The sequence below is a fragment of the Perissodus microlepis genome, chromosome 6 (genome assembly GCF_051167445.1).
Source record: "Perissodus microlepis isolate ML-2025 ecotype Zambia chromosome 6, ASM5116744v1, whole genome shotgun sequence".
Classification (NCBI taxonomy): Eukaryota; Metazoa; Chordata; class Actinopteri; order Cichliformes; family Cichlidae; genus Perissodus; species Perissodus microlepis.
The window spans coordinates 31,271,014-31,343,102 of NC_140466.1; the positions used below are offsets into that span (position 1 = coordinate 31,271,014).

The 72,089-nt window shown below is 39.8% G+C and overlaps 3 protein-coding genes and 2 pseudogenes across 3 annotated transcripts; all 5 read left to right on the forward strand.

Annotated features, from left to right (window-relative positions):
* Positions 1-1,785: 1,785 nt before the first annotated feature.
* On the forward strand, positions 1,786-5,747 carry LOC146385972 (uncharacterized). Its single transcript, XM_084931984.1, has 7 exons — positions 1,786-2,054; positions 2,291-2,581; positions 2,665-2,898; positions 2,990-3,094; positions 3,201-3,419; positions 3,967-4,308; positions 4,575-5,747. Exons 1-7 carry the CDS (start codon positions 2,000-2,002, stop codon positions 4,928-4,930), a joined length of 1,602 nt encoding a protein of 533 aa, XP_084788110.1. The 5' UTR covers positions 1,786-1,999; the 3' UTR covers positions 4,931-5,747.
* A 9,180-nt stretch (positions 5,748-14,927) lies between these two features.
* On the forward strand, positions 14,928-20,543 carry LOC146385973 (uncharacterized; annotated as a pseudogene).
* Positions 20,544-30,272: 9,729 nt separating this feature from the next.
* LOC146385974 (uncharacterized) lies at positions 30,273-36,515 on the forward strand (annotated as a pseudogene).
* A 4,807-nt stretch (positions 36,516-41,322) lies between these two features.
* On the forward strand, positions 41,323-48,986 carry LOC146385975 (B-cell receptor CD22-like). Its single transcript, XM_084931985.1, has 9 exons — positions 41,323-41,616; positions 41,779-42,084; positions 42,159-42,392; positions 42,481-42,585; positions 42,755-42,988; positions 43,078-43,422; positions 47,383-47,728; positions 47,814-47,871; positions 47,993-48,986. The coding sequence occupies exons 1-9, from the start codon at positions 41,562-41,564 to the stop codon at positions 48,224-48,226; spliced, it is 1,917 nt and encodes a 638-aa protein (XP_084788111.1). The 5' UTR covers positions 41,323-41,561; the 3' UTR covers positions 48,227-48,986.
* Positions 48,987-52,901: 3,915 nt separating this feature from the next.
* Positions 52,902-57,675, forward strand: LOC146385976 (uncharacterized). Its single transcript, XM_084930086.1, has 7 exons — positions 52,902-53,103; positions 53,381-53,671; positions 53,755-53,879; positions 53,986-54,204; positions 54,509-54,835; positions 56,449-56,794; positions 57,534-57,675. Exons 3-7 carry the CDS (start codon positions 53,822-53,824, stop codon positions 57,673-57,675), a joined length of 1,092 nt encoding a protein of 363 aa, XP_084786212.1. The 5' UTR covers positions 52,902-53,103; positions 53,381-53,671; positions 53,755-53,821.
* Positions 57,676-72,089: the final 14,414 nt, after the last annotated feature.

The window sequence follows — 72,089 nt, forward strand, 5'->3', positions numbered from 1 at the left end:
GCCTCATGGATTCCTTTCTTCTCCACCTTTGGTGAGAGTGGTCATTTATCCCCAAGCTGTATTTATCCCCATCACCAATGTGGGATTAACTGAGGCCATTTTGCCACCCCACAGTCAGCTTGGCACTTTGTGCCAAGTTGAAATTGTAAGCCAATCAGATGGCCTGACCAGTCTGTTGGAGGAGGTAGGAGCAGAAAAATGTTTTACCATGGCAACTGAGGCTTTGTGTGGATTACCGTCTGTTGAATTCAAGGACTAGGCAGGATGCTTTTCACCTGCCTTGAATTGAGGAATCCTTGAATGTGTTGTCCAGTGGATGCTGGTTTTTGGCCTTGGACTAGTGGCTACAATCAGGGCCCTGTTGCTGAGCCGGATAACTGTACTTGTTTTGGGTTATTTGAATTTAATCACATGCCATTTGGTTTCTGTAATGCACCAAGCACTTTCAGAGATTGATGGAGTAAATGTTTTGTTCCCAGAATCACCCAGAATGTTTATTGTTGTATCTGGATGATGTAATTGTCTTTTCTGCCACAGTAGATGAGCATATCCAGTACTCAGGAGCAGTTCTGGAGACGTTGCAGATTCTAAACTTGAAAACTAAGTTGGAAAAATGCTGCTCCTTGAAGACAGAGGTAAAGTGCTTTGGGCATGCGATCTCCAAGGATGGGTTAGCAAATGACCCAGACAAAATATCTGCTGGATATCTAAACCCCTAGCTCTGTTGCTGTGTTAAGGTCATTCTTAGGGTTTGCTAGCTATTATCACCGCTTTGTCCCAAGTTTTGCATCCCTAGCTCATTCAGAGCTTCAGGAATGAGGTTTTGCATGACTTGCATAATGGGCATAGTCACCAGGGGATAGGCAGAATTGAAAACTTGATACGGAAGAGATGTTATAGGCCAGGTGTGTTTAGAGGTTGAGGATCATTGTCAGCAATGTGAACACAGTGTTCAGGCTAAGGCAGTTTATTCCAGACCTAAAACAACCATGGGTCACCTCATGGCTGGAAGGCCTAATCAGATTCTAGCAATTAATTTCTAATACCTTGAACCCTCTGTTGATGATCATAAAAATGTATTGATTCTTACTGATGTGTTCTCCAAGTTTACTCAGTCCATTGCCACTAAGGATAATTCATATTGAAATAGGTACCTCTTTCAGGCCACATTTAGCTTTTGAAAAGCTTAGTTCAAGTTCTCATCATATTATGAGATGCTAAACACTAAGACTTTACTGTACAGACTCTTCAGAAAGCTTCTCTTGTGCTGTTAAAGATGTTGAGCATCCATTGTTAAATAACTGGATAACAAGTAGATATGAAGATTAGTATTAAAGCCAGTGTGATGTGATGATTTCAACAATTTAAACAGAAATTAAGTCACTATAAAATGGCTCCTGTGAGAGTTTAGGATGTTGGACTTTGCTTATACATCATAAAAGTATTGTTATATTTTAAATATGTAACAGCAGTACATGTATTCTGTTACTCCCCAACACTGTATAAAACCTAAATCAAGCTGTCTTAGAAAGATTAAAAGGCCAAATAGCACTGCTTAGACCAGGCATTCAGACAGCCCCAGATTCAAACAGGAGATCAACTAATTAACTGCACCTGTGATTATAAAGAGGAAAAACAGCCCCGCCTACCAAAGGTGGTTCCCAGACTCAGGTCTTACCTGTCACGTTGATGAGAATTACATTAACATGAATCCAATATGATTTTGAATATCTGCTGCAGTATATCAGTTCTACACTAGAGGTCTCTTTGTAGTGAAAGAAATGATTGATAAACAAGGAAGCGACGGTATTAAAACTGAATGCAGCTTGGAGAAACACTTAAATCAGCTCTGCATTCAGTCTATCCTCTTGGATGGCTGTTGATTGATTCCGGTTTCTGAAACTTTTTCAAGTTTAATATGAACAGCGGCAGTAACTAGGCCTTTAAAATATTCATACAGCCAACTTTTTCTGGTTAGAAGTTAAAATTAATAACAGCTATGTTATTGGCAGAAGCTGGATGTTTGTTTCTGGGTTTCATTCTGTGCCTCTCAGGTAAGAATAATTTGTTTCTCTTCATGACAACTGTAAGGAATATGTGTCAGGAATGTAGAAAAAAGTTACAAGTTTATTTGAGAAAAGAGAAAAGTCTATCTGTTCTGAACTGTCAAGCGTATCAAAAGCCCCAGATTGTGATCCTTCACAGTAACATGCTGTCATCACAGATTAGCACAGAAAAGAAAGTTAGCATAAATGTTCACCATGTTTTCTAATCACATGTTGTGTTAAAGGTGTTCAGGGAAAACCAAACAGCATCTGTGCCTTGAAAGGTTCATCAGTGAATCTGCCCTGCTCACATCAACATCCCACTGCAAGAAATAGCTGGTACACTGGATACTTGACTATCTCCAAGATATTGTTCACTACAGATGAAACACATGTAAAGTACAGCATGTCAGCAGAGAGTAATTTCACTCTAACAATCAATAATCTGACAGAGAGTGATGTAAATTTTTACTGCTGCATTAAAACTGCTGACAGATCAAAGTGCCAACAAAGTGGAATTAATTTCCAAGTTACAGGTACAGTTCTTTTTACAAATGCATCACAAATGAATGAGTTTATGAATGATCAGTGTATTCATGTTGGTCATGTGACCTCTCAGAGCTGCAGGTAAAGGTGATTCCTGCCACAGAGGGACAGACAGTAACACTGATGTGCAGCAGCAGCTGTCCTCTGACTGAAAAGCCTGCAGCCTACATCTGGTACAAGAACAGAGAGTTTCTCTATGAGGACTGGTCTCCCTGGTACCAAGAGCTGCTCAGCAGTGAGGAAGCAGTCACATACTCCTGTGCTGTCAAAGGCTACGAGGATCTCAGAGCCCCTGAAGTCTCTGTGGGTGAGTCATGATGGACACCTCCTCATCATGTTATGAAATGTCCGACAGACGTGAATAATTTCACTGTTTAAACATCAGTGGTGTTTTTCAGGTTCTGTAACTCCGACCTGCTTCAGTGTGACCTATGCTAAAGGGAGAATGTGTTCTTCTCAGCAGACATCAGTGGACGAGTCCTGCTCCATCACATATCCCAGAGGTGAAGTTCTGGACAAACTGCACTTTGAAACTTCATTTTTATTTGTTAATTTATTTGACATGACAGAGATGAACTGGTGGAAAATGTGTTTATCATCTCCCAACAGAAATTCATGTCCAGAGGACTCCTGCTGAACACAGAGGTCACATCAGACTGACCTGTAACAGCAGCTGTTTTCTGACTGACCCTCTGATTTCCTTTGTGTGGTATGAGAACAGAAAGCCTACAGTGCAGGAGGGAAAACAGATTCTAGTTTCCAGCTCTAATCATGACAGTTTGTCTTGTGCTGTAAAAGGTCTTGAGGATGTGCGCTCTGCTGACGTCTGTGAGTAAACTTATTACTTATTGTCTGTAAACTTACAAAATAGAACAGTTATGGTACAGTTGATTGTTCCGTGTTGTTGTTAGAATATCTGACCACAATAACAGAAACACTGTAAATTTTAATGCTACAATAATAATGTGTTAAACACCATTTTTAAGATCTGATAATGTTTTATTTTGTTGGAACAGTCACAGATGTTGTTCTTTTGCATTTTTAGGCTATTTTGACTCATTATTGTATGACGTGTGAGTCTCTGTTATAGCTATTGGCAATTGTCAGTGCTTATTTTGCAATAATTTTATATATTTTGTAATGATTTTGTAATAATTCACTGAGTTTTTTTTTCTGAAAACAGTTTTTTTGAATCAATAATTTACTGTATATCTTACAGGTCCTGATAAAATATTTGTATAGCAATTGATTAAAAATTTATGATCAAGGGGAATCATTTACATATGTGATACAAGAGCATACATAAATGGAAATGATTTGTAAATTATTTCTGTTTATGTATGTATGTTATATTTCTGTTTCATTGATATTTCAGGTGTAAATGATGATTCCTGCTGGAGTTTGAATTATGTCCACAGCAGAATCTGTGCTCTGGAAGGATCTTCAGTCAACATCTCCTGTAAATACTCACATCCTGACTACGAGCAGATACAGTCTAAATGTTGGTATAAATTTAAGGGAAATGCTGAGGAGGAAGCTGAACAGCTGACTGAGGATGCAGATCATGTGGAGTATGATAACAGCATGAAGAACCAAAACATCCTCAGATTAAAGAAGTTGAAGAAAGATGACTCAGGGGAACACAGGTTTACAATCACAACAGAAAATGAAGAAGTGATAGAGTCTGATTTTCCTGGAGTTACTCTGATTGTCACAGGTAATTATGGTTTGTCATTATATATGTAAAAACAACTGTCAACACAATATCCTCTGCAATGCTTTCAACTGAATTGACAAGAAAAAGATGCAGGAATTTTCCTCAGGTGATGATTATGTTTTATTAAGTCAAAAGGCTACAAAGAGTTTTTTAATGCTTCTTGCGCTCTTCAGAAGTTAGTGAAAATCCAAAGCACCAAATCCTGTTTTCTCTTTAATGAGAACTAGTTTGTGTTACATTTACTGACCAGTCTGAGTGTTTTTCAGAGCTGAGAGTGAAGATGAGTCCTTCTGCAGTGGTGACAGAGGGTCAGAGAGTCACACTGACCTGCAGTACCAGCTGTCCTCTGACTGACAACACAAACTACATTTGGTACTTGAACAGTCGACCTCTGACCCCGAGAGAGAACCAGAACAAACATCTGATCCTAGACCCAGTCAGCAGGGAGGATGCAGGAAGCTACTCGTGTGCTGTGAAAACCAACAAAGATATCAGCTCTGCTCCAAAGACTCTCACTGTCCAAAGTATCACAGGAACACGGATACGAGCAGCTGCAGGAGTTTCTGCAGCTCTGCTGGGTTTAATACTTCTCCCTATCACTGTCTTCTTGTGTATTAGGTGAACATTATTGTGTTATCTCTAAGACCAGTCATGTTTAAACTGTGAAATGAAATGTTTTATCCTTTCACCAATTTATTTGTTTTTGTGCAACAGTAAAAAGAGGACTTCCAATCCATAAACTTTACAGAATTTCAGAGACATTGCAGCAATAGGAATGTATGTGTGTGTGTCAGGTTGTGTCTTAGACTCCACCTTTCTCAGAACATCTCATGCTGCCCCAGGTGTGGGGGCCTATTTCCCCCTACCATGCTCCCTGCGGTGGCTGGTGCCCCACCCGCCAGCTGCTGCTTGGTGGGGCCTGGTCCCCCTGGCTTTGTCCAGGGCCTGCTGAGAGGTGGGGGCCCAAGGGTCTCTGGCAGGCTAGCAGGCTGCAGGCAGAGCTTGCGGGCTCATCGCCAAGGCTTCAGCACCATGGATCCTGGGTGACTCCTGTCCGAGGCACTCCTCATCTCTTTTCTTAGTGGGTACCCCGACTTTCCCTCCAATGGTACTCCTGGGGCTCTTATCCTCTGGATGTCTGGGTCCCGGGTGTCTTTAATGCCTGCTTCATGTCCTGGGGGGCAGGGCTACGGCTCCCTATACGTGTTTTTTTCTCCTTTCTCTTATCCATTCCCCGGTCATGTCTGTTGTGACTGTAATAACTCAATATAAAAATAAAAAAATCGTAACAAACACCTAAAGTATGATTATCAAGTGGACCGTTATAGCAAAAGCTGCACTTCAGCAAAAGCTGTCCACTTTGGAAAAAAAAATAATCTGTTGGCTCTCATCATGGTTCATTGGAGCCCCAAAGCCTTATAAATGCTTTTGCAACCCTTTTAAGATGTCAATGACTTTGTTTCTCATTTCTTCTTTCAATCATTTTTTGGGGGTTTAGGTTCAGTTTGTCAGAGAGGTTCTGTTTTAGAATCTGTGACAATAATGACAACTAACAACAAACAACCAGCTATTAGTTATTGATGCAGTTTAACATGAAAACATGATCACTGTCTCGTCTCCTCAGATGAACCTTTATCTCATGTATGAAAACATCTCAGCTCAGTCAGCAGGGCAGGATGATCATCACTACAGCAGACTGCCCTTCAGTGAAAACCACACAGCTGATCTCTACTCCACTATCGAGCCACTGTGTGCTCAATAAAGAAACGTTTGTTAATATGGTGATTTTTTTCTCCAATGATAAACGTTTACCATCACAGCAAAGACACTGCAGCTTCTTGATCCATCAGTGGATTACGCTCACTTTATTGGAATATAAATTACAGTAGAAATAAGTTGAAATTGAAATCCAATTGAGATTGAAGAGCTCTAATCTTAAGCACTTTACTTTGTGTGCTTCTGATGCCATTAATGAAAACATCAAAGCCATTGTGTCTGCAGGTTTCTCTTCTGTTAGGTTTTTGTCTGTACCACAAAATAACCACTAACAGTGTCACATGTCTCTGCTCTCACTGTCAGCACTGTCAGGTTTTAGATGAACATATAATAATATGTAGCCATGTCACATGTTTAACTGAGCTGCTTTGAATGTAGTTTGTCTGGAGAAAGACTCAGAAAAATCAAATCTCTTTTCAGCCTTTCAGGTAGGAGTAATGAAAATGATGTTTCTGGAATATAGAAATTATGCATAATTTTACTCATTAATTTATTTAAGTTTATAATGTGATTTCATCTGTATGACCTCTGAATTGTATTAAAGTACCAGATTTGTATCCTTTACACTAACGTGTTTTCTTCACACGTGAAGTCCATCATTCTACAGTGAGAAAGATTATCGACAAGTGAAAAACATTCAAAACAGTTGTCAATCTTCCTAGGGGTAGACGTCCCAGCAACTTCACCCCAAACTCAGACCATGCAATCCTCAAAGAAACTGCATCTCAGACTCTACAGGCCTCTGTTAGCATGTTAAATGTTAAAATTCAGGGCAGTACAATTAGAAAAAGACTTAAAAAATTAGACTAATGCACAGCACCACATTTGGACAACACCTCATACCAGTTGTCAAGCACACTGGTCAAGGCCTGATGATATGGGCTTATTTAAACGATGTGGGCTTCATAGATAATTGGCAAACCTTCTGGAGGAAACCTGGTCTTGTTAGGAGAGACGGCATCCATCCCACTTTGGATGGAGCAGCTCTCATTTCTAGAAATATGGACAAATTTATTAAACCCCCCAAAATATGACTATCCAGAGTTGGGACCAGGAAGCAGAGTTGCAGTCTTACACGCCTCTCTGCAGCTTCTCTCCTCCTGCTACCCCCCCAAAAACCCATCACCATAGAGACTGTGTCAGCTTCCAAAAAGACAAAAAACAAACTAAAAACCAGCAACAAACAACTTAAACATAAACAATCAAAAAGAAAGAACAGTACAGTATCCACATCTGAACCAAAGAGTAAAACAGTGAAATGTGGATTATTAAATATTAGGTCTCTCTCCTCCAAGTCTCTGTTAGTACATGACTTAATAATTGATCAACAAATTGATTTACTCTGCCTTACAGAAACCTGGTTGCAGCAGGATGATTATGTTAGTTTAAATGAATCAACACCCCCGAGTCATTCTAACTACCAGAAATCTCGAAGCACAGGCCGAGGGGGCGGTGTGGCAGCAATTTTTCACACCAGCCTATTAATTAATGAAAGACCAAGACAGACTTTTAATTCATTTGAAAGCCTGATGCTTAACATTGTCCACCCCAGCTGTGAAACTCAGAAACCAGTCTTACTTGTTATCATCTATCGTCCACCTGGGCCTTACACAGAGTTTCTGTCTGATTTCTCAGACTTTTTATCTGATTTAGTTCTGAGCTCAGATAAAATAATTATTGTGGGTGATTTTAACATCCATGTAGATGCTAAAAATGACAGCCTCAACATGGCATTTAGTCTGTTATTAGACTCAATTGGCTTCTCTCAAAATGTAAAAGAACCCACCCACCACTTTAATCACACTCTAGATCTTGTTTTAACATATGGCATAGAAACTGAACATTTAACAGTGTTTCCTGAAAACCCTCTCCTGTCTGATCATTTCCTGATAACATTTACATTTACAATAATTGATTACACAGCAGTGGAGAGTAGATTTTATCAAAGTAGATGTCTTTCTGAAAGCGCTGTAACTAAGTTTAAGAATATAATCCACCCACTGTTATCATCTTCAATGCCCTGCACCAACACAGAGCAGAGCGGCTATCTGAACGCTACCCCAACAGAGGTCGATTATCTTGTTAATAATTTCACCTCCTCACTACGTACGACTCTGGATACTGTAGCTCCAGTGAAAACTAAGGTCTCTAATCAGAAGTACCTGACTCCGTGGTATAATTCTCAAACACGTACCCTAAAGCAGATGACTCGTAATCTGGAGAGGAAATGGCGTGTCACAAATTTAGAGGATCATCATTTAGCCTGGAGAAATAGTTTGCTGCTTTATAAGAAAGCCCTCTGCAAAGCCACAACATCTTACTATTCATCACTGATTGAAGAAAATAAGAACAACCCCAGGTTTCTCTTCAGCACTGTAGCCAGGCTGACAAACAGTCAGAGCTCTGTTGAGCCAACCATCCCTTTAACGTTAACTAGTAATGACTTCATGAACTTCTTCACAAATAAAATTTTTATCATTAGAGAAAAAATTACCAGTAATCATCCCACAGATGTAATATTATCTACAGCTACTCTTAGTACCATTGATGTTAAGTTAGACTCTTTTTCTCCAATTGATCTTTCTGAGTTAACTTCAATAATTACTTCCTCCAAACCATCAACGTGTCTTTTAGACCCCATTCCTACAAAACTGCTCAAAGAAGTCCTGCCATTGATTAATTCTTCGATCTTAAATATGATCAACCTATCTCTAATAATCGGCTATGTACCACAGGCCTTCAAGCTGGCTGTGGTTAAACCTTTACTCAAAAAGCCATCTCTAGACCCAGCAGTCTTAGCTAATTATAGGCCAATCTCCAACCTTCCTTTCATATCAAAAATCCTTGAAAGAGTAGTTGTCAAACAGCTAACAGATCATCTGCAGAGGAATGGTTTATTTGAAGAGTTTCAGTCAGGTTTCAGAGCTCATCACAGCACAGAAAGCTTTAGTGAAGGTTACAAATGATCTTCTTATGGCCTCTGACAGTGGACTCATCTCTGTGCTTGTCCTGCTAGACCTCAGTGCAGCGTTCGATACTGTCGACCATAATATCCTATTAGAGCGATTAGAACATGCTGTAGGTATTACAGGTACTGCACTGCAGTGGTTTGTATCATATCTATCTAATAGACTCCAATTTGTGCATGTAAATGGAGAGTCCTCTTCACACACTGAGGTCAATTATGGAGTTCCACAGGGTTCAGTGCTAGGACCAATTCTGTTTACATTATACATGCTTCCCTTAGGCAGCATCATTAGAAGACATAGCATACATTTTCACTGCTATGCAGATGACACCCAGCTCTATCTGTCCATGAAGCCAGATAACACACACCAATTAGTTAAACCTCAGGAATGTCTTAAAGACATAAAGACCTGGATGGCCGCTAACTTTCTGCTTCTTAATTCAGATAAAACTGAGGTTATTGTACTCGGCCCTGAAAATCTTAGAAATATGGTATCTAACCAGATTCATACTCTGGATGGCATTACCTTGGCCTCCAGTAACGCTGTGAGGAACCTTGGAGTCATTTTTGACCAGGACATGTCCTTCAACGCACATATTAAACAAATATGTAAGACTGCTTTCTTCCATTTGCGCAACATCTCTAAAATTAGAAATATCCTGTCTCAGAGTGACGCTGAAAAACTAGTTCATGCATTTATTACTTCCAGGCTGGACTACTGTAATTCATTATTATTAGGATGTCCAAAAAACTCACTGAAAAGCCTTCAGCTAATCCAAAATGCTGCAGCAAGAGTACTGACAGGGACTAGAAGGAGAGAGCATATTTCTCCTGTTTTGGCTTCCCTTCATTGGCTTCCTGTTAAATCCAGAATTGAATTCAAAATCCTGCTCCTCACATACAAGGTCTTAAATAATCAGGCCCCATCTTATCTTAATGACCTTGTAGTACCATATCACCCTATTAGAGCACTTCGCTCTCGCTCTGCAGGCCTACTTGTTGTTCCTAGAGTATTTAAAAGTAGAATGGGAGGCAGAGCCTTCAGTTTTCAGGCCCCTCTTCTGTGGAACCAGCTTCCAGTTTGGATTCGGGAGACAGAAACTATCTCTACTTTTAAGATTAGGCTTAAAACTTTCCTTTTTGCTAAAGCATATAGTTAGGGCTGGACCAGGTGACCCTGAATCCTCCCTTAGTTATGCTGCAATAGACGTAGGCTGCCGGGGGATTCCCAAGATGCATTGAGTTTTTCCTTTCCAGTCACCTTTCTCACTCACTATGTATTAATAGACCTCTCTGCATTGAATCATATCTGTTATTAACCTCTGTCTCTCTTCCACAGCATGTCTTTTATCCTGTCTTCCTTCTCTCACCCCAACCGGTCGCAGCAGATGGCCGCCCCTCCCTGAGCCTGGTTCTGCCGGAGGTTTCTTCCTGTTAAAAGGGAGTTTTTCCTTCCCACTGTCGCCAAAGTGCTTGCTCATAGGGGGTCATATGATTGTTGGGTTTTTCTCTGTATCTATGAAGCGCCTTGAGGCGACTTTTGTTGTGATTTGGCGCTATATAAATAAAATTGAATTGAATTGAATTGAATTGAATTGCCTCCAAAGGATTTGGGCACCAGGGGTGGAGTGGTGGGCTGATGAACTTGTAGGCTGCTGCACATTGGCTATAAAGTAATTTGTTAATTTTCATTACCAACACTTTTGTTTTTTATCAAATCAAATCTCTTAATGCAAATAAATACAATAATAAGTGTCAAATCAATATACAGTTGCTGCAACGTCAGCAGTACTACCAGCAACAACTACTAACAAGCCCTCACAGTCTCAGGAGGCTGCTGTTGTAGGGACAACAGTTCCAACAACAGAGTGAGGAAGAGACACAGGAAGGTGAAATTACTGTGGTACAAAAATAGATGGAGGTACATAATTAGGATGGGAGATGTTCAAGGATTCAGGTAAAATGAATGGGAACACTGACAATGAGCCACTCCTAATAGCTAAAGTGTGGCTTCTGACTGTCACATGCTGCTGTGCAGTGCAACTAAGATGTCCTAACCTACCAACAACTGTACCAACCTGATTCAAGCTTATTTAAATACAATGATCAAACAAAATGAAGTATATACATAATATGTGTATCGGGGTTCAGTGACCTTCCAGTCACTGAGGTGGCCATGGCCCTCACAAATTACTGTAAGTTATTACTGTAAGTTATTATTAATTATTAAGTTAAGGCCATCTGTTTGACAGCTAAAGCCTTGTACTGAGTCATACAAAGGACAGTAAACCCAAGCTCAGCAGCAAATCTTCAACAGAATGGCTTAAAAAGAAAAGAAAGTGTTGCAATGGTCCAGTCCAGTCTTTCCAGACCTTAGCCTGATAGAAATACTGTGTTGAGTCATTAAGAGGGATGTGCAAACCTCCATGAAATGAAGCAATGCTGTAAAGAAGGGTTGGCCAAAATTCTTCTGAAATGATGCAGTTTCTTATAGGAACTGAAACTAAGATATTTAAAGACTTAGCAGCTCTTGAACTTGAGACACTCTGTCTCTGTCAGGCTCTCTCACACCAAATAAGAGGAAGCCCCAAAACCTAATCAGATTTTGCTTCATATAAAGGCAAGCAAACGAGTAAATTGTCTGAAATCAGGCGTACTAAAATCCAGGAACTTTTCATTGAACACAAACCATATTTGAACTGGTTCTAATAAATGTGCTATTTTAGGTATTATGACTTTGTACATTATTGTGGATGGAAGAAAAAGTACAAATGTTGGTCCCAGACTCAGAGGACTCAGAACTGGTTCATCATCACCATCATCTCAGCTGCACCTAATATATTCTTGATGGTCTGGTTGTATTAAAGGTTCTTTTTATTGCGCAGCTTAAGGGAAAATTTCAATGACTTGGATGCCTTTTGAAACTGCTGGAGTGAGAATGAGGAACGAGACAAAAAGAAAAGAGAAGGAATGCAACAGCCAAATGACGCTGTCACAGTCAGTATACATTTCCTCTGTACTCACAAATCACAGAAGAATAAACTGTATAATATCTTTATTAGTTTATTTTTTAAACGTTGACTTTGAGGTGAAACTCACACCTTGACCAGTCACCAGTAAATGATTTTAACTCATCTTTTTGGTAGATGCACCTACGACATGAATGTCAAAATCCTATGTTGCTTCATTCTTGAGTTATCACATTCACAAACTTTGTGTCCATGCTGCCCATTTGGGGCTAAAAGCTTCTGTTAAATTTATGCATGAATATCTCAACTGGCAACTAGCAACAGTCATTTAAGCCACACTGCCATCTACTGACAAAACTGAATATTACTGCCATATCACTTTAGAGCAGGGGTGGGGAACTCCAGGCCTCAAGGGCCTGTGTCCTGCAGGTTTTAGATATCATCCTGGGTCAATACACCTGAACCAAATGATTAATTCATTACTGGGCCTCTGGAGAACTTCAAGACATGTTGAAGAGATAATTTAACCATTTAAATCAGCTGTGTTGAAAACCTGCGGGACACTGGCCCTTGAGGCCTGGAATTCCCCCACCACTGCTTTAGAGGAAGAAGTCTTAAAGATATGACAGGAAAAAACACAGTGGGTCATATAGTGAATTGCTTCAATCAATATCATTTTGTAGAAAGGACCCAACACGACTCAGATATGGCTGCTTGTGCACTTTTTTCTTTATCTTATGTCACACTTTGCAGTGTTTCCTTCTCTGGCCCCGGCTGCTACTAAAACAGGAAAGTCATGATTAGATAATGCTGTGACAACTGGCCTCCCCAGACACAACACCCTGAAAACACTGCCCCACCCATTCCCTGCAGCCGAGCCAAAAACCACACACTGCCACTCATTTGTTTTCAGCTTGCACCACAGTGGCCTGCTTCAGTGTGACCTATGCTAAAGGGAGAATTTGTTCTTACAAATAGACAACAATTGTGATATTCATGAGGGTGGCTTGATGACATCTTCTAGTACCCTGCCCCATGCTCACTGCCTGGTACCTGTCAGGGTCCATCGTGGAGAACTCACACTCTGGACACCCCCACAAACCATCAATGGTGCTGGCAACACCAAGTTCCTGGGTGTGCACATCCCAGAAGATCTCTCCTGATTAAAAAACACAGCATCACTGGTCAGCAAGCCCAACAGCAACTCTACTTCCTCCGCAAACTGAGGAGAGCAAGAACTTTAACCTCCATCATGAGCACCTTCTACACAGGCACTATTGAGAGCATCATCACCACCTGGATCACTGTGTGGTATGACTGCTGCACCGGGTCCTCCCGGAAAAAGTTACAACGAGTAGTGAGAGCAGCAGAGAGATCGTGGGTACTTCCCTTCCCTCTCTCCAGAACATCTACTATCTCACCCGAAAAGCCCTCTGCTTTACAGGTAACTCCACTCATCCGTCCAACAGTTTCTTCAGTTTGCTGCCATCCAGAAGGAGACTGAAGAGCCTCCAGGCCAGAACCAGCAGACTGAGAGATAGCTTCATCCATCAGGCTGTGCTGAATTCTCTCCCTGCTCTGTCCCTCTCGACTCTCTCACACACCAACTCCAGACCTGCATTCCTGCCGCTTCCCGCTGAACCCCCCCCACCCCCAAGACATACAAAACTCTTAACCTCCAACATCGCCTTTTCACTGACTGCCCCAATCCCACTTGCACATGAACTCTTGCCCACAAGCACTCTGATTGTGTTGGACACTGTTATTTATGTAAGATTGTATTGTATTGTATTGTGTTGTACTTAAGACTTTTATGTTATTTTTTAGTCTTTATACTGTTTTAGTGTACACCGAGGGTCATGGGAGCATTGCAATTTCAAATTCCTGTGTATGACCTGTAGATTGGGTTTTTGTCATAAAAGCTGACTTTGACTTTGACATGTGACAGATGTGAAAGAATCTGGAGAAGCTGTGGAGGATGTTATGCTGTCTGTAACATCGTTCAACACAACCAGTTTGGTGTTGGGTCAGTGATGGTATGGGGTGTTATATCCATGGAGTAATGCACAGACCTTACAGGCTAGGCAACAGCACCCTGACTGACATGGTACCAGGATGGAATCTTTGGACCCACTGTCAGACATCGTGCAGTGTAGGGTCCTGGTTTCCTCTTGGTGCACGACGATGCCTAACTTCATGTGGTGAGAGTATGCAGGCAGTTATTAGAGGATGAAAGAATTAATAGCATTGACTGGCCCGAACACTCGCCTGACCCCCAGGATAGCATTTGTTGTGACTTCAGGAGGATGTGCTGATGTTGTCAGGCATGCATAAAAGCATGTGGGGGCAGTACAAACTACTAAGAATCATTTTGAGTTACAAAAACAAAATTTTGGCAAAAAAGCCTGCTGTATCATATTTCCACTTTGATTTTTAGGGTGTGTTTGAATTCTGCCCTCTGTTGGTTGGTCATTCTCATTTCCATCACACATGGCCCAGAGTAGTGGCGTCCTTTAATTCCTTAAACAGTACCCAGTCCATATCAGTGTAGAAATGACATTTTCTTTTCCACACTAAAAATTTGGGGGTTTGGGGGGTTTTTTTGCTAAAAAAAAATAAAGTCAGGCACTTGTTTAAAAGAAAATAAAAACTATAATATTACTAAGTAAGGTGAAGAAAAACATACAGAGAAAAACTGCTGCATTATGCAATTCTTTTTAAAACCCATGGTGATGAAGGAAGTGATTAACTGGTGTTAAACCTTCATACAGTTTATTTTTAGATGTAGTGATGTTCATAACTGTCAGTTCTGTTTTCAGCCTTTCCTGTGAGAACGTTCAGCTGTAAAGATCTTTTAAAGATTCATACAATCAATTTTCTGACTAAAGCTGAAATCTACAGCAGCCATGATCGTGGCAGAAGCTGGATTTTTGTTTTTGGGTTTCATTCTGTGTCTCTCAGGTAGGAATGACTCTTTCTCCTCCTTCCTCCTTACAGGTCTTAGTGTTTTAGCTTTGATGAGCTCTTGAAGAGTCTGGAAGTGCAAGATTATTTTCTTTTATGGTATAATAATCGCATCATTGTGGGCGATCGTGGCTCAAGAGTTGGGAGTTCGTCTTGTAATCGGAAGGTTGCCGGTTCGAGCCCCGGCTTGGACCGTCTCGGTCGTTGTGTCCTTGGGCAAGACACTTCACCCATTGCCTACTGGTGGTGGTCAGAGGGCCTGGTGGCGCCAGTGTCTGGCAGCCTCGCTTCTGTCAGTCTGCCCCACGGTTTGAATGTGTGTGTGACTGATTGTGTAAAGTGCTTTGGGGTCCTTAGGGACCAGTAAAGCGCTATACAAATACAGGCCATTTACCATCATTAAATGGCTGGCACAGAGTAGAAAGATGTGTAAGCATAAATCTGCACACATTTGCTAATGAATCTTCCGTTGCGTTTCAATATATAAAAACATCAGAAATGGCCTCCTTTTAGCTCACAGTATGAATATGTTGATCGTTTAACAAGTATAACATCATTACTGGAACAACAATCCCCAGACTGACATAATTATTATAAGGTGTGTTAAGATTAAAGTGCAGTCACTGTCACAGAGTTGGCTGTCATTGTAACCTTTGTTGAACACATAACCTGATCTTGAGCAGGTATGCATGCGTGTCTTTGTGTGTACCTGTGTGTAGGGCTTGCTGAGCCTTGGTCTCTGGGGACATGGTCATGAAGAGAGGGGTTTGGGGGCTTGAGGCTGAATGTTGTGGCGTGGTCATTGACCAACTGCCTTGATCAGGGATTGCTTGATCAGGGTGGTCTCTGCCAAGTACTGGGCAGAGACCACCCTGATCTGGGTACTTGGGCGCCTGGAGCCTAAAGGCGGCCTATGATGGGGACAGTTGCCTGTTGGCTATGGTCCTCCGAACTCGCACCGTCTTTCTTTTCTTTTTTTTGGCCCAATTAGGGCCTCCCTTCTTCTCCTGCTGGGATGTGTGTGCAGATATTGCCAAGATGTGTGGCCTCAACATACCAGTACCAGGCCGCGAGAGTTGAGGCTGGGGTGTGAAATTTATGGTTTTCAGGGTTTTTATTGTTAACTTGGCTTAGCTTGGTCTTTTCCCGTGTTGTAGTTGTGTGTCTTATTTTGAAAGAAATATTTCCAAGTTACCATAGCGACCAGAGAGCATTAAGGGGCAGAGAGGAGGATATAAAATATTGGCTGACATTAAACCGGTTCGTGGCGCAAAAAAGGGGTGGAAACGCTGCTCTACAGGGCTGCAGATGGCCCGGTTCTCCCGGTTCCATCTCTGTTTGCCTCTGCCTTATGAGGGCGTAATTGTGGCATCCCACCCTCATTTTCAAGTACATTTCGCGGCAAAGACACACACACTCACACCCTGTAAGAATATTGTTAATTTATGTACCTGTACATTTTTGATTATTTTGTGTTGAATGTGTTCTCTGTTTCTTTTTTACACGTGCATTTCTATTTGTACTCTATCCTTTTATTACATCTTCCTGTGTAATAAAAAATAAACAATATAAAATAATACAAATAAAATGTGACAGAACAGCTGCTTAAAGATTGCTGATACAAAGGATTGCAGAGACATGCTCATAAGAAGATGAGTATTTGTTGATGTTGTGATAGACAAAAAGATGCAGCTAACCACATTGTTGTTTCCCCAGCAACACTTCCATTGTGTTTTGCATGTTTTTGCAGTTTTTTGTTTCTTTTTTTCTAAGCCATTTTTTGTGGGGTTTTTAGAACACACATGCTGTGTGAATGTGAAAGCTGTTTGTGATACCAATTATTTCTGATTGTAGGGTTGTAGGGTTAACAGCAGAGTAAGCAGAGTTCATCATCACAGCTGTTCATGTTGATCACTGATCTTCAGCCTGGAGATTCTGTTTCACCGCAGAGGTGTTACCATTATAAACCAGACACAGACAACAGTTTTAACCACTGCAGCTTCCTGCTCTTGCAAAAAAAAAACTCAAAGAACACGTCATTTGTAATATGATGAACAGAACAGACTAAAATGAGAGAAAGAAGTTCTGTTTTGGTGTTCGATGTGTTAGACGAAATATGAAACTGTTCAGTTAGCTGATGCACTTAGATCAACAATAACGCTGTGAACAAATGACGAGTGTCTTAAACTGTGTTCATTTTGTACTTTGCCTATAGGATATGAGTAATTATTGAGTATTGAATTATGATGAGTAAGCGCGATCGTGGCTCAAGAGTTGGCAGTTCGTCTTGTCCTAGCCGGTTCGAGCCCCGGCTAGGACAGTCTCGGTCATTGTGTCCTTGGGCAAGACACTTCACCTACCGCTTACTGGTAATGGCCAGAGAAGGCTGATGGTGTGATATGGCAGCCTCGCTTCTGTCAGTCTGCCCCAGGACAGCTGTGGCTATAATTGTAGCTTGCCTCCACCAGTGAGTGAATGAATAGTGGAACTATAAAGTGCTTTGAGGGTCTCAAAAGTGCTATATAAATGCAATCCATTATTATTTAGGAGTCATTAAACATGAATAAAAAGAATTTAGAAAGTAGATACTGCATGGCTGTCTATAACTTAAAATACTTTCTCAAGTTATTTCTTACAGTACAGTTATAACATTATTTAACAATTAATGATAGAAAAACAGACAGTAACAAAAATAATGTATCTGTTCACTAATGAAAGTTTCTATTAAAGGTGTTAATGGAGGAGAAACCAGGATCTGTGCTCTCAAAGGTTCATCAGTGGATCTGCACTGCTCACATCAACATATGACTTCAAGCAGCAAATGGTTCACTGCACACTTAAATGGATCAGTGAGTGAGCTCTCTGTGGATGGACAACGTGTAACGTACAACATGTCTGAAGAGAAAAAAACAACTTTAAAAATCAATGATCTAAGAGAGAGTGATGCAAATACGTACTGCTGTACGAAGAACTGTTCACTCAGTAATATTACTCTTCAAGTTGTTGCAGGTACACTGACTTTTACTCATTTATGACATCATTGTATAAGTTGTTCTCCATTATCCTCTCAGAGCTGCAGGTAAAGGTGATTCCTGCCACAGAGGGACAGACAGTAACACTGATGTGCAGCAGCAGCTGTCCTCTGACTGAAAAGCCTGCAGCCTACATCTGGTACAAGAACAGAGAGTTTCTCTATGAGGACTGGTCTCCCTGGTACCAAGAGCTGCTCAGCAGTGAGGAAGCAGTCACATACTCCTGTGCTGTCAAAGGCTACGAGGATCTCAGATCCCCTGAAGTCTCTGTGGGTGAGTCATGATGTTTATTGTGCTACAAAACAAACAGAATGAGTCACACAGTGAATCATTTTAATCAGTATTATGTCTTTGTTTCAGATTCCATCACAGAGACCTGCTTCAGTGTGACCTATGCTAACGGGAGAATCACATATCCCAGAGGTAAAGTTTAAACAAATTATCAAATATCTTCCATCAAACCTCTAATATATATTTGTTCAATGTCATTTTCCTTATAAAAAATTAAGCTCAATATGACCTTTGTTAATTTTTTAACAAAGGTCATATTTAGCTTAATTGACCTAATAATTTTTTTTGTTAGCATCCTAAAAACAAAATTAGAATTATAAACATTATGTCACAGTTACTGATGAAAACTGTATTTAATATCTTTCAGAGGTTCATGTTCAAAGAACGAATTACACATCAGATAGTGTCACACTGACCTGTAACACCACCTGTAAGCTGTTTGACCCTCAAACTGCCTACATGAGCTGCAAAAACACAAGCAGAAACTACAAGAATCAACAATGTTTAGCTCACAGCAATTCAACATACAGGTTCTCTTGTGCTGTAACAGACCACAAGTACCTTCACTCTGCAGAAGTCTGTGAGTAATAAAGAAGTCAATTTTTTCTTCTTCTAGTTAACTATAAATACAAATGTCAGCATACAGGCCATTTAAATAACTTTAAATCGTCCATCTATATTTCAGGTGTTCAGGGTAAAAACTGCCGAATTAGGAATTATGTCAGCAGGAGAATCTGTGCTCTGGAAGGATCTTCAGTGAACATCACATGTGAATACTCACATCCTGACGATAAGAAGAAGGCAGAAAATAAATGTTGGAGTAAAAAATGGAGAAAAGATAAAGTGGAAGTTGAAGAGCTGGTTGAGGCTGCAGGTTGTGTGGAGTATCAGGACAACATGAAGAACCAACACATCCTGACCATCAACAACCTGAAGAAGAATGACTCAGGAGGATACACATTCAGATTCAAGAGAGATCATGAAGGATGGACACAGTCTGATCTGCCTGGAGTCTTTTTGATTGTTACAGGTAAATCTTAGGTAAATTCATTTTATCTGTCAGTGCCATTTACAGGTTGTTAATCTGTAGGCCCACAAAACCCCTATACAAGAAATTGATTTCGGCTTGCTGATGAAAAAAGAAAAGTGTATCGATACATTCATGTGTTTGATTTGCAGCTGTGGCTGTTTAAGGATCAGTTCATTTTAACTACCTTACATGTATACTGTTGATTAGATTAATCTACGGTAATAAAACTCTATCTGTAAGATCACCATTTCAAATGTTGACATTCTGTCAGATCAATGTATCTCTGAATAGTCGACTTTAAAAGGCCTCAGACAAACTGCCTGTTTCTGACTGTAAAAATAACTGTTACATGTAATGCAGAAGGGTTTTAGACTTCACATCCTTCAAGTTTTTTTTCCTTCTGTAAAAAATGCATGAAGGTATATGTAGTATTTTTATAGTTGTGCTTGTGTAAGATTTACACAGTTCTTAACAACTCTACATGTACACTGTTGGCTAGATCAGCCTTCAGTGCCTTCAGTGCAATAAATCATAGGTATGAATCATATGAAAATGTAGGTATTTTATTTTATTAGGACAATGATTCCAAATCATAGAGAAATGGAGAAAACACTAATTTACAAAATGGAAAAAATGTTGTGGAATAATAATTACAATACTTTTGTGTAAGAGGATTTAGATTGAAGTTACACAAATCTGAAGTTACAAATACCTTGAATTTGCACACTTCTTTGGTAAATACCTTTCACCGCTGAACAGGACTAAAGGATCATTTTTTAGTAAAGTCATGAAACCATCTTTCATGTCTAAGCCACACAGGAGATTTTTTGTTTTTGACCAATGTTCCTCTTTCAGAGCTGAGAGTGAAGATGAGTCCTTCTGCAGTGGTGACAGAGGGTCAGAGAGTCACACTGACCTGCAGTACCAGCTGTCCTCTGACTGACAACACAAACTACATTTGGTACTTGAACAGTCGACCTCTGACCCCGAGAGAGAACCAGAACAAACATCTGATCCTAGACCCAGTCAGCAGGGAGGATGCAGGAAGCTACTCCTGTGCTGTGAAAACCAACAAAGATATCAGCTCTGCTCCAAAGACTCTCACTGTCCAAAGTATCACAGGAACGTGGACACCAGCAGCTGCAGGAGTTTCTGCAACTCTGCTGGTTTTAATACTTCTCACTGTCTGCTGGTGTGTTAGGTAAGTGTTGGTTCACAGCAGTACATTCAATCTCTGCTCTGAAGTCACTTATTTTCAGTTTAGTCACTTCAACCAGGAAAAAGAGAACTTCTGCTCAGTCTCCAACAACAACAAGTTCTGACCAAATTGAACAGGTAAAGATTAGGGTTGTAGATTGTCTAATCTTTCCAGTGGCCATTTCATTTTTGCCATCATATAGTAGAAGGAGTCAAGTTTAAAGTGCAATATAATGTAATGCTGTTTTTCTCCATCAGGTCAGCCCTGGTCCTGTGTATGAAAACATCTCAACACAACTGAAGCAGGAGGATGAAGTCCACTACAGCAGAGTCTACTTCACAAACAAACACGTGGTACCTCTTTATTCCACCTTACAGTCGGTTCAGCCCTGAAAACAGGAGCATTTCCATGATGCTGTTGTCAGTGCCTGTAACCCAGTGTTTTCTAGTTTTTGGACATTGTACTTTTTATTTTTGGAATATTCTGTGCTTCTTAGGTTCATGGTTATTTTTACATCTTCTATTAAGTTTGTTTCAGTCAGTCTTCAGTTCTTTGTGATTTAATGAGTTGTATTTTTTGTACTTCCTGTTTTATTTTATTAGTCTTTCATCTTGTGTTCATTGTGTTCAGTTTTGCTGCCCCTGTATAGTTATGTCGGATTTGTTCCCCCTGTGTTGCCACCTGCTGTCCATCCTCTCGTTATTGTGTGTGTGTGTGTATTTAAGTCCTGAATCTCGTTCGTGTGTGGTCCACGTTCCATTGTTTATGCCAAGTTGTAAGTTCCTAGTTGAAAGAGTCTTAGTTTCTAGTTTAGCTTTTGTTTGTTTCTTTTAGTGTTTTTTATACTTCATTTTAAGTTCTGCATCTCAGCAAATAAAGCTTCCTCCACAACTTAAATCCCTTGTCTTGGATTGTGTTTGGGACAGTTGCTGTACTTAAGTCCAATTTTCAGGTATCTCTGCATTTCTTGAGTATTTTTCTGACAACTTTTTACTTTTACTCCCTTCTGTTAGGTCTGCACTCGCAGGCCTCGCTAACTCAGAGACTTATCACCATGAACAAAGCAAGATAATCAGAGCTCAATTGGTTTTACTTGTGCAAGGGAAGCCCAGTCAGATTCTCAGAGTTGCAAGTTCTGCACCCGACCTCAGTCAACTCCAAAACCCCAGCTTCCCTTCGCAGCTTTTATTGAATGAAAACAGTTACACAACCCCCCACTGTAAACCCCATATGGTGTGTCGTAGAAGCTAAGGCTATGTGTGTATATGCACGTGCGAGTATGTGAGTGAATGTGTGTGAATGTGTGTGTGTGTCTATGTGTGTCTGTATACGTGACTTCCTGGTTACAACCGTTTTAACAACATCTCTGTTCATAGAAGGGTCATCTCCCCTCACACCCCGTATATGGCTTAACCCCTTTAATGGTCCACCATATACAAGTACAGGTAGGGATGGGTATCGTTTAGGTTTTATCCGATACCAGTACCAAACCGGTACTTTTGAAATGGTGCCGGTGCTTAAACAGTGCTCGAACCGGTGCTTAAAGAATGGAGAACACAAAATTGGTCCAAAAACCTCTCATGTTCAGCTGTTTTTATGTAAAAAGATAACAATGTTAGCCTATAGCCTGCAGCTATAGGCTAATAAATTTATGGTATCACTCTTCGCTGGAAGCAGTGCTTAAACAATGGAAAAAAACACAAACTTTGTCCAAAAACCTCTCATGTTTAGCTGTTTTCCACTTTTTCTTTGGTCATTTTAACCTTTTTGGCCAGGGTGAAGGGAGTACCTGCCATCAAACAAGAAGACAGCCGCATGCAACTACGACGGTGTTTGCTAGTTCACCTTACATGCATTAATTTAATAACATGGTTAGCGTACTCAACGTAAATTACACACAAACAACATTAAGCTACTCACGCAGAGAAGAACGGCTGCTTCTGCCATCATCATCCGTCATCATTTCTGCTACACTGGCAGGGCTAGGGGCCAGGACTCTCCTCTTCGGGTTTTTGGGGGATGTTGCTAACTCCGGGTCGATAACAGGAAACCCACCCGCAGTAGATGTGCACGGTGTGAGGTCTTGCAGCAAGCTATCAAATACGGCACATTTCTCTGCTTTTAACAAAATGCTATACGTCGCCAGGTGTTTCATCAGATTCGAGGAGTTACCTCCTTTGCACAGTATCACCTTAAAGCACTTGTTGCAGGCTGCTGAGTTTACATCTTTTGCTGTGAAGTACAGCATGACTTTTGACCGCTTCACCTTGGGCATTTTTAATCTGTAGCTCTGCTCTAAAAGAACGTACATACCTGGGCCCGCCTACTATCCTCGGAAAGGTAAAATGATTGGCTAGAATCCAAAGTGTATGACATCTCAGGAAAAAAAAGCACCGAAATAAAGCACCGAAATGTGCGCTGCTTTTCGGTCTGGTTACTACCGTTTATGTCAGAACCGGTGCCATAATGGCACCGGAAACCGGTACCCATCCCTAAGTACAGGTGAGCCCATAAAGGGCAGGAAGGGAACATTCCTAACTAAATAAGGAAACCAGAATCTTTACATGGAATGTGCCTACAGTTAAACACTATAGCTATAGCCTCCCCCACCATCCTACATGTAGGGAAGGAGAATAAACACAGAAGAACATCTTTCATTTATATCATTTATACTGGTTACTCAGTTACTTAGTTCTGGTGTCTGTAAGTTGTAGCCAGCATCTAGCTAGCACTACAGAACAGGAATTAGCTTAAAGGGAGTAGCATAACATAACGATTCTACATTTCTATCAACTTAACAAACATTAGCAAACACAAACTGTTTACTGTTAAGTAAAGCAGTTTCACCCCTGTTCTTTTTTATTCCTCGGGCATCCAGAGACGGCACCGGACTCAGTAGTCATTTTACAAAACCTTTATTCATCCAGTTACGCATGCATCTTCTAGAAGGGGAGATGTGCAAGGTCGGTGTCCCTCTGCAGATCTTCACTTCTTTGTTTGTTACAACCATTTTTATAGAAGCAACCCCATTGTAAAACCCCCATGGTGTGTTGCAAACTCTGTGTTTGTGTATGTATGTGCGAGCACGTGAGTGCCTGTGTGTGCACGAACCCGTGTGTTTATGTGAGTGCACGTTAGTGACTGTGCATGTGGGTGTGTGAGTGTAACCATCAAAGCACTGTGTGTGTGTGTCTCTGTGTCTGTGACTTCCTGCCGGTCAAAAAAGTAATCTCCCCTCTCCCCAGCTACACCAAATTCCTCTACACAACATACAAAACAGAGTTAACAGATTACAAGCACTGAGACCCCCACTCTGCATCCACTGGGCCATTGGCCTCTTGCATTTACAGATAAGCAAGTGGAGAGTCTCCTGCAAACCTACTTCTAACTTATGACAATTATGAGCTTTTATTAAATTCAGGTAAAAACATCAGCATCCCCTCAACTGTAGCTTCCTGTCTCCTTTTATGACAGGAAGATCCCCAGTGTCAATAAATTCCTTTCCCTCTAAACAATTACACACACTCTCAGGCCTACAGCTAAGCCAAACTAAAACACACAGACCTATTCCTCTGATCTACTGCTGGACCCTCTCATCTAAGCAAATTTAACACATCATATTGTAATAATTGTTTTCTTGTACTCACACTGTTCTATGCAGATTGTCGCACATTGTGTTGCTAGCTAAAGCTCCAGTTGCTAGATGTCCCAGGGAGCAAAAAAAAGAGTATGAGATAACTTTACTCAGAGATGGAAAAAGGTCAAACAAAGACACGACAGAAGACGAAGAACACAGGTTGGATTTAAAGTGAAACTTGATAACCTGCATATTTAAAGCTCACATGTAACAATTTAAAATCACATATTGGATCGCTACATGTGTTTTGCTAAACTATGTATGAAACCAAAATGAGCATAGTAATTTTATGTTTTATTTTTTTACAGTTCGTCAAAGTACAAGATTATGATTATTAACACTTTAACACCCTTTCAATACTATTACCACTTATTTAGAAGAAGAATACTGAAGTAGTGTAGTTCTGTTTAGATGCTTGATAATGAAATGTTCTTGATTATAAACCCCAATAAACATTAAGAAAATATTTCAATGTACATTTAAAACCAACAAGACAAGTTTAACTGTAACAATCAGTAACGGTAATGAACTTTTACACTGCCACAAAGCAGAAATTAGCTCAGTGTTGCATGTTCACCAATTTTCGCAAATGCATGATGATATTTATAATGACTACCATCTCAGGGGTAATTTATGGCCAGTGTTAATTAGTTGACAGATAACTTTCTTCATAGTTTTCATTAACAACTTATTTTTCTTGATTAAAACAAAGGATAAAATAAAAACTAATGCACAGCAGTGCACTGTTGTCAGTATCTGGCATAAACCATATACAGACAACAGTTTTAACACCTTTGTAGGTTTCTGCTCACACAAAAGAAGAGAGACAACACAAAGTACTAAAATACACTTTATGTGTTGTAAATAGTATGGGAAATAATTGCATGTAATTTATTGTGCCACATTCACAGCATGCACATACATGAAGAAGAAGAGACATGTATAGGAAGTTATGCTTTACTGTGTAATGTTAAACAGCTGAATATGAAAGTGTCACTCTGTTGTTATTTTAATCCTCGACTTTGATAAAGAGAAGTTAACCCAGCTATGTGACTCAGGTAGTTTGTCTTTCTAATATTTGAGCTGTTTCAGAGTTACTGTTAACTTTAAATGTAAAACCTGGACAACAGTAACGTTAGCAGATACTAGACTTGTTTCAGTTTTTACCTTTTACATCTAAGTTGATTTATTATTTATGAGTCAAAAATATACAGTGAAACAATTACTTATTATTGGTTTTGACTGTATTGAATTACTGTATGCAATTTATGAAAGAACAACTTTGATTTTGTATGATTAATTTCTGACTTTAAGATTAGTTCTACAGTACAGTATATATTTACTCAGTGATTAATGATAGATAAGCTAACAGCAACAATCACAATCAATCAATAATGAAAGTTTGTTTTAAGGTGTTAATGGAGGAGAAACCAGGATCTGTGCTCTCAAAGGTTCATCAGTGGATCTCCACTGCTCACGTACATCAACATCTGACTTCAAGCAGCAAATGGTTCACTGTACACTTAAATGGACCAAAGAGTGAGCTTTCATGTCTGAAGCGAAAAACCCAACTTTAACCATCAATGAGTGAACGATGTCCTGGACCGTCTGTAGTCTTCATACAGCAGAAAGTGTTTGCATCATCATGGGTTTTGGGGCATTATCATCCTCTCAGAGCTGCAGGTAAAGGTGATTCCTGCCACAGAGGGACAGACAGTAACACTGATGTGCAGCAGCAGCTGTCCTCTGACTGAAAAGCCTGCAGCCTACATCTGGTACAAGAACTTCCAGTGGTGCTATTGGTAGGAGACATGGTTGCTAACTTTTCATGACACTAACATGTTTTCTTCATACTTGAAGTCTATCCCAATTTGAAGACCATCATTCTACAGTGAGAAAGATATTCAACAAGTAAAAAAGATTCAAACAGTTGCCAGTCTTCCTAGGCTGAGACCTCCCAGTAACTTCACCTCTTCATTTCTGAACCCCCCACCCTGCAGATGAGGAGAGCAAGAGCCTCAACCCCCATCATGAGCACCTTCTACAAAGGCACCATTGAGTATCCTCACCAGCTCCATCACTGGGTAGTATGGCTCCTGCACTGGGTCCTTCCGGAAAAAGTTACAACGAGTAGTGAGAGCAGCAGAGAGATCATGGGTACTTCCCTTCCCTCTCTCCAGGACATCTACTATGTCACGGGAAAAGCCCTTTGCATTACATTACCTCTCGACTCTCTCACACATGAACTCCAGACCTACATTCTCCTCCTCCCTCCTCCTCCCTCCACCCCCAAGACATGCAAAACTCTGAACCTCCACCATTGCTTTTTCACTGACTGCCCCAACCCCACTTGCACACAAACTCTTGCCCACAAGCACTCTGATTGTGTTGGACACTGTTATTTATGTGAGATTGTATTGCATTGTGTTGTACTTAAGACTTTTATCTTATTTTTTAACATTTATACTGTTTTAGTGTACACCGAGGGTTGTGGGAGTATTGCAATTTCAAATTCCTGTGTATGACCTGAGGATAGGGTTTTTGACATAAAAGCTGACTTTAACTTTGACATGTGACAGATGTGAAAGAATCTGGAGGATGTTATGATGTCTGTAACATCGTTCAACACAACCAGTTTGGTGTTGGGTCAGTGATGGTATGGAGTGTTATATCCATGGAGTAATGCACAGACCTTACAGGCTAGGCAACAGCACCCTGACTGACATGGTACCAGGATGGAATCTTTGGACCCACTGTCAGACATCGTGCAGTGTAGGGTCCTGGTTTCCTCTTGGTGCACGACGATGCCTAACTTCATGTGGTGAGAGTATGCAGGCAGTTATTGGAGGATGAAAGAATTAATAGCATTGACTGGCCCGAACACTCGCCTGACCCCCAGGATAGCATTTGTCGTGACTTCAGGAGGATGTTCTGATGTTGTCAGGCATGCATAAAAGCATGTGGGGGCAGTACAAACTACTAAGTATCATTTTTATTTACAAAAACAAAATTTTGGCAAAGTAGCCTGCTGTATCTTATTTCCACTTTGATTTTCAGGGTGTGTTTGAATTCTGCCCTCTGTTGGTTGCTCATTGGTTGATCAGAGTAGTGGCGTCCTTTCATTCCTAACACATTACCCAGTCCATATCAATGTAGAAATGTAGAATGACATTTTTTTCCACACTAAAAACATTAAAAATGTTTGGGGGTTTTTTTTTTTTTTTTTTTTAAGTAAGGTGATGAAAAACATACAGAGAAAAAAATACTGCACTACGCAATTCCTTTTAAAACTCACGGTGATGGAGGAAGTGATTAAAAGGTGTTAAACCTTCATACAGTTTATTTTTAGATGTAGTGATGTTCATAGCTGTCAGTTCTGTTTTCAGCCTTTCCCGGGAGCACGTTCAGCTCTAAAGATCTTTTAAAGATTCATACAATCAATTTTCTGACTAAAGCTGAAATCTACAGCAGCCATGATTTTGGCAGAAGCTGGATTTTTGTTTTTGGGTTTCATTCTGTGTCTCTCAGGTAGGAATGACTCTTTCTCCTCCTTCCTCCTTACAGGTCTTAGTGTTTTAGCTTTGATGAGCTCTTGAAGAGTCTGGAAGTGCAAGATTATAATCTTTTATGGTACAATAATATCATCATTAAATGACTGGCACAGAGTAGAAAGACGTGTAAACTTAAATCTGCACACATTTGATAATGAATCTTCTGTTGTGTTTCAACATATAAAAAGATCAAAAATGGTCTCCTGTCAGCTCACAGTATGAATATGTTGATAGTATAAGAAGTATTACATCATTACTGCAACAACAATCCCCAGACTGAGATAATTATTATGAGGTGTGTTAAGATTAAAGTGCAGTCAGTATCACAGAGGTGGCTGTCTTAGTACAATGTCAGATCCCCACCGTAACCTTTGTTGAACACATAACCTGATCTTGAGCAGGTATGCGTGTGCAGGCAAACTGGGCAGTTCTTGGCGCCTGGAGCCCAGGGGCGGCCTATGACAGAGACAGTTTCCTGTTGTTCATCTGGTCCGCTGGAACTCAAACCCTTTTGGCCATGAACCTTTCCCCAATTAAGGCCTCCCTTCCTCTCCTGCTGGGATGTACGTGCAGATATTGCCAAGATGTGTGGCCTTAGGTCTTCAGTACTTTACGGCAGTGGTCCCCAACCCCCGGGCAAAAGACCAGTACCAGTCTGTGAGTCGTTTGGTCCCAGGCCACGAGAGTTGAGGCTCAGGTGTGAAATGTATGGTTTTCAGGATTTTATTGTTAAATTGGCTTACCTGGGTCTTTTCCCGTGTTGTAGTTGTGTGTCTTATTTTGAGAGAAATATTTCCAAGTTACCATAGCAACCAGAGAGCATTAAGGGGCAGAGAGGGGGATGTTACTCTCAATGTTTTTGGTGCATTTCAGGAGGATGCTGCTGATAAAGTTACCCAATTACACAGTGAATTCACATTTATTATTATATTTACAAAATAACACAGTTTTTGTCTTGGTTGTATCATTTTATTTTGTTGTATTTATCCGCAACACCTTAAAGGCCGGTCCGTGAAAATATTGTCTGACATTAAACAGGTAGCGCAAAAAACTTTTGGGACCGCTGCTCTACAGGGCTGCAGATGACCCGGTTCTCCCGGATCCATCTCCGTTTGCTTCTGTCTCATGGGAGCGTTATTGTGGCATCCCACGTCATTTTCAAGTACATTTTGTGACAAAGATACACACATTCACACCCCATAAGAATATTGTTGATTTATGTACCTGTGCATTTTTTATTATTTTGTGTTGAAGCTGTTCTGTTTCTTTTTTACACGTGCATTTCTATTTGTAGGCGATCTTTTTTTATTACATCTTCCTGTGTAATAAAAAAATAATAATATAAAAATTGTGAGACACAAAAAGATGCAGGAAATCATATTGTTGCCTCACCAACAACACTTCCATTGTTTTTTGCATGTTTTTGCAGCTTTTTGTTTCTTTCTTTTCCAAGTTGCAGTGCATCGGACCTCTCAGGGCCAACTTATAAAATTCCTATCCCATGTCATTGTTTGTGGGGTTTTGTAGAACACACATGCTGTGTGAATGTGAAAGCTGTTTGTGATTCCAATTACTTCTGATTGGGGTTGTAGGGTTCACAGCAGAGTAAGGTCTTCATCATCACAGCTGTTCATGTTGATCACTGATCTTCAGCCAGGAGATTCTGTTTCACCACAGAGGTGTTACCATTATAAACCAGACACAGACAACAGTTTTAACCACTGCAGCTTCCTGCTCTTGCAAAACCAACTCAAAGAACACGTCATTTATAATATGATGAACAAAACAGACTCAAATGAAAGAAAGAAGTCGTGTTTTGGTGTTCGATGTGTTAGACAACGAAATACGAAACTGTCCTGTTAGCTGATGCACTTAGATTGTCTTTTTAATATTCGAGCTGTTGTATTTATTCTCTCAACTTTACATGTAAAAGTTACAACAATAACAAATGATGGGTGTCTGATACCGTGTTCATTTTGTGCTTTGCCTCTAAGATATGAGTAATTATTTAGGAGTCATTAAACATGAATAAAAAGAATTATATTATTATAAATATATTATAAATTATATAAGTAGAGACTTCATGGCTGTATATAACTTAAAATACTCAAGTTATTTCTTACAGTGCAGTTATAACATTATTTAAAAATTCATGATATAAAAACAGACAGTAACAGAAATAATGTATCTGTTCACTAATGAAAGTTTCTATTAAAGGTGTTAATGGAGGAGAAACCAGGATCTGTGCTCTCAAAGGTTCATCGGTGGATCTGCACTGCTCACATCAACATATGACTTCAAGCAGCAAATGGTTCACTGTACACTTAAATGGATCAAAGAGTGAGCTCTCTGTGGATGGACAACGTGTAACGTACAACATGTCTGAAGAGAAAAAAACAACTTTAAAAATCAATGATCTAAGAGAGAGTGATGCAAATACGTACTGCTGTACGAAGAACTGTTCACTCAGTAATATTACTCTTCAAGTTGTTGCAGGTACAGTGACTTTTACTCATTTATGACTTTCCAAATGACATCATTGTATAAGTTGTTCTCCATCATCCTCTCAGAGCTGCAGGTAAAGGTGATTCCTGCCACAGAGGGACAGACAGTAACACTGATGTGCAGCAGCAGCTGTCCTCTGACTGAAAAGCCTGCAGCCTACATCTGGTACAAGAACAGAGAGTTTCTCTATGAGGACTGGTCTCCCTGGTACCAAGAGCTGCTCAGCAGTGAGGAAGCAGTCACATACTCCTGTGCTGTCAAAGGCTACGAGGATCTCAGAGCCCCTGAAGTCTCTGTGGGTGAGTCATGATGTTTATTGTTCTACAAAACAAACACAATGGGTGTCATACAGTCAAAAATTTTAATTAACATTATTTCTTTGTTGTACAGATTCCCTCACAGAGACCTGCTTCAGTGTGACCTATGCTAAAGGGAGAATGTGTTCTTACAGGAAGACATCAGTAGATGAGCCGTGCTCCATCACATATCCCAGAGGTGAAGTTTCAACAAATAAGCAAATATCTTCCATCAAACCTCTATATTAGTTTAATGTCATTTTCCTTATATAAGATGAGGCTAAATATTACCTTTGTTAATAAATCTATTAGCAGGCATTCTAAAAACAGAAATAAAATTTTATACATCATTGTGTCTTATGAAAACTTTTTAATCATCTTTCAGAGGTTCGTGTTCAAAAAACCTCCTACACATCAGATAGTGTCACACTGACCTGTAACACCACCTGTAAGCTGTTTGACCCTCAAACTGCCTACATGAGCTGCAGAAACACACGCAAAAACTACAAGAATCAACAATGTTTAACTCACAACAATTCAACATACAAGTTCTCTTGTGCTGTAACAGACCACAAGTACCTTGAGTCTGCAGAAGTCTGTGAGTAATACACAACTCATTTTTTTCTGTCAGTTAACTATAGACAAAAGTTTCAGCATACAGACCATTCAAACAACTCTAAATCTTCCATTTATATTTCAGGTGTTCAGGATAAAAATTGCCGGATTAGGAATTATGTCAGCAGGAGAATCTCTTTGCTCTGGAAGGATCTTCAGTCAACATCACAAGTGAATACTCACATCCTGATAACATGAAGCCAGAGTTTAAATGTTGGAGTAAAAAATGGAGAAAAGATAAAGTGGAAGTTGAAGAGCTGATTGAGGCTGCAGGTCGTGTGGAGTATCAGGACAACATGAAGAACCAACACATCCTGACCATCAACAACCTGAAGAAGAATGACTCAGGAGGATACACATTCAGATTCAAGAGAGATCATAAAGGATGGACACAGTCTGATCTGCCTGGAGTCTTTTTGATTGTCACAGGTAAATCTAAACTTCTTACTCAGCAGACTTTACTTAGAGGTTTAAGAACTGTTCAGATCATTTAATAGCGAGAAAATATCAGCCATGGCGCCATGACAACAAGCAAGAGTCCTGCATTTAAAAATGTCAAAATATTCAGACTTTTTAAGAAATTTATTTATCAGAATCTGAAGTACTCATTGTGTCTGTCAGTGTTTTACATTTACAGGTGATACAGTCATGTGTTTGATTCTCAGCTGTCAGTGTTTCAGGTTCAGTTTATTTTAAATAATCTACTTGTGGACTGTTTTAGTTTAATCTACATAAATCACATTCTGTAAGATCATCACTTCAAATGCTGACATCCTCTCACAACCATGTATCTCTGAATATTAGACTTTAAATGAACTCAGAAAAACTGTTTCAGATTGTAGCAATTTTCCACATAATCCAGAGGGTTTTTTTTATGCCTCATACATGTCATAGATCTACATACTTCAACTATCAAAATTTAAAGTGCTTATATACAAAAAGACAAAGGGATTATCTTCCAAGTTGTTTCTGCACATGAAAATGTATATGTAAACTTAACATACAAAGTAAAGAAATTTGTGTTTGGTTGACTGTTTCTTTGCTGTAACAATGCTTCTTGGCAATACATTTTATACTGTTGGAAAGCTTGTTCATATCTCCTGAAATCTAGCCACACTGGTAATGAAAATGGATTTGTTGGTTGAGCAGAACAGTTGCGTATGTGGGCTACACCCATGAACAGCAGTTGTCAAACAGTTTATTCTCCTGTTGACTCTCCTTTAATGTTTTTTGTTGGATTGGATGAAGTAAGAACAAACAAGAGAAGCATATGGAAGAACCATACACAATCAAACCAGCCTTTCATTTCCTCCTCATACTGATCACACACTGCTGTGGGATGACATCCACAGCCAGTCAGTCAGCTTCGCCACACTTTAAACCTATGATTCAACTATCATTGGCAGAATCTAGACTCATATTGTGCAAACCTTAATTGCAAATCTGTAAAAGGCAGCATAGCGGTCTTATGTACTGAGGAGGTGAGGAAACTGTGTTCTTGCGTTGTTGTATTCTTGGGCTGGGTTAGCCCTAACACCAGCTTGAAGTTGCCCTATGGCACTGGCCCTTTCCGAATCAGTCAAACATGCCATGCTTAGAGCAGACACTGACTGTTAGCTGTAGCAGCGTCCATGCTAGCAGGTGCAACTAATCAGGCCCCAATCAGGCACATGATTGTCAGCTGCTGGGATACCAGGAGCCCAAAACAAGAGACAACATCAGAAAAAGCTGCAGGGCGTGGGTGTCCAACTCCAGTCCTGGAGAGCTACTGTCCTGCAGCTTTTAGATGGATCCTTGTTCCGACACACCTGAATCAAACTTGATGGCATGCCGAAGAGGTAATCCAACCATTTGACTCAGCTGTGTTGGAGTAGGGATGCATCTAAAAGCTACAGGACAGTAGCTCTCGGGGACTGGAGTTGGACACACATGCTGTAGGGCATTCCAGAGTGGGCAAGTTTTTTATGCGTTTAACCCACATACTCAACTCTGCTGTTTAATCAATAAAACATTTTACTTATTTGATGGTAAAAAGAAAAACAAAATACAGGCTTTTTTATAAGATTTATTGCCACAAAGCATTGTTACAACAAAGAAATTATAAATCAAAAACTAATTTCCTACTTTTTTACATAACACTGTGCTCTTCAGGACTTTCAGATATAAAAAGTATATTTATGTGGATTCACCTCTGTTTGCACCATTTTGTTATGAGCTGTTGCGTCTGTGGATGCCAAAGAGAAAACTTTCATAATAACAGCTGGATACTGAGCTGACTCTACCTGCCTCCCACATGTAGCACAAGCGTTTACTAGTATAAGGCTGTAGAATTTCAATTTATAAAGTCCATTACAAAAACTGTTAATACTTCCATGAACCATTGAGCAAGGCATATTACTTGATAGATGCTATTAGGAATGCTTTCAAAAGGCATCAGCTGCATAGACACAGTGGATATCATTCACAGAACAATGTTTTCAACCAGGCCGTAAACATTTTTATTTCTGCTGTTAGATTGTTGTAATTTGACATTTTCATATGTTTTAAATGAGACAAAATTAAATGTTCACACTTCAGATGTTTTGTTAAATCCAATAGTTTATTTAATGGGTTGATCGTAATTATTTATGGGTAAGATGTTTGCGTGGATTCTTCCGGGTACTCCGTCTTCCTCCCACCGTCCAAAGACATGCAGTTTGTGGGGATAGGTTAATTGAGTAATCCAACTGCCCATAGGTGTGAGCGCGAATGGTTGTCTGTTTCTGTGTGTTAGCCCTGCGACCGACTGGTGACTTGTCCAGGGTGTACCCCGCCTCTTGCCCTATGACAGCTGGGATAGGCTCCAGCGCTCCCCGCAACCCTGAAAAAGAGAAGCGGATGGATAAATATTAAAGTAAATATGCCTTAAAATGGATGTTTAGGCACTGGAAGTAACTGTTACTATTCATTTGTAAATTGCTGTAATTTTATAGGAGACGGAGTGAATAGTCTCCAAAACCAGTTGCGCTTTTTTTTTTCTTTTTTGGTTTTTCTTTTGGCATTTTGTCATCTTGGGCCTCTGGATTTTCTGGTTTGGTAGCGCTGGCCTCCTCTTTTTCTGGCTGATTCTCCTGGAGTGTTGCGTCTTTTTATGATTTGATAACACTGGCCTCTTTTCCTGATCTTGACTGATGTAGTGTTTTGTCTTGGGCTGGAGAATTTTCAGGATTGGCAACGTTGGACTGGTCTTCTTGCTTTTTTCTTGTCTCTTGCAGAGACAGCAAAGACTCCTGAAGTGAGATCTTTTCTTCCTCTGTTTGCCTGAGTTGGTTTCGGATTGTTGTGTTCTCCTGGTTTTGCTTCTCCATGATTTCCAGGTGGGAAGCTTTGGTTTCAGCTCTTCTTTTAAGTTTTGCGCCTTCAAATCATTTTTGTTACAAAGAGCCTCACTGGTGCTGAGTTTGTCTTTCAGCTCAGTGAGCTCACAGTTGGCTCTTTGTTCCTGATCTTTGTGCTTTGCAACTTCCTCTTCAAGATTCTTTTGAGTTTTGAGGAGCTGCTCACGGAGTTGTTCGATCTCTTCTTGCTGTTTTTTGCACTGGACCTCCAACTCAGCTTCTCGAACAGTTTTCACGTCTGTAGAGTCTGTGTGTGGAGCTTCTGCAGTTTGTGTTGACGCGTCCACACTCAGCTCTGCAGCTGTGACAGCTGTGTTGCTGTCTTCAACAGGAGCCTCACTCACCTCAGGTGTTGTTGTGTCCTCGGGTCTGTTTTTCTGCAAGCCTGTTCCGGTTCTTCTTGAAGCTCAAGGAAGGTTTTTTGAGCATTTTCTCTGCAGCACTGTAGCTGCAGGCGAAGCCAGTTGTGGTGGGGCATGGTCTGCGGTGCCGTGCATGGAGGGCGGACGCACCTGCATCCTTAATCATGCCCGCCGAGTTAAAACCACGGGGACTCATGAGTTGGGGTGTGTTGTGGTGTGATGCAAGTCAATAAAGATGGCTTAATACTGTGACCCGTGGACTCGCCGTGCCTTATTCACACACCACCAATTATTCTGTGTTTTAGCTGCAGCAGCTTTGTGGTTTGCAGCTGTCATTTTGTAAAGATTGGTTTTCCACATGTGCTGAGCCTCCTGCAGGTGGCATCTCAGCGTACCCAGTTCATCAGTGTCATTATATGGACGACTGCCATCGTTTGGTATTAAGTGAGGTTTAGGCTGTGGTTGAGACGGCCCATCATTGGTTCTAAGGTCAGGATTGGGCTGATGTTGCACAGGCCCTTGATTTGGTAAAAACTGTGGATTTTACCAATGTTGCCCAACAATACTTTACAACACTGCCATGTTCTTCTTCCAGAGCTGAGAGTGAAGATGAGTCCTTCTGCAGTGGTGACAGAGGGTCAGAGAGTCACACTGACCTGCAGTACCAGCTGTCCTCTGACTGACAACACAAACTACATTTGGTACTTGAACAGTCGACCTCTGACCCCGAGAGAGAACCAGAACAAACATCTGATCCTAGACCCAGTCAGCAGGGAGGATGCAGGAAGCTACTCCTGTGTTGTGAAAACCAACAAAGATATCAGCTCTGCTCCAAAGACTCTCACTGTCCAAAGTATCACAGGAACATGGACACCAGCAGCTGCAGGAGTTTCTGCAGCTCTGCTGGTTTCAATACTTCTCACTGTCTGCTGGTGTGTTAGGTAAGTGTTGGTTCACAGCAGTAGATTCAATCTCTGCTCTGAAGTCACTAATTTTTCTGTTTATTCACTTCAACCAGGAAAAAGAGAACTTCTGGTCAGTCTCAAACAACTAAAAGGTCTGACCAAATTGAACAGGTAAAGATTAGAGTTTAAAAAAACTCTGTTATCTTTCCAGTGTTCATTTTTAATTTTTGCCAACATACAATAAAATGAGTCAAGTTTAAAATGCATTATAATGTAATGATGTTTGTCTTTATCAGCTCAGTCCTGGTCCTGTGTATGAAAACATCTCAACACAACCAAAACAGGAGGATGAAGTCCACTACAGCAGAGTCTACTTCAGAAACAAACATGTGGTTCCTCTTTGTTCCACCGTACAGTCAGATCAGCCCAGACAACAGGAGTGTTCTCATTATGCTGCTGTCAGCTTCAGCTCTGATGGAGCATCTGGTGTCACTCCAGCAGACACAGACTTACAGACTTACTCTACTGTGAAAGTTTGAGAGAGATGTCATGGTCAATAACTGCTTATGTCATGGCAGAGTACAACCTGAAGAGGTCACCAGAAACTCAGCCAACCTAATCAGAGGAAAAATCTTTACTTGTTGAAAGCTGTTACTATGAATGATGTGTGCATCGTGCTATTACTCTGGTCTACATTTATTAGGAGACTAGAAGTACATTTATTACACTCACTGCCAGAAGAGAGATAAAAGTAACTACAAAAACACATTTAAAGGTTCTTGATAAGTGTGAATCCAACAAGTAGAACTACACAAATTCGATCCTTCCTCTGAAGTCTGAGTTTAAGGAAAATAGAAATGAGGAAGTGCTGGTGTTAAAGCTGGATGCAGTTTGTCTGCAGACACACTCACACAAGTCAGTTTTCAGCCTTTCCTGTTGATTTTTTAACGTTTATTAATATTTTTGGTATTTTCTAATCTCTGATGAGAGCAGCAGCAGTAATCAGGTCTTTAAAATCATCATACAGTCTTCTTTCTGAGGAGGTTGAGGGTTCTCTGCAATATCTTCTATTGCCGTTCCTATGACTGTGCTCTTCTGTACAGAGATCTATGATGCTGTACCTGAAATCTGATGGAGACAATCTGTTTAGCCTGCTGTACACCCACTCTATTCTGCCCTTCACACACACAGTGACAGGCATGAAGTGAAGTCTGTTACACACATACAATGTCACATACAGAGTACAACATGCCTTTAAATATATCATGTCCGAGCAGCAGACGTGGTGTCATGGTATGGGGCACCTAGCCAGGTCCCTTGCTGGATACCAGGAGGGAATCAAACTTGAGATCTCCACTCCAAAGGTGTGTGGTCTCACCACTATACTATCCAGCTGCCCTGAAGTACGTTTTGTGAAAGGAGGTGGTCGGACATATTAATTGACATTGGTCTCTATTTTCTGTTTGTATTGCTGATTTTTACTTTGAGTGACCGCAAAGGAATGAAATTTGTTCACTGACAGTGTTTTTTGGAATTATTCCCAAACCCATGCAGTGATTTCCATGACAGAATCTTGCATATTTTCATTGCAGCCCTGCCTGAAAGCCCAAAGATCACAGGCCTTTAAGTGTTGCTTTTGTCTTGTCCCTAGCCCAGAGAGTTTTCTCCAGATTCCCAGAATTGTTCAACGATGTGCTGTAGATTAGGCCTCGGTCACACTACAGGAAAAAAAGGCCAACCACCAGGAAACCACGAAAAATTGGTGGTAAGCAATTAAATTTCCACTGAAATTTTTTTTTTGTGGGCACATTTGTGGGCCACCATGTGGGAGAGAAGTAGGAAAGCAAGCACTGCCAGAGCCCTACAAAATGACCTCCAGTAGGCCTCTGATGTTAATGTTATTAACCAAACAATTAGAAACAGACTTCCATCAAATTCAGCCCTCTGAAGGTTGATGGTTTTCATTTCCATCAAACAATGTGGCATCAGTCTGTATCAGTATAGATATCCACTGTGACACTTTCCCCATTGAGATCAGATGAGGTGTTTTTTAAGCTTTACTTTTATTGTTTTTTTTAATTGTGTATGTATGAAAATAATACTACTGATTACTGCTGTTCTCAAAACAAATAAAGCATGTTTGTTCCCTGGCAGGAAGTGTTTACTTAAAAGAAAGAAAAACACTAAGCTTCACACTTCTCCAGCCTGAAAATGTAGAGAAATTTATGCTGTTTAAAAAAACTCCACAAGTTAAATTTAAGCTTAAGAAGTCTGCCCTTTCTAAAAAACACCATGCAGGAGGAAGTTTGATGGTGTTAAAGCTGCAGTTTATATTTGGCTGAACTAACTTTAGTACGTGTCAGTTCAGGTTTTTAAGCTTTTCCTGTGTGACGAACAATGCACTTAACTTTCTGACTAGGAGCTGAAATCTGACAGTCATGATCTCGGCAGAAGCTGGATTTTTGGTTTGGGGATTCATTCAGTTTGTCTCAGGTAGGAATACATGTTTCTCCTCCTAAAGCATTCATGACTGAATGTTTTAAACGTAGGAAAACTCTGGAAAGTTATTAAAGGATATTAGAAAACATGAGATTCACTGTTAATCAGCAGGACCTAAAGTTTCCGCTTTGATGAGCTCTTGAAGTGAGCTAATGAATGTTAAAGCAGTTCAGGGGAAACTGAACAACAACCGAGCAGAAAGCTGGAGTCTAAGATGATGTCAATATACAAAGACATCAGAAATGGCCTCCTTTCAGCTCACTGTATAAATATTTTGTTGGTACGACATCATTACTGGAATAGTCCACTCCGAGCCCTGACAGTTATTCTAGTAAAACAACCAGAAAACAGTGATGTAAACAAAAACTTTTCAAACTCTATGACAGAGGTTTGATTGCTGAAACATGTCAGAGTTTTTTAGGCTAGATTAGTTTTTAGGTTGCTCGATAATAAATATGATCCTTTACATTGATACAAAGAGCAGCTGCAGCTTGACAGCAGAGTAAGGTCTACATCATCACAGCTGTTCATGCAGATCACTGAGCGTCAGCCTGGAGATTCTTTGTCACCACAGACGTGTTTCCATCATAAACCAGATACAGACAACAGTTTTAACACCTCTGCAGCTTTCTGCTCTTTGAACAATAACTTGTGATTAAAGACAACCTATAATAAGTAAAATACAGACAAAACATCATTATAGGAGGAATAATTGCACAAAATATTTCAGGTAAAAAGACACAACATGCACATACAAAGAAAAGACAAAAGGAAAGAAGGAAGTTAAACTTTGCTACGATGTGTTAGACAGCTGAATGTGTCATTTTTGGCATCATTCACACTGAAAGAGAGAAGTTGACCCAGCAAGATGGAGCTGGAGCTGTTTGTATTGTTTTAATTATTTTAGATTGATGCTGCATCATTTAAGCAACACTTCGTAAATTCATCTAAGATTTTACAGTACAAATATATAACATTATTATTTAATGATCAATGATAAAAAGAAAAAAACAGGTAATAACAGCAATCTAATAAGAAAATCTCTGTTACTAATAAACTTCCTGTTAAAGGTGTTAATGGAGGATGATCATCACTACTTCTATCTTCAGTAAGAACAACACAGCTGATCTCTGCTCCATCATTGAGCCTCTGTCCGATCACTAAAGAATAGTTTGTTACCATAGTGGTTAAAAGGGACCTTTTTCCGATCGGTTTGGTGGTTGGAAAATCGTCACTTTTATAGCAGAGACACCTGAGCTGGAGTGTCTGTCAGTGGTTTTCGCACTCTGTTGTAAATGTGTGTGGTTTTCACACTCTTTAAAACCTCAAACGGCATCTTAGCTGGTTTCTTTTTTCATGTTTGACAGAATACCCATAAACCACCTCACGTCTCTGCTCTCACTCTTCAAACGCTTTTAAATTTCAAATGAACATGGATCAACAGCCTTCTGCTTTTATTTGTATTCTTGTTAAGATACAAAAATTGATAACAAACCTTTAATGTTGTGAAATATGGGTTTATGGAATTATCAAATGACTGCATTTTGTTTTTATTTACATTACAGAGTTCAGGGATTGTTTAATCTTGAAGCTTACATGTTATATTCTAGCTTTAGAGTTTCTAATCATATTAGATGTTCACAGGATTTGTTGCTGAAGTTATCTGGATGTTTCATGCTGTGAAACGTTTTGACACTAAATTATCAGTGTATTAAAGACTATTAATGATTGTAATTATCTATTACAGAAAACAAGTTCCAGCAAAACTGAGTCTTTACATTTTGAATCCTGAAACCAGTGAATAGTTACGTAATTCACATTAATGAGTGATCCCTCATTGTTTATTTGATCATCACTGGTGTGTGAAATGTAGACAACTTGCATTACGTTCCAGTAAAAACCTGCAAGATAACTACACAGAATACAGGGTGACATATGGATCCTTCCACTTCTACTGTACAAGCCACACACACACACACACACACACACACACACACACACACACACACACACCCCCACCCACACACCCCCCTGTGGTTATTTGTTGAATTTTCACCATTTAATTGTTCCAACTTTCAAACTTTGGTCTTCACACATGAAAGACAGGTAGCCAGGAAACCAGGTGACCAGATGCATCCAAAACAAACCAAAAAACACGAAACATAGAAACAGTTATAAGTTATATATACTTTTTTTTAATCAAATTACTTTGGAGTTTTCTGCAGTACACTTAATGATCACCGAGGCAGAGCCTGGAGATTCTTCATGACTGAAGTGTTTCCATCATAAACTAAATACAGACAACAGTTTTATCAACTCTCCACAGCTTAACACAACTGCAAAACTCACTGAATGTCACGGTCTGTGTGGCAGACCGTGGGGATGAGGAAAGTAGGACCCAAAACGCAGGACTCTGAGATGCCACAGTGCACTTTATTTACAGTGAGTCCAACAATTAACTCAGAGATGCAATTTGCCAATGGTGCTCGTCCCTTGCTCCCAGTGCGTCCCGTGCTGTAGCTCCCTTAGTGTGTGTGCTCCCAAACTCGCTTCTTCGCTCGACTTTCCTGGAGGAAGAAGGACAATCCACAATTAGCCACACACGCCTAGCACAGACTATACCGGTCAGAAGTAATAATCCCACGTCGACTGTCGCCGCGAGTCCAGGTTAAATACCTCTTCCTAGCCGGGAGGGATGATTACCACCAGCTGGTCAGGTAATCAGCTGCAGGTGGGCAGGCAACAGCGAAGAGGGACTCCCGATGACGACAATCGCCCGGACACGCCTCTCCCACGACGCGCGCTTCAGTCAACAGCCCCGAGGACCGGGGAGAGAGAGAGAAGCAGACACACGCACACACACTCTACATACAAACGTGGACAGAACAGTAGACGACACAGACCCCAAATAGTAATAATAATAATAATAATAATAATAATAATCACTGCTCACGGACCCCTGAGTCCTCCAGAGCCGGGTCCGTGACACTGAAGGCTCAAAACATAACGCCAGTAAAATAAATTACTGTTGGTCAAATCAGAGTGACAACAGTAAAATAATCAACTTTACGTGTTGACTCCTCCAAACAGAAAAAAAGCCCTAGCTCTCAGAGAAAAAAAGAGGAAGGAAGTTTGGTTGCCACCTTAATGTAACAGCAGTCCGATTTCAGTCCACACTATCCTTCACTCTGTGCTGCATTGTAATTGAACATAGCAGGGTTTTTTTTATTTGTTATTAATATTTATTATTTTTGCTTGAAAGTTGGACGACAGCCATCATGTTGTTGACAGACTTTCAACTGATGTTTCTGGGACTTATTTTGTGCATCACAGGTATGAGTGATAAATTACGTACCCCTATATACTGATAGAGAAAAGTTTAAAATTAATAAAATTAAATTAATTTCAGTTAATTTCTTACAGTACAGAATAAAACAAATGCTCTTGTTAGTAAAATAAAAAATATCTGTTCGCTAATGAAAGTTTGTGTTAAAGGTGTTACTGGAGGAGAAACCAGGATCTGTGCTCTCAAAGGTTCATCAGTGGATCTGCACTGCTCACATCAACATCTGACTTCAAGCAGAAAATGGTTCACTATAGACTGGGATGGTTACAAGTATGTTCAGAGTGAGCTCTCTGTGGATGGACAACGTGTAACGTACAACATGTCTGAAGAGAAAAACCCAACTTTAACCATCAACGATCTAAGAGAGAGTGATGCAAACGCTTACTGCTGTATGAAGACTACAGACAGACCAGGACGCTGTTGGTTCAACAGAATTACTCTTCAAGTTGTTGCAGGTACAGTGAGTTTTACTCATTTATAACTTTCCAAATGACATCATTGTATAAGTTGTTCTCCATCATCCTCTCAGAGCTGCAGGTGAAGGTGATTCCTGCCACAGAGGGACAGACAGTAACACTGATGTGCAGCAGCAGCTGTCCTCTGACTGAAAAGCCTGCAGCCTACATCTGGTACAAGAACAGAGAGTTTCTCTATGAGGACTGGTCTCCCTGGTACCAAGAGCTGCTCAGCAGTGAGGAAGCAGTCACATACTCCTGTGCTGTCAAAGGCTACGAGGATCTCAGAGCCCCTGAAGTCTCTGTGGGTGAGTCATGATGTTTATTGTCCCTACAAAACAAACACAATGGGTCATACAGTGAATCATTTCAATCAATATCATTTCTTTGTTTCAGGTTCAATCACAGAGACTTGCTTCAGTGTGACCTATGCTAAAGGGAGAATGTGTTCTTACAGGAAGACATCAGTAGATGAGCTGTGCTCCATCACATATCCTAGAGGTGACATTTCCAGAAAAACTGTCTGTTGTGAAAAAAAAACCTCTTAAATTTTTTAAGTGCTATCTTCATTGATTTCTAAAAAAAAAATTACAAATAAATAAAAACATAATAAGGAGATTGTTATATCTCATCACGACTTATAGAAAATATATTTATTATCTCTTTAAAGAGGTTCAAATACTGAGGACTCCAGGGGAAAAAAGGGGCTCTGTCACACTGACCTGTGACACCAGCTGTACACTGACTGATCCTCAAACTGCCTACATGTGGTACAGAAGTAGACAAAGTTATAGAGAGAATCAACATTTTATTGCTGAATATCAGCTTAATTTTTGGAACTCTTGGGAAGCAAATGTCTTTTGTGCAGTTAAAAGCAACACCTATCTTCAATCTGCAGAAGTCTGTGAGTAATACTGAACTATGTTTATTTTGTCAGTTATTATAATCATAAAGGTCTTTCAAACAACTCTAAATCTTCCATCTATATTTCAGGTGTTCATTATGAACTAAACTGCTCAGCTGTCAATTATGTCAGCAGGACAATCTGTGCTCTGGAAGGATCTTCAGTGAACATCACAAGTGAATACTCACATCCTGATAACATGAAGCCAGAGTTTAAATGTTGGAGTAAAAAATGGAGAAAAGATAAAGTGGAAGTTGAAGAACTGATTGAGGCTGCAGGTCGTGTGGAGTATCAGGACAACATGAAGAACCAACACATCCTGACCATCAACAACCTGAAGAAGAATGACTCAGGAGGATACACATTCAGATTCAAGAGAGATCATGAAGGATGGAGACAGTCTGATCTGCCTGGAGTCTTTTTGATTGTCACAGGTAAATCTAAACTCCTCACTCAGCAGACTTTACTCATTAATGTCTGAACAGGAGCAGAGGTGGAAGAAATATTCAGATCCTTCATCTAAAACAGCATTACCACTATGTGAAAATACTCCACACAAATTCCTGCATTTCAGGCTTTGAAGGTTTTGGGGGGAGTCCTTAGAAATTGTTTAAATTTAAATGTAAATTAATTCTAATTAATTAATTAGTCAATTCTAACTCAAAGATACACAAAAAGAAACAAAAATGATGCTCTTCACAGTGTTTTATTCACATAAAATGCATAAATATTTAGTAAATTAGCATTTTATATCTGTGAGTTTTTTGGGTTTTTTTATTTAGGTCATTCTAACTATTGTATACTGTTGGGTATTTTGGCCTGCACTGCAATGTGCTAACTTGAATATTTCAAATTATCAAAAAGAAACGATTCAAAATGACAAAAACTTATCTGTAAAAGTCCTTATAGTGTCAGACATAAGTTGTGGACTAAAAAGTTTTCTTTTTTTAAGATAATTTAGATTGAAGTTGCACAAAACTGAAAGTACAAATATGTTGAACTTGTAGTGGAAAACACTTCTTTAATAAATACATTTCTTCACTGAACAGGAGGACTAAAGCACCAGTTTGTAGTAAAGCTTTAGTCAAAGTCCATGTTTAGTCTGTGAGTCACAGAGGAGATTTACTCTGAGATTAGGGGAGACCGGGGATAGTTGTAACATTTTTGACATTTCTGTCTGTAAATCGGAGCTCTTTTAAGGTAGTGGATTCAAAATGTAATGCAAAGTATTTACATGTCTCGGCTATTAAATAGTGCAGCTATTTTCTCTGCAGCACAATTACCCATTGCATGGTGTGGCCTCAAACACAAAGAGTGAAATGTTACAATTAACCCCATAGTCTGGGTTAGTTGTAACATATCCTGGGGTGAAATGTAACACAATGAAATAAGGGTACTAACAAAACATTAACATGTAATCTTTGTTTATTCAACACATGAATGCACTTAGAGCCGTTTATGTAACTATGTGTTTGTGTGACAGAATGCAGAAATCTAGCTTTTGAACATATGCCAACCCCCCAAAAAAGACAAATTATGGAACTTTCTGCAACTGAATATTTCATTAATTTTGGTTGGTCTTCCTTGAGTTTGGCCTCATTGGCTCAGTGGGCATTATAACCTACAACTCTTGCACCAATTTTGAACATAACAATGAAGCTGAAAAAATGTAGTTGTTCACCAGCATCGCAATTCCATTACTTTTTATCATGGCTTACCTTGGTGTGGTTTGCAAAGTGCTTCAGAAAGATGAGGAAATCTGTTTCTTGCACCCATCCTGATTTATTTCCACTACCAATACTTCCTACTGGTCCATCTCTGACACAGTGGTCTGCATAATGTATGTGTGGGAACACAAACAGTGGTGGAATTGTGTTGCCAGTGGCATTAACCGCATATACAAAAGCGACCAGTGAACCTCTCTCTGCTGATGTCGTTGCCCCAACTTGTTTAATATAAGTTAAAGTAATAGTGTGGTAAGTTGTAACATCTGCATTATTGCTACAACTAACCCAGACTGTTGCTGTTACAACCAGTGTTGGTCAAGTTACTTGAAAAAAGTAATCAGTAACTAATTACTGATTACTTACCCAAAAAAGTAATCCCGTTACTTTACTGATTACTTATTTTAAAAGTAATTAATTACTTAGTTACTTAGTTACTTTTTAAAAACACGATTTACAACCTGAATAGGTGATAAAGCGATAGATCTGTCAGGCCAATTCTACTTTTTCTACATAATCCATCACAAAATGTAATCAAATGGAAAAGTCCCTTTTTAAAACTTGTTTTATTAGTTTTAATCTTTTAACTTTATGCATCAAGCAAAAATGTAATTATATGCAACATTATCTGACTTGAATAAATTAGTTTAACATTTAAACCTATTTTCTGCACATTCCAGCACATAAAATATTTTTTTGTGTGTGTTTACACTCAGTCTTTCAAATAGATGCAAGTAAAACACAGCAGAAAATAAATAAAGTCACAGACTAGCGATCCTGTTGCTCTATTTTCACCTGTAAAGCAGGAGCAGGAGCACGCTTTAAACGCTGCACGCTCATATTCTCTCCCGCACTCGATATATTATCCATTGTTGATCTGCACACAGCTGTTGTCACGAACGTCGCACTCGCTTACGTCACTGTCATGAGACATTCTTGCAAAAAACTTACGGTTTTAGTAACGCAGTAACGCAGCGTTCCTACGGGAAAGTAACGGTAATCTAATTACCGTTTTTGCAATAGTAATCCCTTACTTTACTCGTTACTTGAAAAAAGTAATCGGATTACAGTAACGCGTTACTGCCCATCTCTGGTTACAACTGACCCAGACTCCTATAGCCATGAACTAGCTAACATTACAGCCAACGGCTAAAACATTAGCACTAAAGACCTACACAGAATATATCCCCATAGACATGCAAATAACATAATTTAAGTTTGATGAGTTTAACTACAAAGCAGATAATGCTATTAGAAATTGAAATAAAGTAGAAAAACTTACTTTTTGCCATACAAATTACTTTTTTTCATGTTAAATTGTCTGTGTTTGACAAAATGTGCTGATTTTTCACATGTGATAGCAGTTCTGAATTGGGCATGCACAGGATGAGTCACATCATTTGAAACTTAGCCCTGATTGGAGAAATTGTAAAAGTGTTACAACTGACCCACGTTACAACTATCCCCGGTCTCCCCTAAATGTTTTTGATCAGTGCTGGTATCGTTACTCAAAGAATATATGGCACATTACTTCTTTTAAAAGTAATGCAGTATGTCACTCAATTACTCACCAAAGAAAGGAATTTGTTACACTGCTCACTGCATTGCTTTCTCGTTACTCTGTAAATTAAAACTGAAAAACATTGTCAATTATCTGTCTTGATGCATGCTCAATTATCCAGGTGAGTAAATCCCAAAAGCTTGATTCTGTTCAGCTGGATGTAGCGTTTTCATGGCAGAAACGTTGGTCTTTGATCAGTAGTTGTTGATCAATGCTCATGAGAATTTGCATGTTAATGATCAAGGAACTGACCTAGTTTCAGTCATTATGCAAATGTATTGTTTATAACGTTGGGGAAACCTGCAGTCAGCTGAGACTGAAGAAGTCACTTGGAGTGATGAAACGTTTCTCCCACTGAAAACGCTACGTCCAGATGAACAGAATCAACCTTTTGGCACTGTCCATTATTTATTGGTTAACAGTATAAACCCCGGGTTAAAGTCCTACACGCCAACACAAATCCCTATTCTAATGAAGACACATATGATCTTTCTCATTACTATTTTGTAATGGACACAAATCTGTAAACACAAAGCAAAGATGAAAACTGGCACAAAAAACTTTAAATTGATCCAGAGTGATTCTACTTTAGAAACATAAACAGGTATAAAACCGAGGCTGCAGCCTGTCTGCTCCTCGCTGCCTCTGTTACCTGTTGAAGTTCAGGCTGCTGGGCTGGAGTCAGCATTCACTCAGTCTGTGCAGATGTTTGCAAAGATCCAGAGTTGTGTTAGCAACATAACACAGTTGTTTTTTTGTTCTGGATGAAGTTTCCACTTTATCATCGCGCTCTTGTCTTTACGTACAATAAAGATAAAAGTAATGTGTTTGCTGAAATCCAGAGAGGCTTTAGACCGCTCTACCTTTTTCCTAATCCTGCACACAAACTAGAATCAGCTGACTGTAGCAGGAAGGAAAAGCTTGTTTGTTTGAAATTTTTCGTGTTTCCCTCCACCAGTGCAGATGACAAGAAAAGTAATGACATAATTGTAACTGTAATGTGATTAGTGAATTTAGTACAGTAACACATTACATTACTGAGTTACTGAAAAATGTTTTGTGTTTACAACAATACGTTACACATAAGACTCCCAATGTTCCTCTTTCAGAGCTGAGAGTGAAGATGAGTCCTTCTGCAGTGGTGACAGAGGGTCAGAGAGTCACACTGACCTGCAGCACCAGCTGTCCTCTGACTGACAACACAAACTACATTTGGTACTTGAACAGTCGACCTCTGACCCTGAGAGAGAACCAGAACAAACATCTGATCCTAGACCCAGTGAGCAGGGAGGATGCAGGAAGCTACTCGTGTGCTGTGAAAACCAACAAAGATATCAGCTCTGCTCCAAAGACTCTCACTGTCCAAAGTATCACAGGAACATGGACACCAGCAGCTGCAGGAGTTTCTGCAACTCTGCTGGTCTTAATACTTCTCACTGTCTGCTGGTGTGTTAGGTAAGTGTTGGTTCACTGCAGTAGATTCATTCATTCAATCTCTGCTCTGAAGTCACTAATTTTTCAGTTCATTCACTTCAACCAGGAAAAAGAGAACTTCTGCTCAGCCTCCAACAACTGAAAGGTCTGACCAAATTGAACAGGTAAAGACTAGAGTTTGTGGACTGTCTTAACGTTCCAGTGGTCATTTCATTTTTCTCAACATACAGTAAAAGGAGTCAAGTTTAAAGTACAGTATAAATTAATGCTGTTTGTTTCCCTCAGCTCAGCCTTGGTCCTGTTAATGACATCTCAACACAACCAAAGCAGGAGGATGAAGTCCACTACAGCAGAGTCTACTTCAAGCATGTGGTTCCTCTTTGTTCCACCGTACAGTCAGATCAGCCCAGAGAACAGGAGTGTTCTCATTATGCTGCTGTCAGATTCAGCTCTGACGGAGCATCTGGTGTCACTCCAGCACACACAGACTTACAGACTTACTCTACTGTGAAAGTTTGAGAGAGATGTTGTGTTCAACAGCCACATATCCAATACCCTGCAGCCATGTCAGAGTACAACCTGAAGAGCTCACCAGAAACTCAACAATCTAATCAGAAGAAAAATGGTCAGTTTATAGTGGTGGCTGATGATGAAACAAGTCCTCAGCAAGGAACAAGTGCCTGTTAATGAATGCAGCACATAAACCTACATGACTGAATGCAGCAGGGTGTTACATGTCTGTTTATCAGTTCGCCATCTTAACTATCTCTGGACGTCATTTTCCTTCTCTCTTTTATGACACCACCCTCTACTGGTGCAGTTTGGTATCTAACATTACAGGACACAGCACAGTTGTTAACAGCTGTTACAATGAATGATTTATTGTGGGATGCCCTTATTTCATAACCTTCTTAACCCTAAAAAAATATTTCCCATGTATGAATTACAGTGACTTACTATCTTGAACTGAGTTTGAGCAGTTTCATCGAACAATGTCTGCTGTAGATGTCCGCATGCACTGATCTGATTGTCTGATTAAATATTTGTCTTAACAAGCAGCTGGACAGGCATGCCTAATAAATTGGCCGGTGAGTGTTGCAGTGCTGCTGTGATGTATTGTACAGTAGTTGGTGCTACTTTCTCATTTTGTTTTTGCTCTCTTGTTTTCTGATGCATATATTATTTTGCTTTTCTCTATTTCAGAAGTTGTGTTTTTGTAAAGTTTCACATAAATCCTTTACATTTAATGTTTATGTCTGAACTCTGAACTCCACATGAGGCACATTTTTTTACAAAGTGAGAAAGTTTTGATAAAAGTATTAAACTATTTGATGTCGAAGTCTCAAAACAGCATTTAAAGGTTTTTATTCACAGGTCACAAAGTTGAACTGATTTACTTGCATGTTTTAAAATACATGAAACAGCTTTGATTTTACTGTTTGTTGAGACTCAAAATAAACAGTCATGAGATAACAAAGAGGGGAGGAAACAGGTGGGAATGCAGCTGAGAATAACTAACTAACTAATCTGAGGAAGTAAAACTGAAGACAAGAAAGTACAACAATCATTAAAATAAAACAGGAATAGAGACATGGCTAAAAGAGGCAAGATCAACGTGACACAACTAAACGGGAAAATAAGAAAGACGACCATGAAGACAGAACACTCAGAGTGAAGACAGGACACGGGGACAAGGCTGAAGGAACAGAAAGGGATCAAAACAGGGAACTAACAAACCAGTCAAGGAAAGCTGAGCAAGGGACTAAAGTTATACATTGAACAATCTCAGGTTTTTATCTTCCACTTTAACTTTTCTCCATCGTTTTACTCCATCATTAGACTGAAAATCCTTCCAGAGCATCCTGATTTAATTCACTCTCCAGCAGTTATTATCCTGAACACTGGAAATTTAAATGGGAGATTTTAAAGTTGATTCAGTGCCCTGTATAAAAAAAACTTGACTAAAGTAAACAGATCTCTGTCTTACTCGGAGACGTCTGCTGTGATGGAGCAGGACTCATTCACTGATCTCTGCTCACCTTCTTCTTGGTTTCCCCAAAACACAGGTCTCAGCATCACAGCAGAATAAGCTTTACATCATTACACTTGATCATTCTGCACAACCTCATCTCACTGATCTGAGCAAAAATTAGTTACTTAAAAAAACACTGAACATCAAAAATTGAAACAGTCACATGTATTTATACAATATTCATGCACTATGTTCACTGATCATTTCCTACAGTGTGTTTACAGACCACTACGGCTGAAGCTGGAGAATCTTCTTCATCACAGAAGTTTGTTTCCATCATAAATGCAGAAAACAGTTTTATCACCAACACCTCCACAAATTAACACAACTGCACGCAGCTGAAAGAGCCACAACGCAGAGCAGATGAAATAAAAATAAAATGTTGCACACATTAAAGTGAGAAATGAGAGAACAGCTACAGGTTGTATTTCCATGTAAACATGTTACAGATTGACTCTTGACTTTTCTTTTCTTTTTGTGAACTGCAGTCGCCATGTTGTCTCAGTGTGTTAGTGATCATACTATAGAAATATAGTGTGAACTTAAATATTTTGACAATATGTAAGGACAGAAAGGTCAAAAAGATAATAGTAATATAATAATAAACCTGTTTGAAAGCTTCTGTTAAAGGTGTCACTGGAGAAGAAACCAGTAGCTGCTTCTTTCTGTCAGTGTTTTTCTTCGGGCTGATTATTTTCTTGACACCTTCTTGTTGGTAGATAGAGCCATTTCTTTAACTTAAACCCTCTTAGTAAAATAAATAATTCTGAAAACTGTTTTTGTTTGTTTTTTCTTACAACTACAATTGATTATTACTCGCCTCATGCACTCGACCTTTTCTGGCATTTCTTAAAGCATTACAGATACATCCAGGTAGAAAAATGGAAGGAAGATATATCTCCTTTCCACTAGTGGGCGACGACATGTTCTCTGTATCTACTCGGGTTTTAGCAGGAAGTAGCTAAAGGAGGGTACAAAAACTACAAAGGTCTGGACAGGATATTGGAAATCTCGGTTTTGTTTTCTGCTTTTTCTGTGAAAGGATGCAGCTGTAAAAGAATCATCCAACCAACTTTCTGACTGGAAGCTGAAATCCACAACAGTCATGATCTTAGCAGAAGCTGGGTTTTAGGTGAGCATCACTCTGTTCTCTTTCAATCACATTTAAAATGTGTTTTGAAATCTGTTCTTCACTCACTGTTTAATTTATTTTTATGAATCAGAAGAAACAGGACTTCCAGTCAGTCTCCAAGAAGGGAAACATCAGACAACAAACAGCAGGTACAAACACAAACATCTCCTCATCTGTCCTGTTTCCCTTAATCTGAATGATCATTTATTTGCCATCAGGAATCAATCTTAAGCTTTTGTTTTTCAGCCTTTTTCTGTCTCACCTACACCTACCTGTGAGTTCTTTATTCTGTTATCTGGATTCACTTACTTTAACTTCGGTACTCAGGATAACACGTCACAGTTGGAGGCACAGGAAAAGGATAAAGTGTGTAAAGAAGATCATGATCTCCAAAGTTAAAGTTAAAAAAGCTTGAAATAAAAGCATTGAGGATATCCTCAGGGTAGAAAGGGCATTCGACTGAACAAACCCAAAATCTCACCCCAAAAAATGCAGTAAAAACGTTGCAGTAATGCCTACCTGCCTTAGTTGTCTGAGGTACATTTGTACTTCAGCACTTTTGAAAAGATAACTATCGTTCCATTTGAAGTGCTTAAAGAGATAATTTTGCACACTTATATACTTGTACATGAGGCCTACAGGCAGAAATTTAGAAGTGAATCGTTCAGTATCCAATGAATGATGCTCATCAAGGAAACTTTAGAAGATTTTGGAAAAACTTTGGACCATTCAGTTATCCTCGCAGAGAAAGTCAGTAGTTTGTTTTACAAAGCAGCTCTAATGGCTCAAAACACTTGTATAATTAACATTCAATGGTCATGTAACCCATGCGAAATACAGGGCTACAAAATCCCTTTTCATCATCTAAAGCTATAACCTGTTATTGTCACAAGGACAATAACAGGCTTTGATGCAGTCTTGTGTTACAAGGACCGTGCACTTCGTGCACAGGAAGCATTACCTGTCTCTTCCTGTGAGATCTTCCCTCTAATGGCGGTCAAGTGTGTCACAGCAACGGAAAAATATCTCAGCCCTGAACTCTGACCACAAAGAGAATGTATGTGTTTCTGAATGGTACTGAGAATAAAGGTCCCAGTTGTTCACTTCCAAGCCAACTCCTTTTGTGAGTCGCAAATCAAAACCTCCTTCTGAACCTAGTTAGATGACTGAGACAGGACTTATTTTTGCCGCATTACAGAACTTTCCAGAACGTCATCTCATATCATGTCTGACTCTTCTTGGCCTCACTATTGTGTATATTACCTTATACATTACAGTTCGCACTACTCTGGTCACTCTGTTGTATTACTCTGTTTACATCACTCTGGGCACTTGTTTACACCACCTGCACTGCTCTGTCAATACATTGCAGTGGTAATATGGCACAAGACACTTTAACATTCCACTCACACAATGTACATTTTCAGACTTTTAATTAAAAATTTCCAGATTGCTTTATTAAATTAACTTAATGTATATTTACTTACTTAGTGTATATAATGTCCTCTTTAGTCGGGGAGCGTTTCAGGACACAATTTATTTCACTGCGTGTTGAACTCGTACAACTATGCATGTGACAAATAAAGAATCTTGAATCTGCAAAGTGAATCATCCAAATCATTTGATGTAATTTAATTTATGAATTGTCTCTGCAGATTAACCCTGATGTCAAGCATGAAAACATCTCAGTTCAGTAAGTAGAGCAGGATGATCATCGTGAAAACAAACTGCACTTCACTGAGCTTTTTCTGGGTAATATGCAACTTTTTTTAACCACAAAAAACCACTGAAAGGATTAACACTAGCGTGTATTTGAAAACAATATAATAAAATGTGTAAATTGGAATCCTTAAAGTGAAAAAATAATAAAGCCATCAATGGTGATAAGGAGCAAATGCAAAGGTATATTTGTAGATTTGCTCCTGCAATATCTCGATTCTTCACTAGAGGGCTCTTTGTGGAGGGAAAAAAAAAGTAAATGAGGAAGTGATGGTGTTAAAGCTGAATGCAGTTTGTCCGCTGACACACTCACACAAGTCAGTCATTCCTGTTAGACAGATGTTGATTTTTAACATTCATGTTTCTGATATTTTCCAAACTCTGAGAGCAGCAGTGATCGGCTCTTTATAATCATCATACATCAACTTTCTGATTAGAAGAGAAAATCTACAGCAGCCATGTCGTTGGCAGAAGCTGGATGTTTGTTCATGGGTTTCATTCTGTGTCTCTCAGGTAGGAATAATTTGTTTCTCCTCCTCATGATGACTGTGATGCTGTTTCTGGAAGGCAGGAGTTTTAGTGTCAAACCTGCAGAAAGTTACAACATGATTTAAGAAAACAGACGATTCACAGTTAACAGGATTTGTACTTTTACTGTTCTGAACTGTCAAGTGTATCAAAGCACCAGATTGTGATCCTTCACAGTAACATGCTGTCATCACAGATTAGCACAGAAAAGAAAGTTAGCATAAATGTTCACCATGTTTTCTAATCACATGTTGTGTTAAAGGTGTTCAGGGAAAACCAAACAGCATCTGTGCCTTGAAAGGTTCATCAGTGAATCTGCCCTGCTCACATCAACATCCCACTGCAAGACATAGCTGGTACACTGGACACGATACTGTCTCCAAGACTGAACTCTCTACAGATGAAACACATGTAAAGTACAGCATGTCAGCAGAGAGTAATTTCACTCTAACAATCAATAATCTGACAGAGAGAGATGCAAATTTTTACTGCTGCATTAAAACTGCTGACAGATCAAAGTGCCAACAAAGTGGAATTCATCTCCAAGTTACAGGTACAGTTCTTTTTACAAATGCATCACAAGTGAATGAGTTTATGAATGATCAGTGTATTCATGTTGGTCATGTGACCTCTCAGAGCTGCAGGTAAAGGTGATTCCTGCCACAGAGGGACAGACAGTAACACTGATGATGCTAAAGGGAGAATGTGTTCTTCTCAGCAGACATCAGTGGACGAGTCCTGCTCCATCACATATCCCAGAGGTGAAGTTCTGGACAAACTGCACTTTGAAACTTCATTTTTATTTGTTAATTTATTTGACATGACAGAGATGAACTGGTGGAAAATGTGTTTATCATCTCCCAACAGAAATTCATGTCCAGAGGACTCCTGCTGAACACAGAGGTCACATCAGACTGACCTGTAACAGCAGCTGTTTTCTGACTGACCCTCTGATTTCCTTTGTGTGGTATGAGAACAAAAAGCCTACAGTGAAGGAGGGAAAACAGATTCTAGTTTCCAGCTCTCATCCAGACAGTTTGTCTTGTGCTGTAAAAGGTCTTGAGGATGTGAGCTCTGCTGACGTCTGTGAGTAAACTTATAAGCATTACCACCACTTCTTGCAATTATGACTAACCATCACACTGGTTTCCTGTAAAGTTCAGGATCAATTTTAAAACGTTGGTGATCACATCACAATTCTTATTATTTTTTAAAAGTACTTAGTTGTTTTTTATTAGTAGTATTAGTAATTATTGGTATAGTTTAAAGTTATTTTTACTTGTTGTGCAGTACGTTGGTCAACATCTGTTGCCTTTAAATGTTTGATAGAAATAAACTGATTTGAGTAATTGAGTTAAAATATCTCTTCTCTATTCCATCCATATTTCAGGTGTTAGTGATTCCTGCTGGATGTTGAATTATGTCCACAGCAGAATCTGTGCTCTGGAAGGATCTTCAGTCAACATCTCCAGTAAATACTCACATCCTGACTACCAGCAGATACAGTCTAAATGTTGGTATAAAGTCAAGAGAGAAGCTGAACAGCTGACTGAGGATGCAGATCATGTGGAGTATGATGACAGCATGAAGAACCAACACATCCTCAGATTAAAGAAGCTGAAGAGAGATGACTCAGCAGAATACAGGTTCAACATCACAACAGAAAATGAAGAAGTGAAACACTTTGATTTTCCTGGAATTACTCTGACTGTCAAAGGTAATTACAGTTTGTTTCACTTAGTGTTCAGGTACCTAAAATGTCCTCAAATTATGTAACAGCTGTCACATGTACAGTAACATTTTACATTTCTGGCCCTTGGATCACTTGCTGCCACAGGTAGGTGCATTTTTGGTTACCGGAGCAGCATCCATGATGGAGTCACCAAACGTCTCCAGATCTTTATACCAAATTACGCAAATTAATTTCTGACTCTGCCAGATTTAGACACTCTATATTTACTCTGTAGATTCTTTATGTGTTTCACACTTTGCATGTTCTGGTGAGTGATATTATAATAATAATATGATGAGAGGAAAGTCTACCAAATCCTACAAATAAGTTAAACCTGCTTTCTGTTATCCATTTAAAATCTTGAGAGAGAGAGAGAGGAATACACACAGACATCATTGTGTTAACTCACAAACCTCTGTTTTTATTGAAGTGATCACACTTGCTGATTTTACCTTGGTCATCTGCTTGGTTCTTAGCCTCTTAAGTCCTCATAAGCAGTACAGGTGTCTTTAAGATAAGATAACTCTTTATTGTCATTGCACAGTCATACATAGTACAATAGTACAATGAAATTGGAAAAACTGTCCTACGTCGGCACTACATATAACACAACACGACACAATATGACACATCACAACGCAGCAAACAACACAACACAGTATAGTTTTTAACTTAGTATAAAAAAGAAGAATAAGTGTATGTGTTATGCACACTGTTATTATTGCACATTAATTATTATTGCACCTTGTTATAAATATAAATATTATTGTTATTGTTTTAAACATTGTTACCTCCCCCCTAAAAAAGTCCAGGGAGGTATCCAGTCAGGTCAGCTATTTACATTGATCAGGGCTATTGCCCTGTTGTAAAAGCTGTCCTTGAGTCTGTTTGTTCGGGACCTCAGCAGCCTGAACCTCCGGCCAGACGGCAGCAGCTTAAACACCCGGTGTCCTGGGTGTGTGCAGTCCCGTAGGATGCTGCGTGCCCTCTTGAGACAGCGAGTGCTGTACAGGTCCTTCAGGGAGGGAAGAGGATGTCCAATGATTTTTTGGGCCATGTTGATGACCCTCTGGAGTGCCTTTCTGTGTGCTGTGGTGCAGCTGGAGAACCACACACCGATGCAATATGTCAGCACACTTTCAATGGAGCAGCGGTAGAAGACGGTCAGCAGCTCCTTCTTCAGGTCCATTTTTCTGAGGATTCTCAGAAAGTGGAGACGCTGTTGGGCCTTCTTTAAGACCGCAGAGGTGTTAGAGTTCCATTGGAGGTCTGTGTCTATGTGCACACCCAGAAACTTGAAACTGGAGACCCTTTCCACGCACTCCCCGTTGATGCTGACAGGCTGCAGCTCGGACTTCCTCCTTCTGAAGTCTTTAGTTGAGGTCTGCTCAATATTTATTACATAAATAATTGCATGGTGTAACATGTCGTCTTGGATTGTTCATCTGTGGTTGTATTTACCTTATTTCAAAACCTGCTGAGGACAAGATCTATTTTGTTTTCTATTTTTTCCTAATTCATAAAATTCTACAATTGAAACAGTTTATTTTTCACATGATTGTATGTTTTACATTTATTGACCAGTCTGGGTGTTTCAGAGCTGAGAGTGAAGATGAGTCCTTCTGCAGTGGTGACAGAGGGTCAGAGAGTCACACTGACCTGCAGTACCAGCTGTCCTCTGACTGACAACACAAACTACATTTGGTACTTGAACAGTCGACCTCTGACCCCGAGAGAGAACCAGAACAAACATCTGATCCTAGACCCAGTCAGCAGGGAGGATGCAGGAAGCTACTCGTGTGCTGTGAAAACCAACAAAGATATCAGCTCTGCTCCAAAGACTCTCACTGTCCAAAGTATCACAGGAACATGGACACCAGCAGCTGCAGGAGTTTCTGCAGCTCTGCTGGTTTTAGTACTTCTCACTGTCTGCTGGTGGAGGAGGTGAGGATGAGCCCTTTTCTCTCTCTCGGTTCAATCAGATTCAGTCTCAAATTCTCAGACTAACCACATGTTCATCTTTGTATTCACTTTTTTTTTACAAACCAGAAAAAAGAGTAATTCTCACAAACCTTCAAGACATGAAACTCTGGATGACTCGCACCTGGTAAAGAAAAACACATATGTATATATATATATATATATATATATATATATATATATATATATATATATATATATATATATATATATATATATATATATATATATATATATATATATATATATATATATATATATATATATATATATATATAAAACTGTACTATAACATAAAACATCAGCATCATCTATCATGCTTCTTTCACACCAGCTAGGAGAGCAGCTTCATTTTAAAATAGATGTCCAAATCATTAAAATCAGAGAATTGTTGATTTCTGGTTTTCTTCTCTTGTTTTAGTAGGCAGTGATTTTGTTCTGCTGACAGTAATATTTTGTACCAAATATTCCACGTCCTGTACTTCACGGTGGAGGTCATAAATCTGTAAAAATTTCCATGTAAATGATTTTAAACATTTTATTAACATACCACCTCATACAGCTGAGCTACTATATAAGAGCTATGAGTGAGTCTACTTTGTGTTAATCCTCTCTCCAGCTGAGCTCTGCACTGAAAGATCAGCAATAAGTTCAACAATAATAACGTCTCAAATTGTTATTTCTCTCTTTTTTTGGTTCCAAGTATGATGAAATCTCACCCCAACCAGCAGAGCAGGATCGTCACTACCCCAGACTCAATTCTTCAGAGGATAAAATGGATCATCTCTATTCCACCATTCCTCCATTTGAGCCCCCTGACCATGCCCACTGTGGACAACTTCTGACCCAGTATAACCCCTAAGTGAGTCTTTTCTGTGAGTCCAATTTCACTAACCACACTCAGGCTTGAATACTGTCAAATCTCTTAAATAGAACCTGAAGCAGGCTAAAAAGTCCCAAAAAGCAGCATCATGTGATGGTTCAACGAAACTCAAGAACAGCTGAGAAGATATGTCATTGACATCTATCAGTCAGTCTCGAAAGGTTTACATAAGATATTTCAAAGGCTTCGGACTCCAGCGAACCACAGTAAGAGCCATTATCCACAAATGAAGAAATTTTTTGTGGCTGTCCCCATCTAGACACCTTATCTCCACCCACTCTGCCTCCAGCAGTGACCCTGATCAAACCAGGATTTGTGGCATCTTTGTAGAGCGTGACTCCACCATAGCTTGCCCAAAACTTCCCTGTGATTCTTGCAGCAGGCTGAGCCTTGCCGTCTGTAACTCTCCCAATAAGATGAGCAGCAGCCGTATCCATTCAGTCATAGGCCACCAGCACGCCTCGACCATTGCTTAAAAAGACTAAAAAAGACTGGAGATCACCCCCCTCTCTCATCCAGCAGCGGCGGCAGGCCAAGACCCAGGCCAAGCAAGGAGGTTTTCCAAGACCTGCCTCTGGCACTCAGTCTCCTCCTGCAGTGTCTCTGCTGTTGCACCACCACCTGCTAACACTGCATCATCATCAGGTCTGCCACCATCTGCACTAGCACCTCGACCAGCTGTATGTGTTGTGGATTCTGCTTGATGTACTGTGATGGACGTTTTTAAATCCTATTTATTCTTTTGATTTTGTGCAACCTGTGTTTGTGCCTACACAAAAATGTGAGCACACGTTGGATCTTGATTTGACTCACGGTTTACCTCTAACTCAAAGGTTTTGTGATGTTGTATGGTAGGATCATAAGCCTGTCTTGTTTGAGGTTTCCCTTCCTTCCTTGCTGCCAGAAGAAAGTTTAGGAGAGCTGAACGTAAATGGAAGAAGGTTCAACTTCAGGTGTCATACCAAATATTACAGTATTACTGGAATTCATATCAGAAAACTTTTAAAGATGCTAAGAGAAAACATTTTGCTGCTGTTATTCAGGCAAACTCCTGTAAACCTTATGCCTTATTTAAAACCACTGACATGGTCCTTCATGCTCCACAGACTGTTGGTGTCGAGTCCTCTCAGGAAATTTGTGAAAATCATCGGTAAAAGCGCAGATTTCCTATTCCGTTCTCCAGCTTCCTATCCCTGTCCATATCTCTGTTGACTTTGACAGGTTTGCACCAGTTTCTTTGCTTTGCCTGCAGGAGTGAGTCTCTCACCTGAAGCTCTCAGGTTCCCCTTATGATGCTCTCCCTCCTCGATTTTTCAAAGAGGTTTTCCTCACTATAGCACCATTTGTGCAATCCATTGTAAATAGTAGCTTTTCCTCTGGTGTTGTACTTGTGAATCTTAAACATGCATTGATTCAGCCTCTACTCAAGAAACCTGCTGTTGATCCTGATATTACTGCAAATTACAGGCTTATCTCCAAACCGCCTTTTATCTCAAAAATTAATGAAAAGCCAGATTACAAGCAATTAATGTCCTTTTTAGAAGAACACAGTATTTTAGAAGTTTTTCAATCTGGTTTTAAAGTTTTGCATAGTACAGAATCTGCCCTTCTAAGAGTTTTTAATGATGTCTTTTTAGTAACTGACTCGGGTGAGTCTTATTATTGTGCTTTTACATTTAACTGCTGCCTTTGATAGAGTGGATCATAAGAGTTTAATTTACAGCAGTTGGCGGGTGTTAGGAGTACCGCACTGCAGTGGTTCAGATCCTATTTGGCACAGCGAACTTTCTCTGTGAAACTTGGTGAATTTTTTTGTTTTTAAATCTCTGAATGACCGTGGGTTTGCTGTAGCCGCTCCAAAGTTGTGGAATGATCTGCCCTTGTACGTTAGGCAGGCCTCTTCTTTCTCAGTTTAAAACTCTTATTATAACATATTTATTTGCTGAAGCCTTTGGCACTCTTTTAGGGGTTGACTCAACTTGTTTTATCAACTTGTTTTAACATGTTTTGTTTTATTTTTATTTTATTCATTTATTTATTTTATCTTATTTTGTGTTATTTTGTTTTATTGTGTTTATGCTATTTGTATATGTACAGAACTTTGTGAACCCTGGTTTTATGTTAAAGTGCTTCATAAATAAAGCTGGTATGGTATGTTTGGCACCACTGTAGCAAGTCTCCAGCTACTGAGGGGACCCACCACGACACGTCAACACACAGGATGTGGATGAGTGCACAGTTCACTGCATTTAATTGGTTGAGGCTACAGAAGCCACGCAAGCCTCTATCTTTAGACTCTAGCTCTGTTCTCTTTTCAGGCTACTAAAATGGGGGAGGTAAGATTAGGTTCTGATAGCTTTCTTCCTTTAATAACTAAAATCATCAATTAAAAATGTATTTTGCATTTACTTATCTTTGTCTAACAATAAAATGTATTTGATGATCTGATCATTTTAAGTGTAAGATATAAAAAAATCAAGAAGGGGGTGAATAGTTTTTCAAGGCACTTTGATGGTCTGTAGAAGAATCAGCCAAAGGTTTGAAGCAGTTCAATGTAAAATTAGAATAACTGTCTTGCCTCCTCAGCTGAACCTTGACTCTATGGATGAAAACATCCCAGCTCATCACTATACAAGACTGCACTTCACTGATAACCACACGGGTGACTTTGAGTCCACCATCAAGTCACTGCCTGCTCACTAAAAAAAAAGAGTTTGTAACCAGTGATGGTTTTATTATCTGAAATAACGTCAGCATCAAAACAGAGACAGCACAGCTGGTATATCGGTCAGTGTTCACTCTCTGTGTTCGGGCATATTATACAGAAGAAATTAGAAGAAAAGTAGCAGTGCTTGAATTGTTCGGTTGAAAAATGTGTAATAATGAATTTCATGTTTCACAAATGTCCTGCAAAATGCAAGAAAACTTTTTAGTACTTCAAAAAGGGCAGTTTTCATGCATGCTGTCAGAAATTAAAACTTCTGTCGTCATGTTTTTTTATTTTTTTACACCACAAAAGAAAAATCCAGTAACTGTCAGGGTCTATGGGATGAGCAGACCAAGTGTAGAGGTCGAGGACCCAAATTCGGACAAAGGGAGACAATAATACTATAATAAAAGGCACCATTTATTAGGTTGGTAATCCAGACAAAAAAAATTACAATATAACTAAAACTTTAAAATTAAAGAACTACACTAAGCAAAACATTAGGAGGCACAAGAAGCTAGAAAACACTGAGGGAAGGTGAGCTGATGATCCATAAAGGACAAAGGGAGACTGACGCAATATATACACAGGAGAGAGCTTAGGGGATATTGATCCCCTGATCCACACCATGAAGATATGCAGCAACAACGTTGGAATGCCATTCGTACTGGAGAAGTGTAGTCAGATGGTAATGAAGACAGGAAAAGTGGTCAGAACTGAGGGGATCGAACTACCAGAAGGTAACATTCCAGACGCTGAGGACAAGTATCTGGGAATTCCACAGGCAAATGGAAGCCACGAAGAAGCCGGTAGGAAAGCTGCAACCACTGAGTACCTGCAGAGGGTTAGGCACGTCCTGAAGAGTCAGATGAATGGTAAGAACTAGATCCGGACTATCAACACCGACGCCCTGCTGGAATAATAAACTGGCTAACTGAAGAGATGGAAGCCACTGACATCAAGACAAGGACGCTCCGAACCGTGTATGGAGGGTTTCACCCCAAGTCCAGCACCCTGAGGCTCTATGCTAAGCGGAAGGAAGGAGGCCGGGGACTAGTGAGTGTCAGCACCACAGTCCAGGACGACACAACGAACACGCACAAATATATCAGGCCACATGCTCAGTGAATACCACAGGCAGCAGAAACCCAAGAAAGAGGAGGAACCATCATAAAAGGTTAGTCCCCTGTGCAGTATGTACCACCATCAGATAGAGGAAGTGGCTGACATCCAGAAATCCTACCAGTTGCTGGGCAAAGCCGGACTGAAAGACAGCACAGAGGCACTAATCATGGCAGCACAGGAACAAGCTGTAAGTACAAGATCCATAGAGGCTGGGGTAGGCAAGACCCCAGGTGCAGGCTGTGTAAAGGTACCCCTGAGACAATCCAGCACATAACAGCAGGGTGTAAGATGCTAGCAGGCAGGATATACATGTAACCCCATAACCAAGTGGCCGGCATAGTATACAGAAACATCTGTGGCCTGGAATATGGTCTGGAAGTCCCGAGGTCAAAATGGACCTCCCTCTAGGGGGGTGGTCAAGAATGACCAAGACTGACCGAACTAAGATCTTGTGGGACTTTGAGATACAGATGGACAAACTGGTGATGGCTAAGTGAATGGACATAGTAGTGGTGGACAAGGAGAGGAAGATGGCCATAGTGATAGACGTAAAGATACCGAATGACAGCAACATGGGTAAAAAGGAACATGAGAAGCTGGAATTCTTATATATAATTTTACGGTACTGAACTTTTACGTCATTTAATTGTTTACTTATTACTTAATTACTTTAGTGTAGTATGGTGTAGTATACATTGGTGTTGAGAAACTTACAGTTAAAGATGAGATCTTCAATATCATAATGTCATTACTGACTAATTAGTCTAAAGAAGAATTCTGTAGAGAGAACAGTATAGATCCAGATGTGTGATAATAAATTGTTCTTTCAAAAGTGTTGCTCTGCATGCATCATAGTGAACTACAGTATCGTAGACATCATCTGCCTATTTCTCTTGGTTTCTTTTTCCACAAGATAACCACAGACAACTGTGTTACAGGTCTCTACTCTCATTCTGGTAAAACTCTCAGAACTAAATCAAATTTGCTGTTGCTGCAAGTTTTATTAGCATATCTTGTGATTTTTTCTTTTTACAGGAAAGAAAGAAAATAAGAATCATGGTAAAGTACAGAGCAGCAAAGAATACTTCAAGTTGATTTGAATGATGGCAGATAGCTGCTACACTACACTGACTGTTCATCGTGTCACTTTCAGGTCGTTATGTCTGCAGGTTTCTCGTCACTTGAATTTTTTTCTGAACCACCAAATAACCACATGAGATTCACGTTGCAAGTAGCACGTTTCTGCCTCTAAAAGAGGAGTGTGGTGGAGAGAGTCTAAACACAACATCCATGCTGCACAACCAGACTGCTCCTAGTCATACACTTCTTCTAAATGTAAGGATGACAGCATCTTATATCCATCTAACTTCACGGTCGGGGGGCCCGCTGGAGCCTATCCCAGCTGTCTTAGGGCACCATGGACAGGTCGCTAGTCTAATACATAGACTGAGACAACCATTCACACCTATAGGCAATTTTAGTGTTTCCAATTAACCTAACCCCACTAGCTGCATGTCTTTGGACTGTGGGAGGAAGCCAGAGTACCCAGAGGGAACCCACGCAAACACAGGAAGAACATGCAAACTCCACACAGAAAGACCCCAGGCTGATGGTGGAATTGAACTCAGGTCTTTCTTGCTGTGAGGCAACAGTGCCAACCACCATGCCGCCATGTTGCCCAGTGCATTATAGCTGGGGACCATAATTTTAACAGAATGTACTCCTTTTTCTTTTTCAAAGAAGACAACTGCATCAATGATGGTATTTTAAAAAATTGACAATACTCTCCAGATGCTTGAAGCTTGGTACGAGACACACATATTTGGATAATTAGCTTAGACTTTCACTTGTAAAGAATAATCACAGATTTTTATTTCAGATTTGTATTTCAGAAAATCTGCAACAACATGTTTCTTTTACATTACTGCCATCTTGTGGCTGCAGTTTGATATTTTCACTGAAAACTGGGCTTATTTCAATTTCACAAGAGACTGTGAGCATTACTCAAGACTTTTAATTGCTTATCAGTTGCTTTCCTTTCTATAAAAGTCACTGCATGCCACTGCTAAGTAGTGTGTCAGAAAAATGTTCTTATAAAGGGAGACAGTTACGCAGTGAGCATAACAAGTTTATTCTCTGTCTCCAAAAGTTGATTCTGTTCATCTAGACGTAGCGTTTTCACTGGGAGAAACATTTCATCACTCATCCAACTGACTTCTTCAGTCTCAGCTGACTGCAGGTTTCCCCAATCTTATAAACAGTACATTTGCATAATGACTGAAACCAGCACTGAAGGAACAATGGGCTGGGAGGTCAGTTCCTTCATCATAATTATGCAAATTCTCATGACCATTGATCAACAACCACCATCTCTGAATCGAGGAGGGGGCCTAAGGGTACATCTTTCACCATCTTACAATGCTGTCATTGCAGCCATTCCCCAACTCTCTGTGAGTGGAACTCATAGCCATTGATCAGCGGTTGTTGATCAATGCAGAAATAAAAATGTTTACATCCTGGTTGAAAACATTGTTCTGTGAATGATATCCACTGTATCTGTGCCTTTTGAAAGCATTCCTAATAGCATCTATGTAGTAATATGCCTTGCTCAATGGTTCATGGAAGTATTAACAGTTTTTTTTAACTGCCTTTATAAATTGAAATTCTTCAGCCTTATACTAGTAAACGCTTGAGCTACATGCGAGAGACAGGTAGAGTCAGCTCAGTATCCAGCTGTTATTATGAAAATTTTCTCTTTGGCATCCACAGATGCAACAGCTGATAACAAAATGGTGCAAACAGAGGTGAATCCACATAATTATACTTTTTATATCTCAAAGTCCTGAAGAGCACAGTGGTTATGATGGTGTCCTTATATGCCGACACCGGTGTTTTAGCTAGCAAAGCGGTGTGGCCGATGTGGAGTGAAGACACGCTAATGACAACGAGATGTGAGCAGGGCAGACGTTAAATTAAGGTGAAGTTTAAGTTCTCAGTCAAATATGTGCTTATCTAGTGTCATTTATTTCCAATTTTCATTTGTGGATATTGATCATTAAATACTGACACTAGCTCATGAGTAGTGGAAATGCAGGTAATTGTGTCATTATCAGTGATGGGAATAACGGCCGTTACTTTTTTCAGTAACTAGTAATCTGAATAATTACTATTTCTATTGTTACATCGTCGTTACTCAGAAGAAAATGCGGTGTGGACTGATTAGCTGAGGAATATTAAAGTAGTTGTGGTAAACCTATCACATGACCAATTTAAGGTGGCATAGCAACAAGATGTTATGTCAACCCAAGACTCAGGGTGGTCAAAAACCAAAAAAAAAAATCTCCACTGCAACGTGTCCCAGCACACTGGCTTCACCTGCACAGCGGTGGTACCAAGGTAGGTATCCCCAACAAAATTTTAATTCCCCTGCATCGTGAGCATGTTTTGCACAGAGAAGCATTTTTTTGAAAAATGTATTGATAGCACAAACATTTTCTTGTAAAGCAAAGGGGGCCGAGCAAAAAAAGTTTGGGAACCACTGTAATAAATAAACTTGGATGGATTTGATGCTGGCGTGACCAGAGTGCACACATCTGCTGTTGCTCACAGTGGTCCAAGGGTCCGCTCAGGGAGTTTGTGTGTTTGCTCAGGCACATGAAAAATTAGAGGGAACATTGTCTGTGAGTCAATGTCCCTGACATGGATCCTGGAATGCCTAGAACTGTACAAGGACCAAAGACCCCTCATCACAAATCAGTGGGGGTGTGGGAACAACACTAGAGGTTAATTTAAAGCCAGGAGAACAGTCACCATCAACTGCAGGATCTACAGAGGAGATGTTCTGTTCCAACTGCTGTTTTTCATTGGCCTCAGCCCCCTCACTAAGATCATTAACAAGACGGGCTACAGATACTGAGTACGAAGTGGAGCAGTTTTCAGTCGCCTCGTCTACACTGGTGACATCAAACTGTATAGCATACAAACTCAGACATCGCCCGATTAGCAAGGTCTGCATCAGGTGTTGAAGAAAGGTGGTGAGAATAGTGAATAGCTGGAACCTTAAGCTGGGTCCGTGGCTCCACCAGATACTAGAAATGATATCCACCACCTCTATCCAGAAGAGCTCAGTCCTAGACAAAGGCACTGCACAAAACACTGAAGCTCCCAGGCCTAAGGCCTGAGATTGGAAGGTAAAGACTTCCTGCAGTTGGTAATTTATATATATATATATATATATATATATATATATATATATATATATGTGTGTGTGTGTGTGTGTGTGTGTGTGTGTGTGTGTTTCTGTCATGGTCCCCGTGCCTCGCTGGCTGACTCTGTTTGGCAACATGTTTTGTTTGTTTTTTCCTTTGCGCTCTCTCTCCTCTGCCGGAGCGGTGCTCATTACAGGCTCCCGCCCTGGCCCACGCACCTGTGCTCACCGTCACACCTGCAGCCGATCCCAGCTCATTTGGAGCACTATATATGACAGCGAATCTTTCGCTGGATGGTTTAGCCATCAGCGGCAGTCCCCCTGAACCTGTATCAGCGAGTTTGAGACTATCCCTAACCTGGGCTTCTTTCTCTGTGTGTATATAGATCTGCCCTGGACCCGAGCGAGCGAGCGTGTGTGTGTTTGGAACCCACTGAGAACGTGTATTGGATTAATCCCTGTTTCCCCCTGGACCCTGGAGCCCCGGACCCTTTCCCCTGCCACACTGTATATATATATTCTCACCTGGTGTCTCACTGTAAATAAACGCACTTTCTCTTTGCCAAGGATACCTGGTCTGCGCGTGAGTCTGTTTCAAACACTGTGACAGTTTCTTTCTTCCCCCATATCACTGGAAAAATGCTTACCTGTTGACAGTGCAAGCCAGACCACAATACACTGTGTTATTCAGCTTATTCTACAATACAATTTGTATAGCACATTTAAAAACCCTAAGGCACACCAAAGTGCTTCACAATAAAACAGTAAAATAATAAATCTGAGACCAGATTTTTAAAATATTTTTGTTATTTGGTTCAAATGCTGATTTTTCGGAGTTTATGAAGAAATTCTTTTACTATGACATCAGGACTTTACACTCTTTTCCTTTTCAGATGTTGTATTAACAGGAATAGTGAAGTGCACTGAACATACCACTGGATGGCACCAGAGGAATTTTCCGCACTCATTTTTTAATGTGAGGGTTATGTACTTTCACTTCACTGAGGCAATGAAACCTGAAAACTAAGCCTGTGTGTGAACACAACACTGAAACTGAGACTGTGTGCTGTTCATGAAGGAGTCGTGTCCTGTGCTGTTTGAGTGCCAGCTTTGTTGTTGTTACAGGCTGGGAGGATGAAGATGTGTTGATAGTAGGATACACAGAAGAGCCACCCGGAGGGCATAAGAAGGTGACAGATGAAGGTGTGTGTTTGTGCGTACAGAAGCAAGTCCTGGAAAGTTGTGAAAAATAATTTTTAGACAGACAAGAAGTGATAAATATGAACTCAAAGTAAATATGAATATAAATATGAACTCAAAGCAGGGTACTTATATTTACTATGGAACAATGAATATGATGATTAACATTTTGAATTTTTCCAGGACATAAACCCTTTGTGATAAAGAAGGTAAGATTAACTGGGCCTCGGCTGAACTCACTTTACTTTTTGTTCTTTTAAATATTATTAAACACTAAGTAAATGTAAAAGTAAATGTACCACTTTATTAGGTACACATTGGTTCCCCATTTTCCCTTCAAAGCTTTCTTAATTTTGGAAACATTTCCCACATTTGGTCCATATTGACATGACAGCATCAAACAGATTGTGCCGATTTATCAACTGCACATTCATAATGTCAATTTTCATCCCACCACATTCCAAAAGTGCTGTAATGGATTGAGATCTGGTTCCCGTGAAGTAAAGTAGTACGGGGAACTCATTGTCATGTTCAAGAAACCAGGTTGACATGATTTTAACCTTGTGGTGTATTATTCTGCCGAACAGATGGGTACACTGGGATCATAAATGTACAGAGAAAGTATCCTCAGCACCATTACACCACAGCAGCCTGATCTGCTGATAAACAGGATGTTTCATCTTGCTTTTCCCAGCATCTAATGATACAGTCGAAATGTTCTAGGAAAAATTGAAATATTCAGACCAAGTACTGTTTTTCTAATATTCTGTTGTCTAATGTTGGTGAGTATGTGAAAATTGTAGCCTCAGTTTCCTGCTCATTGCTGAGAGGAGGGACATCTGGTGTGACTTTCTGCTGTTGTAGCCCATCTGTTTGACATTTGTTATGTTTAGAGATGCTCTTCTGCTTATCTTATACTACCATACTTTTGGTTACTGTAGTTGTATTAATTGGTCATTTGACTAACAGTTCTTATCTGTCACTTCAAAGCTGCCTGACCATTCTGATCTGACCTTTGTAATTCACTCAGAGACCTGCTGCTCACTGGTTATTTTCTCTTTTTCTAATTATTCTCTGTAAACCTTAGAGATCATTCTGTGGGAAAATCCCAGCAGATCAACAGTTTCTGAATACTCAGATCTGCTTGTCTGACACCAACATCTGTGTCACTTAAATAACCGACACAATAATTCTTCCTCATTCTGATGCTCAGTTTGAACTATTTTGTCTGTTGTAACACGTGGTTTATCATTGCCTTCTAAGCAAGCCTGCAGTAGAAAAGAAGCATGAATGCAGATCCAAAACCTCGTCAACAACAATGGTGAACTTTTATTGTACTGGTGTTTTTAGAGACAAATTAATCAACAATATTGTCGATTAATTTTGCCTCTACTATGTCTCTCCATTTCATGCTGGACGGAGCACACAAGCTAAAGCACAAAAGGAACAATGACAATAATCCTACTGTAGTAGGAAGGCACACGACAACTGTAGAACAGTGTTTTTATTTAGAGTGATTTTTACATATATACACTTTTTCAGCTCCCTTCTCCGCCTTGCACATACCACACATCTCTCTTCTCTGGGCCCCAGTAGCTACTGAAAATAGGAAAGGTGTAGTTGGTGTGAAGGCTGACAGACCTGGCTGTGCCAGGTTCCCCTGGCCAATTCACAACCCACTGCTCCACCCCTAACCTGCAGCTAAGCCACAAACCATACCCTGCATACCCCCATCAATCAACTTGGCCAGCCAAGCTCTGTCTGTATTATTGCCTCTGGACCTCCTCTCACTACAGACCCTCCCTCGTTCTTCCACTCTCGCTCCCACTTTCCCCTCTGTGAACACCGCCCCCCTCCTCGGGCACATACTGCCTGGTATTTGGGACAGAACCTGGCTTCCAGCACTGGCTGATGCAAACCACAGGGCAGTTTTGTCATACCCCATGTGACAAGCCATCAGGTTGTAATGAGCTGCCTGGAAAATAATTTCCTGGCAGCTTTCCGGCACCAACAACTGGGTGTGTTCTTCCTTATTGTGATTGTCAAGACTAACTCTATATAATCTGACCCTGTGTGCAACTTTAAGGCGCACTGTTTGACCATCAATCATCATAACTTAGTCAAAGGTTGAGTGTAGAGTGATGTCACAAGACTGCTCCGGTGGAAAATCTCCCGTGGAGCACCCACACACATTGACGCAGTCCTAGTGGATATGTTTTGGGAGACTTAGATGTATTTGATGAGAACAGGGAGGTCCTCCAGTCTCTGGCAAAATTACTATTGACCAACTGAAAGCACAAGAAAATCGCAAATGGAGGCTGTTAAAAGTGTTTGAATGGAGCACAGAGACTAGTGAGCTGTGTGTCTGACTAAAAACTGTAATGTCTGTGTTAGTGTGCTCTCTTTACTGAATGACAGTTTGACCACAGTGACTTCCACTTTTACTATGAAATATGAGTGTGAAGTGGTTTAAAGCTGACTCAGGAAACAACCGACCCACTAAAGTCTGTTTAAAGATGTTTCATGTAGCATCATATGACCTTAGCACTGATCATGTTGTGGTTTATCAGGTTTACTTCTAACATTGAACCAATAAAGACGTTATACAGCTTATCCTTTTTTTTTAAGTATTAAGGAAATGTAAACTCACTGTGACAGTGTCATGTAAGTCTCTGCGTCTCCCTACACTGTGGGTTAATCTACCTCTGATTGGTTGATGTAAGTCTGGAGTATTTGCTTCCCTTTTCTTTCTCACTTGTTCTTCATATTCACTCCAGACATAGACTTACAAATACACTCAAGTCATTGAAGGTTTCCCTTAAGCTGTGTGATAAAAGGGACCCTAAAATGCCACCAGACCATCAGCAGTATATGGATCCACATACCATAACACAACCTCCACGGTGCTTTACAGCTAGCTGCAGACAATCACTGAACCACTATATTCACATTGGATTGAGTCCATTAGACCTGTTTCCACTGATTTTCAGTCCAGTTCTTGTGTAAATTAGCACAGCTCAGCCTTTTACAGAAGATAACAGTATGTTTTTAAGGCCTGCCACCAGTTTCATCACATTTCCTTAGAGAGACACTGCACACCATACATATAGCTCTATGGGAATTTTCTTGCAAGTGTACAAATACTATTGCACGCCTGTTGTGTGTTATATTAAACATTTTTCATAGACTCAGCTGAAAAATTAAAACAAATTACGAATTTTTGATACATGGCGCCAGTAATGAGCTTTGAACTTGTATTGATACTGTAATGAAAATATTATTTTTGTTTGAATTTTTTTCTAATCAATTAGTGTCCTAATCAAATTGCCTGGATAAATTGTTTGGGTGAGTTAACTTTGATTCCCCCCAAAATAGAAGAAGCACAGTGTAAATAATATCGCTACAAGTCTCAGTTAGCATGTTAAACATCTTCATTTCATATTTTCAGTTGTTACCCTCAACGCCTAATCAAAGCACTCGAAATCACTTTAAGTTATGTACTGATGTACACAACAATGGACATAAGGGGCTTCTTTCAAAGAAAAAACTCAGGTAGATGTTATTTTATATATTATGCTTTGTGTGTTGTTCAGTATATTTCTATGCAAAACAAGATGAATTTCAATACACAGCAGTATATTCACAGTTTAAACCAGATATTTATATACACTTTAGCGAAAAACATAAAAAATATTTTTTTTACTGTTGAACATCAATTTAGAGTAAACTTTTTTGTTTTAGATCAATAAATATTGAAATATCTTTTGAATTAGTTAAATGTCAGAATAAAGAGAGACAGAGCTGTTTATTTTTATCACTTTCATCAAATGTAGCAGTACATATACACTAAGTTTATTGTTAATTAATAAGAAAACTCCAGACGATTCCATTCTGAGCTTAAGAAGCTTCTGATTGGTTGGTAGAGTCCATGTGAGTAAATTGGTGGCACACCTGTGGATGCATATAAGGCAAAACACAGCCTGTTTCTCTGACAAGCGAAAATCAAGAGATATCAACCAAAACACCAGGAAAAGAATTGTGGAGCTCCATAAGTGTGGCTGAATTTTGAATACAATAATACATACAATTTCTCTCTATTTAACAAATATGTTGTTTATATTTATATATGTATTTTATATCTAAAAAAAATAAGCATTTAGTCTGATTTGATGTTTAACAATTAAAAAAGTGTTTGTGTTTTTATCTGAAGAGTATGTAAATATCTGGTTTCAACTGTATATTTGATGTTGCTGTTTGTCTTGATTGTCAGCACAAAGAGGGAGAGAGAGGAACAGAGAGGGAACAAGAGCAGGTGAGACAGACTTGTTAGTCAAATGGTTGCTTGTCAAAACACATTACAACATGTATCTAGTACAACATGCCACATTCACCCAATTACAATTAAACTGATTCTTCCTAACAACATTCATACACATTCACACTCTTGACATGCAGACTGGAGGAGGCAGGGATCGAACCACTAACCTTCCGATCAGCAGTGATGGGAATAACAGCGTTACAAGGAACAGCGTTACTAACGGCGTTACTTTTTTCAGTAACGAGTAATCTAACTAATTACTGTTCCTATCGTTACAACACCGTTACAGTTACAAGAAACTGCGGTGCGGTCGCGTTACTATTATTCAGCAAACAGACGGCTGAAGCTGTCTTCAGCTTACTGCATCTTATATCAGTTGCATGCAAGTAGCTGACTATGTAAGTAATCTGGACGCTACAGCTTTAAGCAGCCGCGCGCTCCTGCTGATGGTAATCACGGTCACTTTTTGGCACAACACCTGGAGCTAGGGGGAAAACAATCGCATGAGTGCTGCTGTTTGACTGAGGAAGAATAAAGTAGTCGTGGTAGGGATGGGTATCGTTTAGGTTTTATCAGATACCGGTGCCAAACCGGTACTTCTGAAACGGTGCCGGTGCTAAAACAGTGCTCGAACAGGTGTTTAAACAATGGAGAACACATCTCATGTTTAGCTGTTTTTTTGTAAAAAATAAACAATGTTAGCCTCTTCTGCAGCTATAGGGCATATATGGTATCACTCTTGGCTGGAAGCAGTGCTTAAACAATGGAAAAAACACAAACTTTGTCCAAAGAGAGAGAGAGAGAGAGAGAGAGAGAGAG

What these genes read in the sequence shown, in the direction of transcription:
- LOC146385972 (XM_084931984.1), top strand. Translation starts at nt 2,000, where the DNA reads ATGTTATTGGCAGAAGCTGGATGTTTGTTTCTGGGTTTCATTCTGTGC. An exon ending in AATTAATTTCCAAGTTACAG is followed by an intron (nt 2,582 to 2,664) that starts GTACAGTTCTTT and finishes GTGACCTCTCAG; the next exon opens with AGCTGCAGGTAAAGGTGATT. An exon ending in AGCCCCTGAAGTCTCTGTGG is followed by an intron (nt 2,899 to 2,989) that starts GTGAGTCATGAT and finishes GGTGTTTTTCAG; the next exon opens with GTTCTGTAACTCCGACCTGC.
- LOC146385975 (XM_084931985.1), top strand. Translation starts at nt 41,562, where the DNA reads ATGTTGTTGACAGACTTTCAACTGATGTTTCTGGGACTTATTTTGTGC. An exon ending in TACTCTTCAAGTTGTTGCAG is followed by an intron (nt 42,085 to 42,158) that starts GTACAGTGAGTT and finishes TCATCCTCTCAG; the next exon opens with AGCTGCAGGTGAAGGTGATT. An exon ending in ACTGTCTGCTGGTGTGTTAG is followed by an intron (nt 47,729 to 47,813) that starts GTAAGTGTTGGT and finishes CACTTCAACCAG; the next exon opens with GAAAAAGAGAACTTCTGCTC.
- LOC146385976 (XM_084930086.1), top strand. Translation starts at nt 53,822, where the DNA reads ATGTGTTCTTCTCAGCAGACATCAGTGGACGAGTCCTGCTCCATCACA. An exon ending in CTCCATCACATATCCCAGAG is followed by an intron (nt 53,880 to 53,985) that starts GTGAAGTTCTGG and finishes ATCTCCCAACAG; the next exon opens with AAATTCATGTCCAGAGGACT. An exon ending in AATTACTCTGACTGTCAAAG is followed by an intron (nt 54,836 to 56,448) that starts GTAATTACAGTT and finishes TGGGTGTTTCAG; the next exon opens with AGCTGAGAGTGAAGATGAGT.